The 60,948-nt window shown below is 36.4% G+C and overlaps 6 protein-coding genes across 15 annotated transcripts in view; 1 reads left to right on the forward strand and 5 right to left on the reverse strand.

Moving 5' to 3' along the window:
• LOC104607722 (uncharacterized) overlaps positions 1-7,447 on the forward strand; it is a 9,251-nt gene extending 1,804 nt beyond the window's left edge. Inside the window, exons 3-7 of one of the 8 annotated variants that reach the window (XR_016082029.1) lie at positions 1-200; positions 343-452; positions 3,840-4,919; positions 5,399-5,490; positions 7,281-7,447. The exon at positions 1-200 is cut by the window's left edge and continues 30 nt beyond it. Coding sequence is in view for 2 of the 8 variants with exons in the window: in XM_010273422.3 (XP_010271724.1) it covers positions 1-200; positions 343-452; positions 5,399-5,466 (378 nt within the window). In the remaining 6 variants the exon portion in view is untranslated. The remainder of the gene's footprint in view (positions 201-342; positions 453-3,839; positions 4,920-5,398; positions 5,491-7,280) is intronic. The other 7 variants (XR_016082031.1, XR_016082030.1, XR_016082032.1 and 4 more) reach the window with 7 other exon arrangements.
• A 4,689-nt stretch (positions 7,448-12,136) lies between these two features.
• Positions 12,137-15,934, reverse strand: LOC104607721 (GDSL esterase/lipase At5g03610-like). Its single transcript, XM_010273420.2, has 5 exons — positions 15,676-15,934; positions 15,330-15,545; positions 14,220-14,503; positions 13,318-13,624; positions 12,137-12,562 (listed from the first exon to the last, which is right to left on the reverse strand). Exons 1-5 carry the CDS (start codon positions 15,734-15,736, stop codon positions 12,348-12,350), a joined length of 1,083 nt encoding a protein of 360 aa, XP_010271722.1. The 5' UTR covers positions 15,737-15,934; the 3' UTR covers positions 12,137-12,347.
• Positions 15,935-20,899: 4,965 nt separating this feature from the next.
• On the reverse strand, positions 20,900-25,297 carry LOC104607756 (GDSL esterase/lipase At5g03610-like). Its single transcript, XM_010273448.2, has 5 exons — positions 24,844-25,297; positions 24,523-24,759; positions 22,053-22,330; positions 21,650-21,950; positions 20,900-21,246 (listed from the first exon to the last, which is right to left on the reverse strand). Exons 1-5 carry the CDS (start codon positions 24,905-24,907, stop codon positions 21,029-21,031), a joined length of 1,098 nt encoding a protein of 365 aa, XP_010271750.1. The 5' UTR covers positions 24,908-25,297; the 3' UTR covers positions 20,900-21,028.
• A 2,522-nt stretch (positions 25,298-27,819) lies between these two features.
• On the reverse strand, positions 27,820-39,788 carry LOC104607720 (GDSL esterase/lipase At5g03610-like). Of its 3 annotated transcripts, none has more exons than XM_010273418.2 (5): positions 39,671-39,788; positions 39,382-39,582; positions 35,963-36,234; positions 35,108-35,408; positions 27,820-28,207 (listed from the first exon to the last, which is right to left on the reverse strand). In XM_010273418.2, exons 1-5 carry the CDS (start codon positions 39,735-39,737, stop codon positions 27,990-27,992), a joined length of 1,059 nt encoding a protein of 352 aa, XP_010271720.1. In that variant the 5' UTR covers positions 39,738-39,788; the 3' UTR covers positions 27,820-27,989. The 3 variants fall into 3 exon arrangements, with proteins under 3 accessions (XP_010271720.1, XP_088753105.1, XP_010271719.1); XM_088896979.1 differs by having other exon boundaries at positions 35,108-35,330; positions 39,382-39,585; positions 39,671-39,787; XM_010273417.2 differs by having other exon boundaries at positions 39,382-39,585; positions 39,671-39,787.
• A 6,091-nt stretch (positions 39,789-45,879) lies between these two features.
• Positions 45,880-48,945, reverse strand: LOC104607718 (GDSL esterase/lipase At5g03610-like). The gene is made up of 5 exons (XM_010273416.3): positions 48,787-48,945; positions 48,474-48,689; positions 47,798-48,075; positions 46,948-47,251; positions 45,880-46,385 (listed from the first exon to the last, which is right to left on the reverse strand). The coding sequence occupies exons 1-5, from the start codon at positions 48,842-48,844 to the stop codon at positions 46,174-46,176; spliced, it is 1,068 nt and encodes a 355-aa protein (XP_010271718.1). The 5' UTR covers positions 48,845-48,945; the 3' UTR covers positions 45,880-46,173.
• Positions 48,946-51,286: 2,341 nt separating this feature from the next.
• On the reverse strand, positions 51,287-55,691 carry LOC104607717 (GDSL esterase/lipase At5g03610-like). Its single transcript, XM_088899477.1, has 5 exons — positions 55,440-55,691; positions 55,088-55,312; positions 53,957-54,228; positions 51,866-52,163; positions 51,287-51,721 (listed from the first exon to the last, which is right to left on the reverse strand). The coding sequence occupies exons 1-5, from the start codon at positions 55,642-55,644 to the stop codon at positions 51,498-51,500; spliced, it is 1,224 nt and encodes a 407-aa protein (XP_088755603.1). The 5' UTR covers positions 55,645-55,691; the 3' UTR covers positions 51,287-51,497.
• Positions 55,692-60,948: the final 5,257 nt, after the last annotated feature.

Raw genomic sequence — 60,948 nt, forward strand, 5'->3', positions numbered from 1 at the left:
ATGACCACAAGAGTCAAAGAAATATACAAAAATAACAAAAATGCTGGCCAGATTGAATCTGGTGTCTCTCAACATGTAAAACGGGTTGATGTACATAGAGGCCTTGTTGATACTGCAACACCATTTGAATCTGTTAAAGAAGCTATTTCTAAATTTGGAGGAATTATTGAGACAAAGCCCATAGAATACAGACTTTTGAGGTATGGAGTTTCTCTCGTTCTATTTGTGTGTTGTTAACTTGTTATTGTTGTTATTGTTATTTGTTGTTGATACTATTCCTGATTCAACCCAGACACTGTACGTTGGTTCAATTTAGACACTATCTTTGACATTCTCTTTCAGGATTTCCGTGGCAGTTCTTTTGCATTGTTGCCTGAGAAACTTAAGTTGTCATACTGGCGGAACTCATGTTCATGGTGCATCCTGTTCATGGTTCACCTTATATCTAAATGGTGAGTTGTATCTACCGAAGACTTGCCTACTTTCTGAGTTAAAGAGAGCCTAGCTTATCATAATATATAATATCGTTCAAATTTTGTATTTGTTTTGTAGTTTGGCTTGGATACCTTTTCTAATTAGATTTCAGCAACTATTTTCTGAATTAAGAGTAGTAGGGCAATGCATAGTAGTCATGAATCACTAGTTGTGTGTCAAAGAAATATATGATACTGTCCCCTCCACAGAACCTCCCTCCCCAACCCAAAACTCCATAACCATTTAACCGAAGAGCTGCTTACTAAAAGCTCTGATTCTTCTAAAACCAAACAAACCCATCTTCTTATGTCTATATACCCAATCCAAGTTAACCAAATGGAACTTCCTCCCACCACATCTTGCCCATAGAAAGTTCCTTTAAATCATCTATTTTTTCTATGTAGCAGCTAGAATATTTAACAACAAAAGTTAAATAGGTAAGTTTGCCCACACACTCTTAATTAGCATGACTTGACTACCCAAATACATATATCTACATTTCCAGACCACCAACCTTCAATCAATTCTATCCAAAACAAGTTGCCATGTTGACACAACATATTCTTTTGCCCCTCAGCAGATCCAAGTAGATAAAAGGAAGCCCTCCAATTTGACAGTCAAGTCAAGAAGCACAATTTTCTAATAATTCCCTCCCACCTCCCTACTGTCTATTCAAATCATCACAGTTTTGCATAAACAGCATCACAAAACTTCTTAGTATAGCTCTAAGATTCAAGACATGCTCCAAAAAAAAAACTTATAGAACCTCCAAAAACATAAGAATAAGAATGTCATCTGCCTATTGAATTTGAAGATGTAAAATAATTGGCCCATGACTCCCTACAGTTTTTTTCTGGTAACTCCATGATTCCCCTACTTGAAAATCTCCAATTGTTCGCACACCTTTGTTCAACAGCTACATAATGCCTAAAGCTAATACAAACCAGCTTAGGCACCTAAGAAGAGGCTCAGACCACTCTTATAGGTGATCACTCAATGATGGCAAATATAAACAAAAATATAATGTTAACACTTAGGCCAAGTTTGGGAGTGCTTAAAAATAAATGCTTATTCAAATAAGCACTCATCCAAGAAGCCTGAAATTTGGGCTTATTTTAAAGTGATTATTCAATAAAAGCTTATTTCCTTTTTGGCCTGTCATGGTCCACCATGCCATTTTGAAAATACCTATACTACCCCTATTTGAAATAAGTGCTTTTTCACCAAAATGCTCATGCTTATTAGAATAAACACTTATTTTTCAAATAAGCACTCCCAAACTTGGCCTTAATCTATTTCTTGAACTAAAAGAGGCATATCAAGTCAACTCAAATATATAAATAAGTGCAGTACTGTGTGTACATGTATATTTAATAAATTAGGATACAAAATATTATATATAAACCAGTACTATTAATGTGGTGAAGCAATGACTGGTCCTTTTGGCCCCATAGTCAATGCAATGACCATTCAGTGCCTGCCTAGGAACTTCCAAGTCAAAGAATACCAGCAGATTCCAAACTCGTGAAGGGGTGGGTATTGGGTAGGCAACAACTGTGTTGGGAAGAATATCTGTTGGGTTAAAATTGTATTGATTGTGGGGCTCTTGATGAAGCAGGGGAGAGGAAACACGTTAAAATGTTATGTTACAGTTGGATCTCTGTTTATGTACAGAAACATGTAAATACTTTATAAAAGCATCATTTTCTATTTTCTCAACAAAATTCTACTTTGCTGATAAAAAAGGAAATAGAAAACCAGCAATCTACATCACAAATGCTTAAAGCAACTAACATCAATGTACCCAAATAAAAACATATATGATACTATTTTAAATATGCAAAAAAAAAAAAATTTAAGATAACCTTACGGTTGAATAGGTCAATTATTACTATAGACCTTTTTGGTTTCTTTATGATAAAAACATAGAATAAGCATTGAATGAATGAAATTGCCTAATGGCTTCCAAGATTAAATTTCTTCATATTGAGACAAAGCATCAATTAATTATCAAGCTCATAATCAGAAATGAATGGTATTTGCAAGGAGACATACTTTGAGCTACAGGTATCTAATAAGGATTGTTGGAGATGAGATCCATTAACTCATTAATGAAGAATAATTAGACAGTTGGAAGTGCAAAGTCCTATCTTGTCATTCCCTACCACTAACAGAAAAAATATCCCTGTTTCCTTGGAATTTTATGTGATATTTGACCTTGATATGATTGGATGTCTCACTATGGAATGTTTCAACCTAGGAGTAAGTAACTAAGAAGTTTTGGAAGCAATTTTGATGGATCATGGAGTGGCCCAACCTGCCTCCCATACTTTGCACCTAAAAATAGAAAAGGAAAAACACCCAGGTGTTTGGGATTTTTTCTTCATTTTTAATTTAGAGGGGCAAGACTGAAGTAATAATCAACCACTACAACAATAAAGTTGAACTGAATTGTGATGAAGTAATTCTTCTCTTTAATATATATGATTGTAAGTGTTGCGCATCAAGATTTATGCCCAAAGCGTACAATGGTCTTGGGGTGTGAGATCTGCATCAAATGTACAAGATTTGTAATCTAAAATGCTTTTGTAGTACCAGTACCACCAAACATCTTTATGTGCTGAAGAATTGCTTTAATAAGTGACTAGTGAAATGTCCCCGAACATTAAAGTTTTGTAAGTTTGGAACTAAGGCCAAAACGCTGATAAGTGAGTTCTGAACTTTGAATTTTGATAGTGAATAGCTGAAACACTGATAGTGACTACATAGTTTTAGTAAACTATAGTTTTTTTTTGGTGCTTATTCTCATGTAAATCAGAGGTTTTTTTGCTTTAATTTTCAAAATTTGTAGGACTATCATGCATGATGTATTGCTTCGGGGACTACATAGTTGGATCTGGTGGGGAGGGAGATAGGGACCTTGTACCATTTCATTGGGTAATCATAATAATATTTTTTTCTTGAAATTTTCTCCCCTTGATTGTTGAAGATAATACTTGTTTTGAAACGTCTGTGTGGGTTTAGTTGCTGGTATACTTTCTCGAAATAGTTCTGCATCTCTTAATCCCTTTGACAGTGCAAAAGTTTTCTTGTTGAAATCCCAAAGTTTGCATCAACAGGTCTTAGAATCCAACAATCATCGCACTACTAATTTTCCACTGTTGTAATTCCTTGAGTCTTGGTCTCTCAGCAAGCTTAACTTCTGGACCTTTGATATAACTCCAGAGAACTTAATTTTATTATTATTGACTTATTCTAATTAATCATTGGCATATGCAATAAAATCAGTAATTTATGAATATACTTTTTAAGGTTCTGAGTTGTGGAGTTCAAAGTTGAGAGCAATGAAATTTATGAAACAATAGTTAAATTTTGCAGGTGTTGGCCTCAGGTGGAGTTAAGGATCCTCTTGAGATTCTGGCTGACTTTCTAGTTTCTAGGAAGGGTCCCACCCATTCAACCCTATATTGAGAGCAAAACCAGAAATAGTTTGTGGTAGAGTTTCGGTAATTTCCTGGCAACAACTACGCTGGCTGTAAGCAAAATTTTGTAGCATCTGAGTTTGTTTAAGTTTACATAACTCCATTGGTCTCAGTTTATCATTTTGAATTTGCTTTCATCTGAATGATCCTAAGCAAGCATCAATCCCTCCCCCCCCCCCCCCCTCTTTATGAGTTTGCTGAGATGACTTCAGGTTAGCATTTGCTTGGGTAGTTTCTTATTGCTGGATGGGGTAGTTTTAGGGTCGGTTAGCAGTAAAAGGGCTGAAATTAAGTTAGACTGACCATAATAAATCCCTGAAGAAAGAAGTTAATATTTAGGGCCAATGTATAAACGCACTAGGCTTGGACTTGTAACAAGTCCAAAGTGCACATACTAAAGATGATGATAGGGATGTTATGGCTATTTCATTCAGCTGCTGATGGTCCTAATGCTAGTACTGGTGTAGGAGCAAATAATAACTACAGAACAGGTTTCCATCAGTCTCAGATGAATGATGATAGAAACAGGAAAGCAAGAACCTAGAATTTCAGACCATTTATGGCATCATGATCTAGTCTGAGGTATGCTACAGACTATGGTTTATGTAAATTCTGATGATCGAGTATTGTTTCCCCATAAACATGCTTGTGGTAGCTTCTATGCAAAAGGATCTAAATACCAAGGGGTCAATCAGCTAAGTACTCCCATGAGTTTTGTGAAAGTAAACAGATTAGATAAATAAACATAGATTACATTTGCTTGGTTGGATCTTCATTTCACTTCTTGAAAAGCACCTTCAACTTCCCAAACAAATACTAAATTATTTCCCTTTTTCTCTAAGTACTAAACTATTTCCCTTTACTAACGGGCAAAAAAGTATTATTTGATGGCATAAAGATCCACATTCTAAAAAAAAGCCAGCCCAAATCTGAAAGCAAGGATCCAAGAATAATGCGGACAAGGTAATGGACCCCATGTATGTATATTCCTTCAGCACAAGTCATATCTAAAATACTCTTGTCAGTCATATCTAGTTCATATGAACTCAATCACGTCTTTTTTTCTTGTATATGTGCAACATGTGCATGTCTTTTACTTTTTGGAAGTTGGTCATGTTTTTCCATTTTAACCAAGGAGACATCATCTGCAACTCCTCATACAAGATTCTTCACTATTCCATGTAAACTCTTTTAAGGACTTTGCAGTTTTATGGGTACTTTGTTTTTACAGTTATCTTCAGTTGGCAACAAGTATTTGACTGGTTGACTTTGTCTTTAGGTGACAGTGGCACAAACTCTTTTTGGGGTCATAAAAAATGACTATTCCTCTGAAAATTTTATTATAATTTGTTTTTTTTTTTAATTTTATCTCTTGTATCCACCAAGTAATACGGGATTTGCATGATATGTTAGTTCTAAGGAGATTCACTTTCTTATCTCAGGCTTCATTACTTTCACTTCTGCCAAAACACTTAATGAGGATAGCAGAAGTCCCAAAACTGACTATTAATGTATCAGCGCATCTTGCAATTGGGTATGTGCTATTTCCATTTGAAAATCTTCTTAATTTCACTTTTAGTTTGTTGGTGTTATTTCTGTAGATTATTTTGACTCCTTATGGATGCTTATGTATATATGCAGTTCCATGATAACTTCCATCTTAAAGGCCCAAGTAGTTCAGATTCAGATAGATCCTTTGAGTCTGCCCTTGCCCATGCTCTTGAAACACATACATATTAAATTATTGAATTTTATAGTTTATCTACTTGGTTATAAACTCACTTAAAACATATGTAATTTGTGTAAACCCTCATCATCATTTCATTAGCATATTGCTAGATCATTCCCCATTAGAAATTATCATAAAACCTACCCAGGAAGTTCTTTGCATCATGTCATCTGGCATTATTTCCCATCCATCTTGAGCATAGGTCACTCATTTAGTCCTAATTCCTTCATTTACTAGTTTCAATTAGGATTTGGTTTTATCATTTTGTCGTTTGGCGTTTTATCATATCAGTGGTTTATCTGTTTTCTTATGCTCCTTCACCACCATTTAATCCACTGATAGCTTTAACACTTCCATGTTAGATTATCTGTGTACTATTCTGTATTTAGTTAATTTCAGCTCTGCATTAAAAATTTTGTTTGGAAACTCTGTTTGATTCAATATTGAGAAGAAGCCATTAACATCATAGTCAAATTTGTCAAACTGCTACCTGGTCCCCTGTGGGCCATTTGATATAACAGTAGTTGAAGTGGCTGAACTGAGAAGCTTATTGCTTTGTCTTTTAGTAGCTGAAGCTGAAGTTGGGAGGATTTTAATGGCTGAACTGAGAAGCCATTAACATCATAGTCATGGTGTTGGGAGGTTTTTAATGGCCGAAGCTATAGTTGGATAGGCTACTATACCCTTGAGTACTTTATTATTTAAATATTTTATCCACTAAAAATAAAGCAATAAATCATTCAGTTCAGCTAAATTAAGGAAGGTTGATCCCCCAAATAACTGCTATTAGATGCACAACTAGATGGACACCATGGCTGGTATTGTGGTCTTTATGTGGGGTATGAGAGCTAAATGAATTCAAACTGATAAACAATAGCAGTTATATAACATATGAAGATACATGCACCTGGTCATCATGGATAAACCTATCAATCGATCAAGTAATTCACTCTTTAATTAATTAATTGCAAAAGTTGTGCTGCACCCTAGCTACCAGCAGCCACGATCAAAGTCTTGCTTGCAGATATTTAAAGCTAGATGATAGATACTATTGTAACTTATATACCTTGAAAACTGATGAATGAGAACCCAATCCATGATCCTTTTCCCGCCAAGTAGAATGATATGGGTCGTTATGTATTGAATGGGGTTCTTTTCTTGTCATTCTTCTCATAATAAAGCCCAAATTGGAAGGGGAAATTAGAAAAACATTTTTTGTGATTGGTAACTAATAAAAGGAGAGATGAAAATGATGCTTGTACTAGACCGTCCATGTGTTAACCATTGGTGTTAAATGTTTGGTTGTGGCTGGGAGAAAAATAATAGCTACATGTAACAAGGATTTCTTCAATAAGCCGTTCAGTTCAGCCACTTCAACCAGTTTAGCTCTACCTTGCTTTTATTTTTTATAATTTATTAATGAATCTGTTATTATTTTTTTTATATTTGGTTTTGCACTCTACAAATTTGTATTTGTACTCCTTCCAAACGCAGCCTTGAGTGCAAAACCCAAATGCTACTCCAATTTTATTGAGAATTGTATTTGATCTCATTTACTTTATATTATCTAACAATTTATATGTTATGATTTGTAGGTTAAACCATTATGTTCAGTGGATGTGCATTGGAAGATGTGTTACATTTTTCAAGAAGATTTTTTTTAAATGCCTTGTACTTTTTCTATGTTAATTGGATATTGTATTTAAGCAATTTGTTTTGAATATTATAGTAATTAATAATTTAATTAATTAATTATTTTTAATTTTTAATTTGCATTTTTTATTTAATTGTTTTTTATGTATTATTTGTTATGAGATTTGTATTAAATAGGTACCAAAAAAAATGTTGAAATCAAATTGATATAAATAAAAAAAATAAAAAAACAAAGTCGGCGGTCATACAACCGCCGCCTTAGACATAAAAAAAGACTTAAGGCGGTGGTCCAAACCGCCACCTAAAAGTGGAAGCAACATTTTGACCGACCTAAGGAGGTGGTCTAAAGAGATTTAAGCCGGCGGTGCAGACTAGCACTTAAAAGTGAAAGCAACATTTTGACCTACCTAAGGCGGCGGTTTAAAGAGACCTAAGCTGGTGGTCCAGATGGTCACCTACAACATTTTGATCGACCTAAGGCGGCGGTCCAAAGAGATCTAAGTCGGCGGTTCAGACCGTCGCCCTTATTACCTCTAAGCCGACGGTTCTGACATATCGCCACTTTAGGAGTGATTGAATTGCATCGGACCAGTCCTTAAAGGCGGTAGTCTTTTTTGTCTAAGCCGGTAGTGGTTTAGGCGGCAGACTCATGACCGTTGCCTTACCTCTAAGGCGGTGGTCTAAAGGTTTAAGTTGGCGGTCTTGCGAGTCGACTGCCAGCTTTGATCGTTTTTCTTGTAGTGAAACTCGTTGAGGTATCTTGTATTTACTATCTACATTACTCAGATCTTTTTGGGTGTCGGATTGTCACAAGTGACTCTTTCGCCGCGCCATCAAGCACCTACCAACGTGCCATCAGAGTGCCAACCGTGTGCCTTCATGGTGTCAACATGTGTCATGGGTGGGCTATGCATGTATCTTGTAAGGGGGGACCGCCAATAGCGTTATTGTAATTACATAGTATGATTTTTCATCCTTTTAATGTTTTCTATTGTCACTCCCCCAAAAGCTTAACGTATTCTTTGAGGGGAGGTAGGTAGTCGAGTGAATCAAGAGCATGTAAAGGTTAAGCATAAGATCCCCTCGACACTGAACTGTGTGCTTATGCTTGCCATCCATTAATGCAATACAATTTGCCTTTTATCTAATTCGTGTGTTATCTTTATTGCCTTTTCTTGTGTTGTTACTTGTCGCTTAGGCTTACTCGTTGCATTCGAGTGTTGCACGGAGCCCCAACGATTAGCCCCGTGACAGGGTGGTTTGTCCAATAGGATATTTAAGTCATTTTTTGTACTAAAAAACCATAATCAGGGTGGAATTACTTCGTGGCCCGGAACACAGGCACTCAGTTTTCAAGGGATCCTTCTTCCAACCATGGTTTGACTCATGCGGAATAGTCATGTAGTCGAGGTATTGCTCTATGAAATCTGCCTTCCCATGAATCGGGACTCGGAAGGAGGTCGGGGTATTGTTTTTCCCTTGCCGTTCTAAGTGATATTTTCTTGTAGGGCTTCTTTGCTGCGAATGTAGTGTATGTATATATTAACCAATGAGAATCGCACGCCTTCCCTACCACCTTACCTCAACCACTCATCTATTTTTTCTTATCTATTATCTCTTATTTAAAATTCGAATTTGAGTTAGTTAGAGAATAATGGGGAGAGAGATGAGAGATTCTAGGGCCTACCATTCTTGACTCAACTAAATGAGAGTCCTAAGGCTAACTATGAGGGATCCTCAATGACTACAACATAGGGCCGGCCGGCTATATGGGTCCCATACTAACACTACTTGGTTATTTTCTGGAGGGTACATAGCGTAGCTCCTTTGGGTCCGACCACTTCCTTTCCACCACCATTAGATTTGGCCATTTCCCTTGAACCTTCAAAAAAATTAGGCCAGTCTTTTCCATGCTAATGGACTTACACATGGATGCAAAGCGAAATTTGGTGCAAAATTTTGGATCCAATTCAGATTTGCACTGCAATCTTTGGAGATTGCTTTCACTAGAAGCAAATTAATTACTTCTCTTTTTCTCAATTACTAATTAAATGAAATTGGAAACAATGGCAAGAATAGCAAAGGCCAAAGGAAATATGATCGATGGTGCAAAAAAGCGTAGGGTACACACAGTGGTCTGATCCTACACCTACACCTACATAGTTCACATTAAAGAGGAATTAATGTTAAGGATGGAGTAGGGTACACTTGGGCAATGTTTGGTTTGAAGAAAAAGGTAGGGAAAGTTAAAATATTATTCCAGGAAACGGCAATGATATGGCGCTGATGTGGCGCCATTTCTTCAGGAAGCGGCAACGATGACAAACAGCTCCTTAATTAATCAAGTAGAGTTGATAATTAGTTACTTAATTAATTATGGTTTAATTAATTAAAGTTAAAATATTACTCTTATTAATTGATAAAAAAAAATAATAGTAAATTACCATAATTAATAAAGTATTTAAATTATAATTATTGTTATTTTCATTACTATAAAATTATTTTACAGTAATTAAAATAACTATAATGATCACTAAATTATTATTGACAACTACTTAAATTATTAAGTATAAATATAATTAAAAAATATGGTAATTATTACTGGAAATTACCATAATTTATGTTACTTAATTACTTATTCAAGTAAAATATCAATAATTAAAATAACAATAATTTAATGATAAATTACTGTTAAATCAGTGAATTTACCATAATTTTTTTAAATAAGTTATTGAATTATTTAAGTAGAATATCTCGATAATTAAAATAACAGTAATTAACCCCAACTAGGCCCAACCATTAGAATTAGGGGCCTGAGCCTGAGGTCAAGCTGGATCTGTCAACCTGAGCCCAACCCAGAACTAGAATTTTAATTGTTTATCTTACAACATAAGATACTTGGATTTGAGTCCTCCATTGTAGCTCTTCCATGCTATTCTTTCTAAAATTAAATTAGAAACTAATAAAAAACATAAATAATTAATTGAATTGGATTTTAAATGTGTGATTATTTTTGAACCCACATCTGAGTAGGGGGGTGCAATTTGCTTGGATCCAATTAACTCAAGACTGGATCAATCCAAAAGTTTGGGCTTTTTTATTTTTCTGGCTGGGCTTAGGTCTATTCCTTAGGTAGCCCAAATCTGATCCGACCATGTACATATTTATGCATATATAAACACATATTTGCATTGATGCATGCATATACACTTACATTTATATCAAAATTTGGTGTGGACTGATTGAGCAACCAAAACCTAGCTTGTGTATGAGATAAACACAAGTGTATCAAATTTCAATATAGACAGAGCCCAGATTGGACAATTTAGGCTTGACCTTAGGCATGGGCCAGGCTTGGGTGTTAGTCCTAATTCTTAGCCCTTGGAGTTGGGCTTAGGCTAGCATAAACCCGACCTACCCTGCCATGGACTCCTACATTTGAGTTGGTGTTGGGATAGATTGATTCCCCACTCTGTGAGTTTTCACTTTAGACCAAAAATAAAATAAAAATAAAATTCAAGCATATTTTATTTAGGTCACGTTTGGCAAGTCTTTCTGTGTGAGCTTCGGGCTGTTTAGAAGCTTGGAAATCTAAATCTTGGGCTTTTCCCGTTTGGTAATAGAAAGGTCTATTGGGAAAAAACTCCAACCCATAAAAAACGCTAACAACCCGAATTTTGGCTTTTTCAGGAAGCTTCAAATGAAGCTTTTACAATCTTTTAGTGCCCCTTGTCTTATTAGAACGTGTGGCACGATACGCACGCTTGGGAGAAAATGGGTTATCTTTTCACAAAAAGCTATTTGAATGTGTAAGTGGGACCTACCAATGGTATGTGGGGTCCACCTTGGAAAAAGTATGTGGGGCCCACCTTGAAAAATGTATGTGGGTCTCCTATACATGTCCACACATGGACCTCACATGCATGTCCACCAATGGGGGGGGTCCACCCTGTAAAATATATTTGGACCCCACATGCATGTCCACCAATGGTATGTGGGGCCCACCTGTCCACACAAGGACCTCACATGCATGTCCACCAATGGTATGTTGCGCCCACCTTGTAAAATGCATGTGGGCCCCACATACATGTCCACACAAAGACCTTACATGCATGCCCACCAATGGAATGTGGGGCCTACCTTGAAAAATGTATGTGGGCCCCACATACGTGTCCACACACGGACCCCATGTACATGTCCACCAATGGTATGTAGGGCCGACCTTGTAAAATGTATGAGCCCTACATACATGTCCACCAATAGTATGTGGGGCCACCTTGAAAAATGTATGTGGGCCCCACATACATGTCCATACACGGACCCCACATGCGTGTCCACCAATGGTATGTAGGGCTCACCTTGAAAAATATATATAGGCCCCACATACATGTCAACACATGGATCCCACATGCATGTCTACCAATGATATATTGGGTCCACCTTGTAAATTTTTTCATGTCTACCAATGATATATTGGGCCCACATATATGTCCACCTATGGTATGTGGAATCCACCTTAAAAAATGTATATGGGTCCCATGTGTTAAATGAAAGGTTCCTGGGCTCACACATAAGACATTCATATACATATAATACACATTTTCATCACATTACCAAACGGTCTTCTAGCTTTTATAGTATTTCATGAAATCTATGAAAAACATTCCAAGATCTATTTGCAAAAGCTTAACCTGTCTATTAACTATCAGATCTTATAATAGATATTATGGAAAAGACTTACCAAACAGGCACTTAATCAAAAAATGCATGTGATGGCCTCTGATGAGCTACCGGAAGATACAACAAATAAATTTTTTGTTTTCTTGTTCAAGTCTTCCAAGATACACAGAAGAAAAATCGATTGTACTCTCGAAGCCATTGAATCAAGAAATATCAAAAATTGGAAAGACATTTTGTAATTAAAAATAAAATAAAAATACAAGAAAAGAAAAGAATGAAGTGACTCCAACATGAATGAAGTAATTAAGGAGATTTATCGCTTATATATATTAGAGGGAGAGTTGCTGTAGAGAATTTTGCAAAGCTGAAGAGACTGCATGCCAACCCTCCTGTGAAGGGTGTACATCATCCCAAAAGAATGCAGATTCAGGATCTTGACATACTGTATACTTGGCCACACCATTTTCATCTTTCTCTCCACACAAGTCTTTTGTAGTTATACCCACGCAGCATGGCTTCAATGGATTAACATACTTCAAACTTCCTGTTCAGTGCATCAAATGTTCTATTGTTATTAGTTGGTAAATGAAAAATTATGATTTTTAAAATCGGATCGGACCGGATGGTTGGATTAGAAAAATTAGGCATCGGTCAGGTGATTGATTCCGTTTTACCCCAAAACTGTTATTTTGCCAAAAGCTATTGATTTGGTTAGAAAACTGCTGATTTGGGTGGTCAAACCATTTGAACCGCCCAATGGTTTTGGTAGTTTTTATTTTTTGTCAGAACGGGCTGTTCATTTGGTTCGAACAGTCAGATCATTTGACCCGAGAAGTGGACTCTGACCAATTCATTGTCCGGTTCGATTTTAAAAAGCTATATATAAATAGAAGAAGTTGGAAAATAGAAGTTGGAAGAAGTTGGACTCTGAAATATATAGATAGAAGAAGTCCTGATTTACTATAGAATTTTAGATTGGCCAACAAGTTGGAAAATATAAGTATAATATAAAAAGCTATATATATAATATATAAATAATCAAACCAATGTATTGAGTATAACCATGGAAGGCTTTGTGCTTTGAGGCTTAATTAAAAGTATTTTGGCTTCAGATTATAATTCTTTTAATAGAAACTCCTACAGAAATCACAAAAGTAGGAAGGTCATAGTTTTCTTCTTGGTTGTTCAGCTGTCTTCTTAGTTGTTTAACCTCCGGCTAGAGAGGTTGTTGAGCCTTATTATTAAAGATATATAAATCATCATTCAAACAAGTATTTCTAGTCAAAGTAGAGAAATCACCTGGATGATCTTTCTGTCTCTCAAATGTGGAGATGAATGCGTTATAGAGATCAAGAATTATGAATGTGGATTCGTTGGTCTCGTTATTCAACTTCTCCACTGCTTGCTGTAATAAGAGGTTGTGGAAGATTGATATCTTGTTATTTGTTTCATTGCATTGTTGATAAGAAGACAAGACTGAGTTTGCGGGAAGACATCCGAAAGGCTCAACAGCTGTAACTGCTACTTTCTTCACTCCCATGTCATGAATGCGCTTCATATTTATAGCTAGTTGATTAATGATGGATGCAGTGAAGTTCGACAAACCCTGCCATCAATGAGGTTAGTAAAAAGTATAGAGGTCTCGATGTCAATAAGTATATTTTCGAATTTCCTTTTCTTCTTCGATCGTAATTTCAGAACTAGCTTGAAATAGTTGGGTTTGGTCCGTTGGCATTAGCTTCAGGACTAGTGCTTTTAAAATCCAACAAAACACAAAGTCCCAATTTCAGGATCGGTGTTGGGGCTTAAATGATTTTGGCTTAAGAATGGCAACGGGATGGGGATCATATATAGTCCCCATCTTCGACTCCAACTTTGAAACAAGTCCCCATCCCCAATTCTGACCCTTATTGATGATCAGCTCTCTATTGGGAATCCACATCGCTGAAATTTTTTACATATATTTACTTAAAATAAAAAAAAAATTAAAATATTATCTAGGACCAGGCCGGGGTGAGGACTCCACTCCTCATCCCTGCCAAGACAATCTTCCATCTCCAACCCCATCGAGTCAGGGAGGCTGCAGGAAACAATCTGTTGCCAAACAACACTACGGCTCATTTGTGGTCTGAAAGATCAAAAGCAAAATCTTATCCAAACAGAGCACTAATTAATTGAAGTAGGTTGGAGAAATGGATCACCTCTGTGCTGCCATTCCTGGCAGAATAAGTGGTATAATCGTTTCCAGCAAGAGATACAAGAGCAACGGATGAATCTAGGTCAAGCTTGCTGTACACTCCATCGTGGATGAGCTGTTGAAAGAAGTCGATTTGCTTGGTCATGGTGATGTTTCGGTCAGGAGCAACCACCGTATCAAACACACCAGTCCCTCCAAACGCAAAATTTATTCCATATGGACCATATCTCAGTCGGTTTGCCTCCATTTTCCTCCATTCTACTGGAGTCTTGATTCCAAGAAAAGAAGCTGTATAATATAGTAAATTTTATAAAATATATACATAAATGGAAATTCAAGAAAATTCGTTGAACAACATCAGATTCAGTTCTCACAAAATTTGTCTTCACACCATCCTCGTTTGAAACATCTCCCTACATATACATTTTTTATTCATGGAGAGAGATTCCAAATGCTCAGCTGTTTAAGTGCTGTGAGTACGGTGTGAGCACAAATTTTGTAAGAATTGAATCCGAATTCAGATAGACCTAATCCCAGCCTTATAAAGTAAATACGCAGAACCAATTTCCAACCAGACCTATAATCAGAACCATCAGGTATGACCCAATTATAATCGATTCAGTTCTGGGTCTAATATTTCAGTTCCAACTGATAATGAGTCAGAACTGGTCCATCCTGTCCCATTAAACAAACAGTTCTTTAGGAAAGATCTATATATTAATCGAGATAGTCGGATCTGACGCAATTATGCTACTAATTGACATCTTTGATTATAGGCATGATCCTTGCTTCCTACTCAATCAAAAACTTGTAATCTTCTTCCTTCTCTGATTATGAAAAGAGAAGGTGCTATTCTGGGAATTCTGATTTGAAAATTAAGAAAAAAACCGAAAAATAATACGCTTAATAGAAGGAGAAAGAAGGAAATCTGAAATAACCTTTTTGAGTGATTTAGATAGGAAATTGATTAATATGAAATCTAAGGTAAATATTCCGGTTCAACTATTCATACTTACTATACGGAATTAACGGTCCATTATTCGGATTTTATTGTATCAGTTGCTCGTATAGCAAAAAAAATTTAAGCAATTTTAGAGAGAGAGAGAGAACCCACCTACGTAGTCCGTTAGAACCCGGCCATCGGAGAAACGGCCGGCTGGTTTTCCGGGAAAAGTTATACCGTAAGGTACCTTCCAGGACCTAGCTACAGGCTTCTGATTATTCCCGGTGTCAGCATAAGAGTCACCGAAGACAAAAAGCTTGGACAGGCGGCCACCAAGTCGGCGGTGGTGGTGGTAGTAATGAGGTGAACTTTGAACTACTTGAATTCCTGTAAATTCACGAAATTAAACTAGAATAGCTTCAATCCACTGAAACAACAGAAAATGGCAGAAGCTTTGTTCAGAATGCATAATTATCGTAGAAGGAGAACACAGTAAACGCAGCTGCGTTGGCATTACCTGTCAGAATAAAGAAGAAGAGTAGATGAAAGACGGAAACGTGCCTCCATTGATTCTCCATGAATGGAAATTCAGAATCAATGGAGATAGAGTTGCCGAATTAATTTGAAGGCAAGAGGGAGAGTCTTCTTCTTTATAGATTTTCAATTTGAAGGCCTTCTTATTTATACATGATTTGGCTCGTATGAACTGACTTTTGTTCATTGAGTTAATACCGCCTTCATTGTACAGGAACGAGGAAGTGTCCTTATCATCCACCATGAATTAAACCAGACCGTTTCCTCTATTATTATATAATAGGAACAAAGTTACAAAGGAATACAGTGTAAAACCTTGTATTTTATATTATTTTGTATGTATTTACATTGTACACTCTTTCCAAACTGAGCCAAAAGTCTTTTGGTTGGATGTGATATTAGTCCTATAAAGCACGTGCAAAATAGATACAATATTACAATTCAATTCATGAGAGGGCATTTGGTTTATAGTCGGAATCAAAATCCATTGGAATTGAAACGGTCTATTCCCCTACCTGTTTGGTTGAAACAGGATTTGAAATCACAACCAGTTGAAATTAAGGCTCAGTTTGGAAAAAGTATAATGGCAAATATGTATAGTATAAATACATACAAAATATAAGATTTTGCACTCTAGTACTTCCAAACTCGGCGTAATGGTTTCTCTATTTTATCCCAACAAATATTAAAATTGGAATGGAACATTTCCAATTCTAATTCCAGACCCATAATCATGCAAAGCAGTCCCTATGTATGGGAATACTGGGTAACCATGAAATGCCACAACAAAATAAAAATCTATGTACCGTGTATGGATAACAGTGATTATGGGCTGTACTGGATCGGGCCAGTACTGTTATATCACACATAATATGTGTGTACATTTTATTGTATACAAGGTTCAAAAAATCGTTACATATCGTATCGGGCCCTTCTTGATACAACGGCCTGATTCAGAGGATAGTCGGGACTTAAACCGGTTCCTTTGAACCAAAATAAAACAAAAATAAGTAAAATATAAAAGAAAAAGGATCGATACTGGCCGGTGCGCCCTACCAACGTATTGGCGAATATCGATACTTTGAACCTTGATTGTATATATTGTTTATATTATATAATATGTCTTAACTTGTCGTATTATAATATTTATATATAAAATATAAAATATAAGATAAAATAATATATATATATATATATGTATACATAATATGTATGGTTCAAAGCTGAACAAAGTCAAAATTACAAACTTGCTATTGTGCAAAATTAGTATATTGAACAAGCACATAGACTGCTTAGTTAAAAGAACTAGATGTATAAATAAGAATAGTAGATTTAAACTCATCTACTATTGATATTAAAGTAATAAACTATTGATGATGATAATAATGGTGATGACAACGACAATAATGAAAACTATTGTTCTTATCTAATGGTGACCAATCATTCGTAAAGGGCCCAATTGGAAGGGTAATCTTTAAATGGATAGTTGTATCAACTTAAATGGATTTTTTCCAATGAAAAGCAAGTGGGTCCACACGTGACCCAAATACAGTTACATGTTAGGGAGGGACAAAACCCATGCAATACAATAAATAATTAATAAAAATATAATTATTTATAAAGTCAAAATTCATTTAAGTTCAATTTAAAACATAAAAAAATGATAAAAATTTATCTAACAATTAATTATAAATAAAATAAATTTGTCTTTTTTTTGGGTATCACCTAGTGCATAACATAACAGGAAACATGGAATGGGGACAGAAAAGGGTGCATACAAGGTCCACTGATCTAAGTGATCTAATCTCATGGCGAGATATTTTCAAAATGCAGCTGGATGCAGCTCTCAATATGTATTCGCAACGTTTTTGCAATCAGGAAATCCCATCTTGATCACCATTTGTCAACATTATAATTTCATGGAGAAACGATGAATAAGAGATAGCGATGTTCAGCTGGGTTAATGCTCTCAGAGCTTTATTCAAAGGGTTTCTGCTTTCCAAAAATCCACAAGCCAATCCAAGCAGGCTTGATTCATATTTGTCAAAAATCTTAAATGCAGTACCCCCTTCACAAATTAAACAAAGTCAACTTTATAATCGCAGAGAGAAACAAGTGATTCGTTTAGAGACTATGGATCACAAAATAAAATATAATATTTAAGGTCTTCATTTGACCAAACACTCAATTTAAAGCATGCCCTCATTCTTAGGGTAGTAAGATGTCAAATGTCACGCGCATTTATGTATTAATTAATTCAAAGGCCAGCATATATATATATATTTGGTAGATCTCTGGCTAAAGCTTAAGCTTACCCAATGACCTCAATTCAACTTTCCACACGGAACTATTCAACATGCCACATGAGGTGCTTAGGGTATCATAAATGATGGAGAAGTACTATCAGTTTTGTTAGAGTTAGCACGAGTTCATATTTTAATTAAATTAGTCGGAAGTTATTCTTGCTGCCAAATGTGAAACTGAGGGAAACTTGAGATAAGAAGTATGTTAGAGGTTTTGGCAGTTATCTAAGGGTCTAAACAGGTAACAGAGGTAACTTAGAGCTTAAATTCCGGTGTGTATTACCTCAATGTGGGAGTCCCTTTTTATAGTCAAAATTGTCTGAGAAGAGTAGTTGGGAGTAGGTGGCGGCGATTGGCAATGATTGGTGATGGGTGGTTAAGATACGTCCGGCCGACGCCATGTGTTAGGGTCCGCAAGATGGTCAGGATACGCCTGGCTGACGCCACATGTCAAGATCTGTGGGTCGGCCAAATACTCCTACATTGCTTGCCCCCCACACTCGAGGTCGTAGCGATTGAGGTTGTTTGGTGGGTTGCATTGAGGCCTCAGCTGTAGAGCTCTTCTCAGCGTCTAAAGGCAACTGCTCCTCTATTCACCCTTTAAGTCAGTAAAGAACCATCTCAGGCCGAGGGGTTGTGACCGTGGCTTGTGTGGGTGTAGGCTGTCCATGCTCATTGTTCTTGCCTCGCACGGGTGTTGATATCTCCCATCAGATGTTCGTACGTAGGACAGACACCGTATGTCCATACGTAGGACAGGTATCAAGGTCGACTAAATGAGGCCATGCACGAGAAGGTGCAGCGGGTCCGGTTTGACGTATCCTTGAGCCAGAGTCAATGGACGAACCAGCCCCGTCTCTTGCCATCATTTCGTCTCTCGAGTTGGGTTCGAGCTGTTATAGAGCACAATTTTTTAGTGGAAATTTTTATTTACTATTCATGCATAATTTCCATATTCTAGACAGAATATCTATTAACTAGTTGATTTTGATGAGTAATCTATTTTGTTTGTCATACCGTATCAACACTAAGTTTATTTCTTTCTTATAGTTTCTTTTTCCTGCTTAGTTTGTCTATTTTTCATAATAATAGCATGTAGGACCTCTTTCTTTCTTTGCAACATGTTTCTTTTTGTTATATTTTTCGTTTCCATTCTGTGTGTTTTCAATTTAACGAGATCAATAAACATGGTAATGCAAAATTTTCTTTTTCATTTTAGAGACATACCAGTGTAACTACCATTTTAGGTGAAGTACTTATGCGTTTGGATTATTTTATACTAAACTCAACTTAACTAACCCTATTTGATTCGAACTATTTGTCCCTCAGTACACAAACCCTATTTGTTCCATGCACCAATACATAGATTAGCTACCCTATTTTATGTTTTCATTCAAACCCACTCTATGTCCTCTTCCAAATCAAATGTCATTAAACATTGTTCATTGTTTGGCATGCTAATTTTACAATTTGAGATCTGTTCATTGTAGTTTTGTTATGGTGGGCATTAGGGGCAGAGCGAGGAATTGTTTGTAAGGGGAGCCAAAACCTGAAGTGAATTGGAATGAGGAGAATAAATATGGATGGACCCATGGGAGGGCAACCATTAGGGTGGGGAGTGGGGATCTTGTTGGAAGGAAGCTCACTCAACTCATTTACTGAACACGCTTATTTGCTTCAAGTTCTAGTTGTCACTATGCATATCATAGAATTTAAAATTATTTGTTGTGAATGCTTTCACTGACCACATGCTAATGCATATAGCCACATATGTTTAGAGCTCATGGGATTAGTTAAAACCTTTACAACCTCTACAACTCTAATTCCTTGGTCAACTCCATTCTCTGCTTATTCATCATCATCTACTCTAGCTTTGATTTCTCTACTTTCTCATACACTTCTCTACTTCATTCGTCAAGTCACCCAAGTTGGTCCACTCCCGCTATTTTAAATGAGGTTGTTGCAATGATCTGTAAAAGACATTGGGGTAGTCCAGATTATGTATTGTTGTCAAGATCAGATCATCTATGTAGTCGAAGAAAAGTCATTTGGTTTGGTGATGACACAAGCGATGCAATGGTCATAAATTCATAACTAAGTCATATAAGATAGTAAGAAAGCTTGTGAAGCATTTAACGACTACAAGCTAATGCATAGTCGATGATAAACATATAACTTTATCGATAATGGAAATGTAATACAAAGTTTAACGTCAACCTAGAAATCAAACTATTTTCCTTTTTCGGTGGTGGGTTAGTGGTTTGGGTCAAATTGATTAATCGATGATCTGATAGTTAAAAAATAAAAAAATACAAGTAATCAAAAGAACGTTTAAAAAATTTTATATTAATTATGTCAAACAAAAATTAAGTGTGATAAGTAAAAGTTATTTATATAATATAGATGAAATATATAATTTAAAACTTATGTGAAAAAAAAAGCTATTTTCTTATCTAAATGATGGGTCAATGATCCAACTTTTCAAAAAAAAAATTAATGATGTTATAATTGAATAATAAATATTTACAAAAAAGATAAAACACAAAAAAATTAAAAAGTACAGAATTTTAATTTGTCGAAAATATTTGGGAGCATTCCTAATGTTATGCATTCATCATATTAAATAAAAATTATTATTAAAATAAAAATTATTTTTATTTATGATAGAAATGGAATACAAAGTTTAATAATAATAATAATGATGATGATTGTCATTGTAATTTAAAATTTCTACGTGCAATGCATGTGCACATTTACTACAAACATTTAAGTTTATTTTTAATCATATTGTTAATTTTCAATTTTAATTTTAATTATGATATATATAAAATTCAATAATTAATATAAAGAAAATTTTCTAATATGCAACACACGTGCTTAATTATTATGAAGAAAACTTTCTCACATACAATGCACATTCTTAATTACTAGTCCTATTTGAAATTAAAAAATGAATAGAAGAGAGGATGAAGCAAAATAAAAAAAAAAGAAAAAAAGAAGACAAGAAATGAAAGCATGGAACACCAAAAACCATCATAAGAGTTGGTTTAAAGAAGATTTCAAAACTAAACTAACAGCTTGCCAACCCGCTTGTGTAGGGTGCACCTCGTCCCAAAAGAATGCTGCCTTTGGGTTCTTGCATACTTTATACTTCTTTGCTCCACTCTGATCAATACTTCCGCAAGAGTTTGAGGTGCCAATACCCACACAACATGGCTTCAGTGGATTGTGAAAGCTGAACTTCAGATTTCCTGTACATTAATGAACCACAATTTTACTCTACATGTCAACAACACTTCTAAGACTTAGACCGGACTGAAAACTAGAATGCTCATTATCCCATTCAATTTATGAAAACTGTCATTTAAGCAGGACCGAAAAAGGCCAGCGGTTCCTGGTTTCCATGGTCTGACCATCCGGTCCGTTCCAATTATTACAACATCATTAATGGGAAAACTCTCAATATAATGAATGATCAACTTCCCATTCCATGCATAGTCCTTTCTGGAGATTTTATATTCTACATTTCTGAAGTTAGAATTCAAACCTATTTGTGTAAACTTGAAGTGATGAGATCCAAATATAAGATATTAAAAGAGAATAATCAGTGAAAATAAAGAGTAATTAAGTTCAAAGTAGAGGATTCAACAAGACCTGAGTTCCTTTTCTTGAATACAGACATGAATGCTCTGTAGAGATCAAGAACTATGAATGTTGGGCTTTTCGTCTCCTTGTTCAATTTTCTCACAGCCAGCTTCAGCAAGTGATTATGGAGGTTGGCTGCCGCGTTTCCAGTTATGTTGCATTTTTTGTAAGAAGACAAGACTGCGAATCTAGGAAGACATCCCAACGGCTCAATAGCTATAACAGCTACTTTCTTCACTCCCATTCCATGAATTCTCTTTATATTCAAGGCTGTCTGATTAACCACCTTAGCAATGAAGGCCAGCAATTCCTATATTTTTTAGGAAATTTGGGAAGTTAGCAGGGTTAGCAGCAAATTCTATTTAATTGGTTGAGAGAGAGAGAGAGAGAGAGAGAGGTTCATGATCATCACCTGTTGGGTGTCATTTCTAGCGGAATACGCATAGTCATTGCCGGCAACTGATACCAGAGCAACGGATGAATTGAGATCAGTTTTAGTGTAGACTCCACTGTTGATGAGTTGCTGAAAGAAGTTGATCTGTGTGGTCATGTTTGGCGTTAGCCAAGCAAACATCGTATCGAAGACACCACTCCCTCCACAAGCAAAGTTTATCCCATGAGTTAGTGACTTATTTGGGGCAATTTTTGTCCATCTGTAAGCTATTGGGGTCTTGATTCCAATGGAGGAGGCTGTATGTTGCAGTCAAATGAATGAAAAAAAAGTTATGAGAAGATATCCAAAAAAGGAAACCAGAAAAATCTGCAGAATGTAGAAACTCAACATGTCTCTTGAATATTTTGTTCATTATTTTTGCATCAATTTATTACTTTAATTTCAGAGTGTTTCATATAATTATAAAAAATAATTCTACTTATGACTAGTTAATCGAGTCATAATTCACAGCAAAACTCAATTCCATGATCTTCTACGTTGAGTCTATGATCTTGTTTGAGTAATATATAAAAAGGGGGAAGCAACGGAACCAAAAAGCAAGTACAGAATATTCAGGGGATCGTTTGGGTGAGCTTACTTTGGAATTGCTTTAATTACTGTTGTAGGTAGAAAATAAAATACCCTCATAATTCACATTGGAAAAAAAAGAACACCTTTGAACATTAATGTGTTTAAGCTGAGGGTGGTCCACTACTAATACTTTGAGGCTATGTTTGGTTTTGATAGGAAAATAAGAAATGAGAACAAAAGCTGAAGAAAAGTTACCAAACTTCGTACGCTCGTGAAAAAATTCATTAGTTTGGAAGGAATACAAATACAAATATGTATTGTAAAGAACATTGTATTTTGTATGCATTTGCATTCACATTTATATTTGTACTCCTTCCAAACTAAGCCTAAGGTTCCATTTGGAAAGAGTGCAAACATTGGTTCGGTACATATGTTCACTCTGATTCAGTTTTATAGGTGTTTGAGAAGAATGCATGCGAGTATTGAAAATGACAGCAAATAAGAACTCCAAGACAAGTTTGCATTCAAAATGAGAGCAAAGTTTGCATCAAAAAAATGGATGCAAACTTTTACATTCAAAGTTGGTCAATGTATAAAAGGTAGATTCCATTCAGGAATTCCATTATTTGGCAAGAGCAGTCATTGCAAAACTAAACCAATTATGCATTTTTATGAACCAGATATATTTGTATTTGTACTGAACATTTTTGTATTTTCACCTTTCACAAATGGAGCCTAATTTCACTGGTTAATGGGGCGGTTCTATAGCTCATTTTGGCCAAAAGCATCAGTTAATTGGGACCTGCTGCCCTAGTAGGTCACCCAGTCAGCTACCCGGCTGTCCAAGTTTGACAACAATGTCAAAAGTTTTGGTTTTTTGGTTACTAGTGTAAGAGCATGTGTATGCAAGTATTAGGTATATTAAGTATTAATTATATATGATATATGATAATCGGATTATTATAACTTGTATAATCTTCATGGAACCCAATCCAAAAAAATGTATCCACTTTATATAGCAGAGATGAATCTCTGAAGAATCATCTTTTGTGAAGGGTTCTGATCTATACTCACCTGCACTAGACCCATTCAATTGAAATCACTGAAATGAGAAATCTCAATTCATATTAGAGAGAAGGGCTCATGCAACACACTCAATATAAGGTTGGTGATCGGGAAAGAAATGATAGGTCCTTGTGGGGTTCACCATTTTTATAGTGTGTTGCATTGCATGTGGATAGGGATGCAAATGTATCAGATTGGATTTGAATTAGGATATATCTAAATTCTATTCGATCTGTTTCGAAGATCTGATCGGATTTTATAAATACTGGTTCAAATTCGAATCCAATCAGGATGTCAGACATCTGAATCTGATCCAATTCGATTAAAAAACAATAATAATAATAAATAATTAAAAGGAAAAGGAAAAGAAAAAAATAACAGTTTAAATAAAGAAAACAAAAAATACAAGTATTTTTGAAACAATTTTCATCATCATCATATATATATATATATATACATGTTGCTTATAAAAAATTAAAAATGTAATATAAATAACATATTTATAAATTATATACATACATACGTGTATATATATATGTATTTATGTATATATATACTTTCCAATATGATAAGATGTAATCGAAATTTGATCCAATTTTTAATCATCCGAATATCTTATGTGATTCAATCTAAAAAATCCGAAATTACTTGGCTGGCCAAAATGGGCCACAAATGCAATACGCACTTTTTTTCAAAAAGCGCTTAAAAAGTCAAAATTTTGAATCGAACCCTTGTTCAAAACAGGCTTGTGAAGCAGAAAGATCTAACAGTAAAAAACTTTGGTAGCCTACGTCGTAGCTTCTTCAAGAGTTAAGAGCAGGTAGAGGACTAGAGAGATCGCTGCACAACTGACCTACAAAATCGGTAAGCACCCGACCGTCGGACCAACGGCCAGATGGTTCACCGGGAAATGAGATCCCATATGGTTGATTCCAGGATTCTGCAAATTTGGGGTTATTCCCAGTGTCAGCATAAGAGTCTCCAAAAACGAAAAGCTTGGAAGGACCGAGTCGGTGGTGGTTACGACGATGACGATGATGACGATGGTGATGATGATGATGAGATGAACTCTGAACCACTTGAATTCTTGCTGCGATATAAACACATTAGTTAACTCTATTTTATGGACAGAAACAAATTAATAAGAAAATCCAGCTCATCTATTTTCTAATACCAGCCAATAGAACCCAAAAGAAAATTATATGAAACAACAGAATGTACTTCCTTCGGCTTCCCATGTGAGCTAACAAGCTAGAGAGAGAGAAAGAGAGATCAACTGAACCTAGCTGCCTAGCTAGACATGCATGTACGTGATATACATGGGTGGTAGGGCTTGTGTCTAGTAAGGAGTCCGAATTGTTGGGTTTGTTTTTAATAGATGTAGTAGTCCATGCAAGTGGTTAAGAAGAAATAGGGGTCGTGGCTACATTTGGGGAGTTGGTTTTGGAGTCGGTTTCGTATTTTGATTTGAGTGTTCAATGACTGAAAGTTCCAGCTGCAAGAAAGTAGAAGTAGGCAGAATTTATTTGGAGTGCGAAATTCATTTTCTCTGCTGTAAATGCAGGGGATTGCAAATGGACTGAGCGCATATTCTGGTTAATTTTTGCGTTAGGTTTGATTTTATCTTTATTTGTGAGAAATAAAATAAAATGTAAGATGGTGGGGCCGGGCCCTAATTTATGTACAGTTGAATGGAATTATGTTAAAGAGAAAGGGTCCACACACTTTATTGGTATAGAACGCTGACATATGTATTCAGTTGTGCCCGGATGGTGTCGTTTGCTCAAGAGGAGTAAGGTAAGACATGACATAGTATCCATTTTATACAAGAGAGAAGGTGATACAAATTTTGTCGTAAGTTTATAGATGCAAAATTTGTCAATGAAATGAATACAATTGAGATAAAAAGTGTAAATTATACCACAAAAATATAATGTTGGGAAATGGGGTCACAAAAATTTTGAGGAAAAGCGTTGAGGTGTATTTAAAGACATCATCCTTAAAACATTATTTGCCCATACTCAATTTCATGTCATTAGTAGCAAGTTTCTATGCTCTCCTCCCTATAATTCAAGTAGTATAAACAAGATACCTCTTAAATGTTCATGTTAAGTTCAATAAACTTTCAATGTGGGATAAGGCTTGAAATATGAGAAAACAAGGATTTCGATGTAAACTTTAAAACTGGTTTTCAAAGTGCAAGTATCAGTGTTCTTAATTATATAATTAACCAACCAAACACTCGATGAATTTAATTAATGTCTAATGACATTAAAATCCAACATATAATAATGTAAGAACATAAACATGTAAACTGCCTCAAACTTGGTTTAATCCACCGAAATGAACCAAGTCATTGGGCCAGGTCCAATAATCATCCTAGTTTACCAAGCAGTAACTATTTAGAATTAGAATGGATTGTAGTAGTATAAGAACAAACTAGCGGTTAGCAATTGGCCATGCCAGATGACATGACATGATTCCAGGAAGTTCATTCTTCAAAAAAAGATAAAGGAACTACAATCGCTTGGTTCATTAGACTCGTCTGGGGTCTCACCACCATTAGATTTGGCCATTTCCCTTGAACCTGTAGAGAAGCCAGACCACTGTCTCATCCATGCCGATGGACTTACACGTGGACACAATGCTAAATTGAATATAAAATTTGTATCTAATTCAGATTATTTGCACTGCAAATCTTGAAGACTGCTTTCACTAGAAGCAAATTACTTCCCTTTCTCACAGTCACTAATTAGATGAAATTAGAAACAATGGCAAGAGCAGCAAATGCCAAAGGCAACATGGCCGATGGTGCAAAGTATAACACAAAGACAATATAATAAGAGCTCCCTCGTTGTATGCATGTAGGTTAACACCAGTTACACCACTATTTTCTATTCTTTTTCATTCTATGAAACACCACTCTAAAACTGATTTTGATTTTAATACAAAAACCAAAATTACAGTTTTTTCAGTAAGAATACATTTTTCTAGTTTTTTTTTTTGTATTGAAAAATGAAAATAAATTTGTTTTCTCAATTGTTTTATACTCAAAATGGAAGAAAAGTTTACTTCTTCGAAGTTGGTCAATGTAAAAAATGTTGATTCCAACATCGAGAAAATTGCGTTTACACCCATCACAATTAAATTTAATACTTCAGATTGTAAGGTTGTGATTGGTTGCAATGCAAATAAATTTGCACTGCTGCGAAACTATGACTGCAAATGATTTGAGTGTAAATTCTGACTTATTTTTGTTTCAAATTTTAGTTTATTTTGTTTGATTGCAGTACAAATGAAGTAAAGTAAGACATAAAATAGAATAAAGTAAAACCTAAAACAAAATTAAATGAGAATTTGCATTTTTTTCATTTGCACTCCCATGCATTTGTACTAATGCAAATAAATTTGCACTGCAACCAAACACACCTAAATACCCTCATCAAAGAAACTTTTTTATTTGTTCATATTAGTAGTTCAGCAAATTAAACCCATACGTGAGGTAATAACTTCACTCTAACTAGTTTTATGTGGAATCCAAATTTCATGGAAAATGTACTTCTAAAGGGGTGTTCGTTTTATAGATTTTGAGAGGGAGAAAAGTTGATCAATGGGATTGTGAATCTCATTGACCAAAAAACCCTTTCTCTTTTTCAGATATATGTAGGTACCAGAGAAAGTTGTTAATTTGTTGGATCGTTTTGATTTCTTATTCAGTTATTATTCTATTTGATCTAATTAATCCAATTCATTTTTGGTGATGGTGATAATATCGGGATTTGGCATGATGCATGGGTGCCTACCTTTCCCGGTTTTACCATATATATCAGCTCAACTAATCCCATTTCTCACAATTCATAGAGGTAGTGGAAATGTATATCTCTTATGGGAGTTGTTTGGGGAATATGTGCCAAAATAGATACTACTTATATATAGGGGCATTAAGAGATGCAGGGAATGGTGGTGATTATTAATCCATTTGGCTCATACATAGCATTGATGGAACCAAACAGCACCATATATAAACATTTTTTCAAAATCACAAAAAAAAAAACGCAATGAACCAAACACCTCCTTAGTGTTTGGAAGGAGAATGAAACCAATTCTCTAATTCTAGCACAAAAAAAAAAAAAAGGAAAAGTCCAACTCATTCTGCCCCACAAAACCAATGGGATCAATATATTAACAACAAAAAAGTATAGAACAATATGCATTGTTAAAACCAATTTCAAATAGAAGAGGAGGATGAAAAAGAAAAACAGAAAACATGGAACACCGAGATTTACTGTTAATGAGACATGGATAGATCTTGATTAATTATTAAACGAATTGGTTCAAAGAAGATTTCAAAGATAAACTAACAGCTTGCCAACCCGCTTGTGTAGGGTGCACCTCGTCCCAAAAGAATGCTACCTTTGGGTTCTTGCATACTTTATACTTCTTTGCTCCGCTCTGATCAACAATTCCGCACGAGTTTGAGGCGTCTATACCCATGCAACATGGCTTCAATGGATTGCCAAACCCAAACTTTAGATTTCCTGTACATTAATGAACCACAACTTTTACTCATACTTGATTATTTAACAATGTTGACAAATTTCAAGCAGCAAACTGGTAGAGTCTGCGATTTCTTGCCCAATTTTGGCTTAAATTGCATTCAACTTTGAAGACTTAATTAACCATTCGATTGATCGCTCGATTGCAAATCGGAACCAGATACAAATTTAGCATCTGATTCAGTTTTGAACCCAACTGTTTGTAACTATGATTTGCAGTCCTACCTGATATAAATTTTGTATATTTTTATTTTTTTTTGTCTCATTTGCACCATTTTCTTTCATATAAAGTGGGGCCAATTCATTTTACTTGTCAGAAAACTATTTGTTAGAATACTAAGGTTGGTTATAACCAACCAACAGCTGTAATCTGCCACGTGGTCATGTGGGCAAAGTCGGTGACTCATCACCTCTCTCTCTCTTTTTATATATATATATATATAATACGAATGAGAAATTTTTGCTCTATTTTCTGTCTCGATACCATTCTTACATGGTATCAAAGCGGCAATCCGCGTCCCCTTGCTTCCTCTGCATTCCTCGTTTCTTTCCTACACATCTTGATCTGGTTTGAGTTCGGTGGTTCTTGATTAAGTCGTGCTTCCTTTGCTCAACGATTCTTAATCCGGTCATCTCCCTGCAACTCTTGACTCAACCGCGATCAGTGCTTTCTTGATTGAGCTATTTCTCTACAACTGTTCTTGCTTTTTTCATGGAGACTGAACACAAATCTCCTTATTTTCTTTCTTCTTCGTACAGTCCAAGAATGATGCTTGTGTCTTGTCCTCTCACCGGCGACAATTATCCCATGTGGCAAAGAGCAATGATCAATGAAAGCAAAGAACAAATTAGTTTTTTGTTGATGGATCTCTGCCAAAACCGGTAGCTGGTGCTCCAGAATTCAGTGCTTGGACCAAATGCAATGCAATGGTCATTGCGTGGATCTTCAACTCCTTAGCAAAGGAAGTTTACAACAGTGTAGCATTCATCGACATAGCAGTAGAAATCTAGAAAGAGCTCCAGGATCATTTTTCATAAGGAAACATCCCTCATATATACGAATTGAAGCGAGACTTGGCACTGCTGTGTCAAGACGATCTCACTATCAGTGCATATTTTACAAAAAAACTTAAGACACTTTGGGACGAACTAATTTCTCTCAGACTCCATCAATTTTTTATGGGTCTCAACGAATGATTTAATACGATTCAATCAAACATTCTTGGCTTTGAGCTTTTGCCTACCTTAAAAAAGGCCTATGCCCTCATAATACAAGAGGAGCGTCACCAACAAATGATGGTTCCCCGTTCTTTGCAACCTTAAGCTGCAACACTCATGGCTAGGGATAAAGGTACTGGGATGTCACGACCAAAACTTCGGTGTGACCATTGCAAAAAAGAACAGCCACACCAAGGATCGATGTTATGCTCTCTTTGGTTATCCTCCAAACTGGAATCGGCGCCGAAATGACAAAACGCCAACTGATGACTCTAATAAAACCACCCGAACTACTACTCTTACAATTATAAATAATACAAACCAACCAAACACATCAATGAATCAGAACTCACCGGTGGTTGCCCTAACTATGAACCAATACACTCAATTGATCTCTCTCTTGAATAGAGAATCAATTGACTTTGCAGCCTCAGTCTCTGCTGGTAAGAATACTACTCCTGCCATTGAATGGATTATTGGCAGTGGTGCTTCAGACCACATGGTGTCAAATGATGCCTGGTTTGATAACTCAGTTACTGTCACACCCACAAGCATCTGTCTTTTAGATAGATCACTGACCCGCACAAATTTGCATGGATCCATCACCATTGGGTCATATATCCTTCAAGATGTTATGCATCTTCCGACATTTCATTGCAATTTTTTGTCTGTAAGCAAGATTACACAATACCTAAATTGCATTGCCATTTTCTTGCCACATTATTGCATTCTTTAGGACCCAGTCTCGAAGACTATGATTGGGACAGGTGAGCTCCACAATGGGTTATACTATTTCAAATTCCACCACTCCACCACCATTGGTCATTCGATTAGTGTTCATCAATCCACCACTATTAGTTCTTCAATTTGGCATATGCGTTTGGGGCACGCCTCTCAATCTCGTTTATCTCTCATTCATAGGATCTCCATTTCTGATTTGAAGCTATGTTGTGATACATGCCATTGGGCCAAACAAGCTCGTTTTCCATTTCCGATTAGTAGCACTCGTAGTAAAGAACCTTTTTCTTTAGTACATTGTGATATATGGGGAGGCTACAAAACCCCCTCTCATTATAGTGCTAGATATTTTCTTACCTTGGTAGATGATAACACAAAATGTATTTGGGTATACCTATTAAAGCGTAAGTCAGAGGCTGGTCAATACTTGATTTCTTTTTGTGCAATGGTCACTAGATAGTTCAATGCTTTTGTTAAACAAATTCGTAGTCATAATGGCTCTAAATTCTTGTCTGGGCCGGTTCAATATTATCTTGCTTCACAAGGGATACTGCACCAAACCTTATGTGTGGACACACCCCAACAAAATAGGGTGGCAGAAAGAAAACACCGTCATCTATTAGAGGTGGCACGGGCATTAATGTTTCAAACCTCCCTTCCCATTGCCTTTTGGGGAGAATGTCTACTCACTACAACCTATATCATAAACCTACTACCCACCCCATTACTATCTAATGTCTTTCCATATGAAGCCTTGTTTCACAAATCCCCATCCTACCATCACCTATGGGTTTTTGGCTGCCTATGTTATGCCCAATTACAACCACGTCCACATGACAAACTTGCCCCTCGAGCCCATCCTTGTGTCTTTGTGGGCTACCCACATGGTCAACGTGGCTACAGAGTTTACAACCTAGAAACTCTTAAAATCTTCACCACAAGAGATGCCATTTTTTATGAGAATCATTTCCCATTCAAGAATTGGCTATTACTTACCCAACCCAACACATCTGTCATTCCTCTACCACCTTTAGACGATTTTGATTACCCTAGCCCACCTACCACCATTGACACTACCCAACACCAAACCCAAACATGCCAACCTCCTATGATTGAACCAACTCAAGCCATCAATCCTACACCCTCAGCACAACTTCAACATAGTCACATTGACACACTTGAACCCACTACCCATCACCCATTGGACTCTCCATCATCACCCATCACTTACCCATGCCACAATACCATTGTCCCTGTTCATCTCCATGACTACATTTATCTACTTTCTCCTTCACTAGCCCAATCCCATCTAGCTTCCCTTCAAGATGAACCCAAGACCTACACCCAAGCAGCCAAAGACCCACGGTGGTGTCAAGCAATGGCCAATGAAGTTGCAGCTCTAGAACAAAACAACACTTGGTCCATTGTACCACTACCTCCTGGCAAGAAACCCATTGGGTCATAGTGGGTCTATCGCATCAAATACAAGGTTGATGGTACTATAGAGCGTTTCAAAGCATGGATTGTTGTAAAAGGTTACACTCAAATTGAAGGCCTTGACTATCATGACATTTTTGCTCCAGTGGCTAAAATCGCCACTATTCGATGTTACTTGCAATTGTAGCCATCAAAGGTTGGGATCTTCATCAGCTAGACGTGAACAATGTTTTTCTTCATGGAGACCTCCATGAAGAAGTCTACATGACCATTCCGCAATGCTTTGGGCATACTTTTCCCAACCACATTTGTAAATTGAACAAGTCTCTTTACAGCATCAAGCAAGCCTCCCAAATGTGGTTTGAGAAATTCACATTGACATTGTCATTGTCATCCTTGGGTTACAAGCAATCACCATCTGATCATTCTCTCTTCACACTTAAGTCCGAATGCTCCTTTGTTGTTGTTTTGGTCTATGTTGATGATGTCATCATTACAGGAAATGACACCACTCACATTTTCACTCTCAAGCAACACATAGATAGTCTGTTTGGGATCAAAGATTTGGGTCCACTTAAATTTTTTCTTGGACTAGATGTATCTAGATCAAGTGCTGGTATCTTTCTCAGTCAACAAAAGTATGCTCCTGACATCATCAGAGACACAAATATGATGGATTGCAAGTCTTGTTCTACACCCATGGAACCCCAAAGACATTTCACCAACACCTTCAGTCTAGCATATTCAGATCCAGCTCAGTATCGCCATTTGATAGGTTGACTTATCTACTTAATAGCAACAAGACCAAACATTTGTTTTGCTGTCAACTATTTAAGTCAATTCATGCAAGACCCCAAACAAGAACATTTTGATGCAGCTTTTCTTCTCAGCCTCCAGTCCTCTCCAACTCCATGGATTTTGTTATTCTGATTGGGCCAGCTGCCCCCTGACTCGTTGCTCCACCACAGGCTATTTGACTTTACTTGGAAATTCTCCTCTATCATGGAAGTCCAAGAAGCAGCACACTATCTCTCGCTCCTCTACTGAAACAGAGTATAGAGCCATGGCTGTTACTTCTTCTGAGTTAGTGTGGTTAAAGAGGATTCTTACTAAACTACAAGTCAATCTCTCCACACCTACTCTTCACTGTGATAGCAAAGCCGCATTACACATTGCTGCCAATCCCGTCTTCCATGAGCGCACCAAACACATTGAAATTGATTGCCACTTTACCCATAATCTCATCCAACGGGATGAATTGACAACCACTCATGTTTCTACCACGTCACAACCAGCAGATCTCTTCACCAAAGCTGTCTCCACAGGTCGTTTTTTTTTTCTCATTTGTCCAAGTTGGGCATCTAGGCTGCTCCAACTTGAGAGGGGGGTGTTAGAATACTAAGGTTGGTTATAACCAACCGACAGTTGTAATCTGCCACGTGGCCACGTGGGCAAAATCGGTGATTCATCACCTCTCTCTCTCTCTTTCTCTCTCTCTCTATATATATATACATCAATACAAATGAGAAATTCTTGCTCTGTTTCGATACCATTCTTACACTATTTGCACTACCATGCATTTACGTCAGTACAAAATAAAATTTTCACTACAAACAAATTAAGCCATTGGGAAAATTTTAAAAACGTGGCAAGAAACTCATAATCACACTATAAGAACCATGCCATGAAGACTTGGTTATAAGCATCATTTGAAAAGTTCAATCATGCAGAGTTCTTTGGATGGTTTTAGAAAGAATATTTATATAAATATATTATATAAATGGGATATTAATTTATGTTGATTTGGGTGTATTTCATAAAAGTTAAATCCAAATGTTATATCTGATATATGATTAATACTTTCCTTGCTCTTGTACTAATAACTATGAAAGTGTAAAGAAATTCCCGTGAAGATTTTATATTTTGCACTTTTGAAGCAATAGAAAACACAAATTTACATTCCAAATTTGAAGCCTAAATTCCAAAAAGGTCTTACTCCAATAAATTGAAAAAACATCTTTTCATTTACCACTTTATTAGGACAACAATTTTTCAATTAATAATAGTAGATAAATATATTCTAACTTTTCAAAAAAGTTGATTATAATTAGTGGTGGCAATTGGGCGGGTTGGGTTGGGTTTGGTTTGGGTTGAGTTTCAACCCAATTCATTTAACTCGCCAATCCGTTAATGACCCAGTTATATAAAATTAAATGGATTGGATTCAATCTAAACCCGCTTTAACCCAATCCAATCCGCCCAAACCCATTAATCTTATATTTATGTACTTAAAACAAAAAAACTAACTCCTTTTTAACAAATAAGTTAGTCATATAGTAGTCGCTATTTACACAAGTGGTGAAGGTTCAAATCACATTACATGCATGTTATGCTTATACAAGTAGCAAAGGCTGCAAAGCCATTTATGTTCAGGTTTCGAATTTGACGAACCACATAGGTTCAAGCCAGTCAGACCAACTTGAACTATCTAATTGGATTGTCTTCAAGGTAGTCACAATGAGTTCAAGAGTGGTTGAACCATTTAGATCCGGATCAGTCCAGTCAGACTAGACCCCACCCGAATCGGTTCAATCCGGTTGGATCAGACCAGTATGGTTCAGTTCGGTCGGGATAGACCCCGACCAGGCCGGTTCAATCCGGTCGGACCAGATCGGACTGGTTCAGTCAATGGTTGATTGATTTGGGTCGGCCCATATCAGGTTTGTGCACGGGTTTGGGGCTGAACCGATTGGCCCGAAGCAGGTCAAAAGAATTAAATCGGACCTGGCTGGATTCGGGTCGTGTTGAACAAATATGAACCAAACTGGACAATCCAAACCGGACAAAGCAAGTAGGGTGGTTTAGGGTTCGGACCCCACCCGGTCCGACCCATTTCGGATTCAGGTTGACCCGGATCAGCTTGTGTCGAGTCGAGCCGGACTATGTGAATAATAGTTGGACCGGACGACCCAAACCGGGCAAAGCAAGCGGTACTGAGCCATCCTGTCCGAGGTCTATTTCGGATTCAGGTCAACCCGGATCGGTATATGTTGGATCGGGTCAGATCGCATTGAACTGGTTTGGACTTGGGTCAAATTGATTTGGACTTATGTTGGGTGAAGTGTGTTGATTCAAGACAAAACTAAATTTAGTTAATAATTAATAAAAAATTAATGCATTAATTATAAATTATTTAATTCAAATGAAGAAAAGGCTAAGGAATTAATACTAATGCTTGTAATGATTAACCCAACGGTTATCCACAACCCAACCGATTTAAATGGGCGGATTGGGTGACGGGTTGATCACACAACCTGCCAAGTAAATGAACGGGTTGGGTGAATTAGATACTGGATGGATTGGGTGGATTCAGCGGGTTGGATGAAAAATTGCCACCCCTAATTATAATCAAAATGGATGAAGAATAATTTGTAGAGAAATAATTATTGAAAATAAAGAGTGAGTTAGTTCAAAGTAAAGAATCGTGACCTGAGTTCTTTTTGTCGAATGCAGACATGAATGCGCTGTTGAGATCAAGAAGTATGAATGTTGGGCTTTTCGTCTCATTGTTCAACTTTTCCACAGCCTGTTTCAGCAAGAGGTTGTGGAACCTCACAGCCGTGTTTTGAGTTTTATTGCATTGTTGGTAAGAAGACAACACTGTGCTTTGCGGAAGACACCCCAATGGAAGGAGAGCTATGACTGCTACTTTCTTCACACCCAGGCCATGAATGCGCTTTAGATTCAAAGTTGTTTGATTCACCACTGAAGCAATGAAGGCTGGCAAGCCCTATACTTGTGGAAAAAAAAGTGACAAAGCTAATAGAATTTTCTATTTCATTGATTGATGAAAGCACTGAATTGGCACCATATACTCTTGCTAAGCTCATTCTGAGGCAGACTGAAGGCCAAGCCTTGGGCCCAAAAGGCCAGGGTTGCTATCAAATAAAATTCGCACTTAGGATTTAGGATTGCTATCTCAAATTATATATATATATATATATAACATAACCTGCCAACAAAATATGTTCCAACAAACTACCAACATTATCTGACACTGTAAATCTTATACATGACGGGTCCCACTGTTTTAGTGGGCAACTCCATGAATTGGGCAAGCTGCATATATTGGATACTAAATTGGCCTATTGGGGCTAGCTACCCATTACTAGTCATATATATAATATAGTAAGTTCCCTAGAATTTGGACCATAGACCCTGGTAAATACTGTACCACGACACATGTTAAGTTGTTAATAAACCAAAAACTTGGACACCTAAACATTAGCTAAGAAAAGAATAAGAAGAAAAAAAAAATGGTTCTTATTAGTTATAAAAGATCACCTGTGCAGTGCCATTTCTAGCATTATAGGCACCATAGTCATTGCCGGCAACTGATACCAGAGCAACAGATGAGTTGAGATCGCGTTTACTATAGATTCCACTGTTGATGAGTTGCTGAAAGAAGTCGATCTGTGTGGTCATGTTTGGCTGAGAAACCAATGTATCAAAGACACCAGTCCCTCCATAAGCAAAGTTTATCCCATGACTTAGAGACTTTGGGGCAAATTTTATCCATCTATAAGGCATTGGGGACTTGATTCCAATGAAGGAAGCTGCAAAGTGCAGTCAAATGAATGAGAAAGAGAATTTTTGAGAAGATATCTAGAGAAGTAAAACGAGTGATGGCATGGATTATGGTGCTAGAATCTGTCCAAAGGCTATTTGGTAACAGCTGAAATGGCTGAACTGAATGACATTTTGTTTTGTCTCTTAGTGAAAAGTCATTAAAGTGTTTGCAAGCTCCTCAGTCCCAATCTGAAGTTGAGTTAATTACTATATCTTCAAAAATTTTACTATTTAATTATTTTATCTACTAGAAAACAAAAAAGTCATTCAGCCATTTAAGTTATTATCAAACGGCCCCTTGGATTGTTGAAGGCAAAACCCAATTGGAAGCATACAGAAAAATGTCGGTAAAAAACGGATTTGTGCACTCTTTTGACCCTAAAGACATAGTGGGATCCACGATATAAGGGAAGATAACATTACGAGAAAAAGTTGAGTATATCTTTTCATGGGCCCCACCTAGGGCAATAAGGCCAGGAATTGCATGTCATAATTCAGTAACATATCTCTAAAAATATTCTATGGAGAAATTAATTAAAAAGCTTACATTGGAATGGTTTTTATATCTTGCACAAGCCAGAAGATTCATGGAGAGTGTTGTATTTTATTTTGAATGAAGAAGTTGTGATCAATGTGAAGCCTCCTCCCAAATAAGGGTGTCACTGTATCGGTTTTGGATTGGACCAGTTCAGTCCCAAATCAATTTGGATGGATTAGATGGATCAATAAAACGTATTGAATTGGATCAATTCAGTTTAAAATATTTATTAAATTGGATTGGACCTGGTTCATCTGTAACAAATTTATATTGGATTGGGTTGGATTAAGCTAATATCTGGTCTATTGATATAAGATAAGAATATATGTGTCAATGAACCAAATTTAGGTTGAAACCAATCTAAATCAAAATGAATTTGAACAGATGGGATGGTTCAAACAATAAATTGGATCAATCCAAATTGGTTCAAAACATTCATTGGATTGGATTGGACCTGATCCATTTATAATGGACTCACACTGAACTGGATCGAATTGGACCAAATCCAGTCCAATTAACACACCTACTCCCAAATCAAGTTTCCAGATGTTCTTAATTTTTACATTATTATTTAACTTAGAAGTTAGAAGAGTCAACCTGGAACTAAGCTGGATTGGTTCAGTATTATTAGATTTCAAGTGCCATGCATAGATTGATTTTGATTTTACTATTAAGTAAGAAATCGACAGTGTTAAAAAAAAATGAAAAAAAGCTCAACTTGATAGATCAATATTTTTTTATTATCTACATCAATTTATTACTTTCATTTGGCAATTCTGGCCCCACTTAGAACAGTGTTTTACATATTCTAATGACCTTGCCAATTGAATTTGAATACTAAAATAAGGAAGAAGACCCAAAAAGCAAGTAAACAATAATTGGGAGATTGTCTAGATGAACTTTCTGGGAAGTGCTTTTATGTTGTAGGTAGAAAACTAATAAAAAAGAAAGAAAGAAGAGAAAAAAATGGTTAGGTAAAGTATCATATTCAGAAGTACTTTTTTTAAAAAGAATAAGATAAATGTTAAATCTGACTTTCAAGGTAAGAACAAAGAACAAAGATCTGCTTGCATCCTTGGGGCTTACAAGTGTACACATGTCCATCTAACAAAAATGTAAGTATAGGTAATACAGTACCTTATCAATCACATGAGAAAAGATACCAACACTTGACATGAACAAGTGTAAAGGCAGTAGCTAGTGCTAATTAAGGGTGCAACTTGGATTAACCATTTGGAAAAAAACAAAGGGTTGAATTTGTTTAGGGTTAGGGTTGAAAGAGACAGATTTCATATAAAGTAGGGGTTGGATGCAATGCAGACTGACCCGACCCAAACTATAAGGAAAGATGTTTATACCAGAGGTGGAGGGCAGATGATGATGGGTGAAGAGTGATTTATTATAAATTATTGCTATTATATGATACTCATGCATCATTTTTATATACACTGTGTGTGTGCATGAATAATTGATTATGATAGTATTTATTTATGCGTGTTTCTATATTTGGACCCAACTTGAACCCAACCTAACCAACCCGATTTAGATGGATTAGGTTTGCCAATCTCGGATATCAGATCAGGTTGAGTACTCAGGGGGGTCAGGATTGCTGTTTCAATGCATTGGGTTTGGCTAGAGTTAACCTAACCTCAACCTAAACCAATTTGGCCCAACCCAATCCAAGTTGTACCCTTTGGTGACAGTAGATCTTTGTCCTTATTCTTCAGAGCAGGATTATTATAGATATCCTTTGACATGCAACCGTGTAAAGCCAAAGGTGCAAATCTGTCATGATGATAGATAAAGATATTTTGAGAAAAGAGAGAAAATAATTGTCGGTAATAAATGGGCCCTTATATGGTAAGATCCAAATATTCAATCAGCCCAATTAGCTCCAGACTCTATATAGTTTGGGCCTGGATCTGGTTTTGGTGTTTTCCAATCATTTTGGTTCAGAATTGATTAACCCTAAAGAGATAAGTGCACATGGAATGCACTCTAGATAAGGTGGGTAGTAGGGGAAGACACGGTGGGTATAGGGTATTTATGGAGCCCACCGTGTCTGTGGTGGGCTACACATGGTCCTAGCCTGTTTGGAAGCATTCTCTTTTTTCAAACAAAGGAAAGAAAAGAAAAGAAAATTTGTGCAATTTTACAATGGTGCATTCAGTCGTTCACCCAAGGTTGCTCAAAACTTCAAAGGAAAAGGCAAACAAAACAAAAGGTGGTGGTCCAATGGAAGCAAAGTTAGCTTCTCTACTGCTGTATAGGGAATGACAGCAACTCGCAAGATTAAACTTAAACCCAAACCCATTATTCTGTAATGCTTATTAATGATCTTGTTTCTTACAACCTTCCATATTTTTTGGCCTACTGATCTTGTTTCTTTTGTTCAGTGTGGCTGGCCTGAGATTGTATCATTGTATGTCCGGCCGACACTATTTTAATGAATATTCTCACCAGTAACAGATCAGAAAGAGCTTTTCTTTTTCTTTCTTCAACCTTCTTGCGCTGGATGAAATATACAGTAAAGATGCAAAGCTAGGATTCCAATAATGATCATTCATTCATGAGAGAGAGAGAGAGAGAGACTGACCTACATAATCAGTCAGGACCCGCCCATCAGACCAACGACCGGACGGTTGACCGGGAAATGTGATCCCATATGGTGGATGCCACGACTTGGATACAGATTTGGGGTTGTTCCCGGTGTCGGCGTAAGAGTCTCCAAAAACGAAGAGCTTCGAAGGACCGGGCCGGTGGTGGTGATATGATGAACTCTGAACCACATGAATTCCTGCTGTGACATCACAGAATTATGGAGCATTAGTAGCGATGTCCGACGGACAAAAAACCAGGAGGAGAAGAAAATCCCGGCTCTGTACCAGTCAGAAGAACAAAAACCGAGAAAAATAGATGAAACAACATAGTATGCTTGTCTTGTTTCCCCATGCGAGCAGAACTGCACTGCAGAAGCGTGGAGAGGTAGAGAGAGAGGGGGGGGGGGGGGGGGACTAGTGGAGTTAGTGGAGGAAGAGAGAATCCTGTTTATTTGTCATAGGGGTGTATGTATGGGCCCCTCAATTGGGATGAAGTGATGAACCTCACGATGAAAGAGATGCCACCTACCGGCTACCGCAAGCAAAGAGGAGTAGGGGACCCACCATCTTTTGGATCTTATTTATGTGATCTCTGGCAAATAAACAAGTAGACATCAATCATAATCTCTAGATTATTTTTTAATCCAATCAATTGTAGGGCCAAGTTTAGGATGGCCCAGATCAACTAATCATGCATGGACATTAATTCGGCAGCTTAGGAGGGCTGGTTCCTGACCTGCAGGTGCAGGACTCCCATAAATTATGCATCTCAAAGATTTAGAGGGTAAGCAAATGGGTAGAGTAGTTTTTGAGTTTTTTATGTTTGTCATGTCACCGTTGTAAAGCTTTCTGTTGGCTAGTTTCGTTGTAATTTTTATCTTTTTGTTTTAATAAAATTCTTATTTTTAAAAGCAAATGGAAAAAAAAAACAAATTCTTATTATTGGGAAAAAAAGCAAATGGATAGGTTATATCAATAACCGAATGAAATCAACCTCGAATCAGTTTTAAATTTTTAAATTGATCCTACAAGAGGAAGACTCTAGGTTCTGCCATAAAACCGAAACGAATTGACCCATACTCACTTCTTAGGGGTGCATTCGAGCTGAACTAAGCCAAATATTTGATTATTCGAACTGGCTCGTTAGAAATCCACGAGACTCAAGTTCAAATTTGATCTTGTTGAAATTAGAGAGTTGAGCTCGAATTCGGTTTGACTCAAAAGTTCTTAAACTCAATCTTGTCACAAGTCAAGCTCAAATAACTTATAAAAGGCTCGATTCATTTCTACACCTACTCACCCCAATGATAACCCACGTAAACCATCAGACAAATAAATTTAACTTTTAACTATGGTTTTTAAAACCAAATTGGATTAGATGGTTGGATCGAAAAAACCTGAAACTAGTCAGGTGACCCGTTCCATTTTACCCCATAACCTTTATTTTGCCAACACAGTTGATTTGGTCAGCAAACCTCTGACCCGAGCGGTTGAACCGTTTGAAGTGTTCAACGGTTTTGGCCGTTTTTATTTTTTTGTCAGAATGGATCTATTTGGCTCGAATTGGCCGTGTCTTTACTCATAATCCTCTATCCTGGTTTAAATACTTCCTATTACAGTAATACCTATCTAACGATTTCATTTATTTTCTTTGTAATTGCGTAATTTCACATTTCTTTTCCTTCTGATCTGTTTTCCCCCTTTTGTTTGCTTTCCGGCTCTTTGGACTTTGATGATCTTGTTGGTTTGGGCCTTTGGGGCATTATTGTGCCGAACGTTGTCTAATCTGGTTCAGATGTTGGCATGTTGCTTATAAATTTTCTAAACTTCGTAGATGTTGTATTTTTTGTGCAATTTCTTTTTTTCTTCTTTGTTTGGTTGGGGAATTATGATTAGCAATATCCAGTCTGTTATTCCTTTGAACAGGTAGCGGTCTTGCCGCCGGTTGAGATTGTTCCCTTTTGCTGGAAATTCACAGCCTACCGGTTGCAGAGGTTGTTTGAGTACGCCGGTTGTGTCGCCAAGCTCAGACATGTGGGGAAAATGGCAAGCCCTTCGTCACGGACAATGCGAACTATATCGTGGATTTGTATTTTAAGAAAGATATCGGGGATTTAAAGGTTGCTAGCGATTCAATTCTCTCTAAGCAAGATGCTTTCACAGAAGATTGAAACGGATCACCAAGATACCATTCACGATGTGGCCATGGATTATTATGGCAAGCGCTTGGCTACGGCTTCTTCCGTTAGCACAATCAAGAACAGCAGCGCCGTATCTCTCTCCACAAAAGATTGAAACGGGCCATGGATTATTAGTTTACTCTCTCTCTCTTCATCTGCAAGGAACGAAAGACAGAGGAAATCGGGAAAAAAAGAAAGGGAGGAGAGAAAGGGGAAGAGGAGGAAGAGAGGGAGGATTTCGAAAGTTCGCCGCCGCTGCAACAGCTATCGCAGGTGCTGTGTACGGTGAAGTCGGGGAAGATGAACAGTACTTTTTTCCCAATAATTATTATAAGGGTAATATGAAAATTAAAAAATATTACAACGATGGACCTCAAAAAAGGGGTCTTTGTTTCACTTTCATAGTAGAAAGAGTCATAATACAGGGAGGTTTTAGTAATTTACCGAAAAAAAATATATTGTCTCAATCATAGATCCGTTTGGGAGGGAGGAAGTTTTCGTTGACTGTTTCGAAGAAGCACCGAAAGAAGTTTCACGAAAAGCCCTTCTATTTAACTGATTATTAAATTGATGCAAGTTTTAATATCCATCTGATTACTCGAACCTCTCGGAAAAATAAAAGAATCTGATACTCAAAAATCGACATTATTTTTTCTATTTGTCCTTTTATTTATTCTCCCAAGTCCGTGTTCGACATGGTTCCCTTTCCAATTAATTTAGGTTTAGCTATGTGATGCGTGCTTAAAAATTGATAACACTAAAACAAACTTTTCTATATTAATATAAAAATGTACTTTCACAAATAGTAATGGAAGTTATGACGGTTTGCAATTGTTAAGACACATTGGGCATCAACATGTTCATTCAGTCTTAATTTGAGAGATCTGGGAGTCAAAGTGGATAGAAGCACTAGATTAATTACATATTAAAGCAATTCATTCGTTCAAAAGAGAGAACCTCATTGGTAAGTTTACAAGGATAATGACAAATTAACATATAACAAAGACCATATTGATTGAATATGTTAATCAGCTTACTTATGCACATGGATCTAAAGATCTGTTTCCACTGTCCATTTGAAACTGAATTTGTTATTAGTAACAGATCCAATATACGGATAAGTCCAGTAGAGTTGGGGATAGACTCTATTTGTTGATTCGGATGGTAGGATAGTTTGGCCTAAAAATTGTTTAAGCAATCAGTTTTGTTTCACTCTTAATTCCTTCTTTAACTAAAACTCATTAGTTTGGTCAATAACTTGCTGATTCAGGCAGCCAAACCGTTGACCCGTTTGACCTAGACAATGGTTTGTGATTATTGTTTTATTTTAATTATCTTTTTTATTTTTATTTTTATTTTTTAAATTAGAACGAGCCATCTGTTCGAACCTGATGGTTAAAACACTGACCCAAAAACTGGTGGCCAAAGCTGGTTTGTGATTATTGTTTTATTTTAATTATCTTTTTTATTTTTATTTTTATTTTTTAAATTAGAACGAGCCATCTGTTCGAACCTGATGGTTAAAACACTGACCCAAAAACTGGTGGCCAAAGCAGTTCCCATTCCAGGTTGGTTTTTAAAATATTGTTCCATACAAAGCGTTTTTCATCCATGATGAACTTGGATTTGCTCCATATAGAGCGCTCTCAACACCAACCCTAGAGCACTTTGCAACTGTACATCAAAGCATCTCATATACTTGTATATTATCATTAATTAAAAGTTATTCCCAAAGCAAGGCTGCAATGTGCTGCAGATTTAGTGTGAGGAGAGCTCTGTGGAAACTGATTTATCCATGGCCGGGTCATTTCTCATTACTACTTGCAACTAGGGCCTAATCCTCACCTCTATTGAACTTACCAGTAATAGGGTCGCAGTTGGGCTGTCCAAAATACAATTGGAGTTTACTAATATCAAAATCAGTTGATATTACTACTGCAAATAGATTAAATTTAATCTGATTTAAATGTTATTTCATTCAGTTCATTTAAGTCAGATATTCATTTAGCCATATATGATCAATTTCTCTATTAGATTGAATTCGAATATTGCTTAGTCCGATCCAATTATATGTAATGTTTACATATAAGTTGAACATTGACCATTGAAAAGTAAAACTTCACAAATTAAAGCATCCTTATCAGATATTCATGAAGATCTAGAGTTTGCAATAATATCTTAACCAACCCGAGTACCCGACAAGTGATGGACCCAACTTCTACAAATTGGTTGCAGACTTACAGTCAGTAAATTCGAACATTTGTTTTCCGGAGGCCTCAATCCAAGCCAAACTGAAGTCTTTATGGTCTAGGGTGTCAATTGGATTGAATTTGTTCAAATCCGATCCAGTCCAATGTGAATCCATTACAAATGGACCAGGTCTAATTTAATCCGATAAATATTTTGGATCATTTTTTATCAGTTCAATTCAATGTCTGACTATCCAATTTGTTCAAATTTATTCTTAACTTAAATTAGTTGCAACCCAAACCTGACCCATTGACACTTATTTATCTTATATCAATGGAGCAGATGTTGGCTCAATCCAACCCAATCCAATATAAATTCATTACAGACCAGGTGAAATCCAATCCAATAAATACTTTAGACCAATAAGTCTAGATTCGTCTAATTCAATGTCTTGTTGGTCCGTCCAATCTGTCCAAATCGATTTTGGTTTGAACAGGATCCAATCCAAAATTAATCCGTTGACACCCTTACTTATGGGTACTGCTATGACCCGAATACAAGGAAAAACCTCAGGACCTGGATGCCTGAGGTAAACACTGATCCTAATCAGTTGTGGCAAAACCCATTTGCCCATAAACCCGAATTGCTAGCAATGCACTCGAAGAAAATAAGACAAATCAAGATGGAAAACAGGGAAGTCCGGATATTCTTTTGAGCCATATCAGAATAAGTTATCATGATGAGTTCTTTTGATAATGGATCTTTTGCATCTTATATCTGTCTTCAATAATTAATCATCACCTAATAAAATAGACCACTGGATAGAGATGTTTCTTGTCCAATTCCTTCATAAATCCATGGACAAAGATCTCTCACCATGGACAAAAAGATGGGAAATATGACAGCTACTGAGATCTGTACTTAAGCAGAATTATTTCAAATGAAGTGTCTCTGGTCGTAAAATGACCCCTTTAAGCACTATTATTTAAAGGTTATAAGGGTTTCGAATAACTCCACTAAGCATTTGGTTTTAGTAGCTGTCTAAGAATTTCTGTCTTTTCATCACCACTGAAATGTATGAAGTTAACTGTGAAAGTCAGGTTGTAAATCTGTAATCATGGCTCAAAGTCGATTTCCAGCCTAGTTAGTGACCATTAATGGTGGGTTTTCTGAATCCCCAAATTAAGCTGAAATTAATACTTTTGATCATTTGAGATTGAGCCCACACAGTTCATAAGTCCCGCTTCATACCCAAACATATAGGGCCCAAAGAGGGCTGGCTTTGTTATTGAAACAGAGTGGTCTCCTTGCAACTTTCCCATGTCCCAGAAATCTTCAGAGATAACACTAGTTTCTCAAATATGCAAGCAAGCAGGATGACATTAATTTTACTCTATTTACACAAGCTCAGAGTGTATTTGATATATGGTGGATTAATCTATAGTTCTATACATAGTATGGATGGCATTGTCCTCTTCAGATTAGGGCCAACAAATGAGCTCAAGTTAGCTAACTGATCAACTAACTTTGCATTTTCAAGTATAGACCATTGTAATCCATACTTGTAAAATAAACACATCAAATGTTTATTATCTAATTAATACTAGACACTCTTGATATTCTGCTACCTCATTCTCAAAAAATGAAAAAAAAAATAGCAATGTCTTTTAAAGTTATTTTCTACCAATAAATAACAACTATCGACTTTCTAATAAAGCAGAGCCTGTTGGCATTCTGTCTTCCATTTCCACTACCATTTCAAATGCAAGAATTTTTCAGAGAGAATCACTGAACTAATTTCGAAAATTAGCATTTGATTTCAGATATAAGGAGATAAAAGGCCTCTAGGGTAGTTTCAGAATTCAATCATTCATTTTCTTCATAAATATAAACCTTTACCTCCTCTTTCCTTGTTCTTACCTTTCCTTTTCTGTTTCTTCTTGATCAAAACCATTGAAAACATGTTGCTATTGTTCTTATGAAGTCAATCAAGACCTTACAGAAATTCTGTATCAACAAATCAAGACCTCCTCTTTTGGACGATCAGGTGATTCAATGAACCCAGTTCTTAGTTAATGAAAGGGATCTTTTGCAAAGCTAAAAAGTTCAGACTAGCAAGAATCATGAGCTAAAAGATTTCGAGTTCGTTTTATTGGCAAAGTAAACTACTAAAAGCCAATTCATGGATAAACATGGAGTGGCTGTGTCCATTACATCATCCACTGGGAGTTCTGAAGAGAGGAAAACCGAATAAACAGGTCGCTGAATCTATGATGAGGGTTCAGTTTAATTTGATGGAACACCAACATACCAAAAGCGAAAAAACTATTACATTTGTAAAAATAAGAACAAAAATATACGAAATTAGGTTGTACTCATGCATGCAACTATCACTAGTAGAGAGATGATTGAGACTCATTAGTAAATTTGTTCTAAAGAAGCTTGCAAAGATGAATAAACAGCACACCAACCCTCCTGAGTAGGGTGCACCAGATCCCAAAAGAAAGCTGCCTCAGGGTTGTCACATACTCTGTACATATTCAGACCATTCTCATTTGTGCTTCCACATGCGTGTGCGGAATCTATACCCACACAACATGGTTCTAATCTATTACTGAACTTCAGACTTCCTGCAATACAAGAAGATAAGCTTTAATTACTGTTTGTGTATAGGAAATGATACCTAATATAAAACTTCACTTTGGTTGCATTTTAGATGAAGGGAAAAAGAAAGAATAACTTCACGGAAAGTGCATTGACTGTGGAAATCATAAGCTTATGTAGGCTTTGTTTACTGTGGTAACTATATTTCTTTACCACATTATATTTATTTATTGGCTGAGCTTTTACTGAAAATCTAATTAGCAACATAGTTCCATTATCATGTAAGATTGGATAACAGTCATTATTATTTAGCTTATTGAATGATTTGTAGTGTTATACTACAATAATCAATCAGAAGTTCTTGTAGTCATAACTAATGCAATTTATGCAACTACTATGTATAATTGCATTTGATCCATCTAGAGTACAGTAACATGTTTTTGGAATAATAGTACTGTGGAAACACAGTAGGGCTGTAAATCGGTGACTTGCTGATATCATTTAGAACTTAAAGTACTTTAAGATTAAACACTGAAAATAGATGGAGACTTTGTTTCAGTAGAGAATCAGGTAGAGAAGGGAACACACCTGTGTTACTTTTCTTACTCAAAATGGACATGAATGCACTGTAGAGATCAAGAATTCTGAATGTAGAACTATTGGTCTCATTGTTTAATTTCTCCACAGCTTGCTTCAGCGAGAGGTTGTGGAATCTCACCAATGTGTTTTCATTTTCGCCGCACTTTTGGTATGACGATAAGGCTGTAATTAGAGGAACACATCCAAGTGGATGGAGACCATTGACTACTACTTTCTTCACTCCAAGGCTATAAATTCGTTTCAGGTTCAAGGCCAGTTGATTAACCACCAATTCAATGAGAGTGGGCAAACCCTGTTGTTTAGGGAATACCAAAACAAACAAACAAGCAAATGAATAAATAAATGAAAACAAAAGGAAAGATCACAAAGTTTTAGCAGCATTTTTCTTTTCATGGTTAATATAACAGTCACTTCAATGGAAGAACCGAATCGGGACAATATATTCGGAACTGGAACCAACCCAATCAGTTCAGGTTGATCGGGTCGGACCCTGACCGAATGACAGCACTAGATACAATAAAATCAAAATTAAGAAAATGGGCTGGTGGGCTAGACTGCAGAGATATGATAAACATCTTTGTCTGCATTTGGCATTCCTTATTTAAGGACTTATCTCCTTTTTGCGGTTAAAATGTCCCTATAAACATTGAATTTTTAACCCAAAATGGAGATAAGCCCTTAAAATAAGGAATGCTAAATGCAGCATTAGTAATGTCTATAAGTTGGCTCAATATGCTAAGTGATTAACCTGGCTAGAGTTCACAACATTTTCAGTTCTTCCCATTTGTAGCCTCTAAAAAGAATATTCTTAGTTTCAGGATAGTTTCAGAATAGTCACCTTCAATGTGCCATTATTTCTGGCAAGATAGGCACTATAGTCATTGCCAGCAGCCGACACCAGAGCCATGGATGAGTTGAGGTCTAGCTTCGAATAGACACCCTCCTGAATGAGTTGTTGAAAGAAGCTGATTTGCACGGTCATGTTTGGATAACTACTTTGGGTATCAAAAACCCCAGTTCCTCCATAAGCAAAATTTATTCCATATTTTACTAGTTCTGGCCTTCCCAGGTTTATCCATTGGTAAGGGACTGGAGACTTGATTCCAATTGACGAAGCTGCATAATATTTTAGGAATTAAGACTCGTAAAGAAAGAAAATCTTGAAACAAAAACCAATGGTGTTCAGATAAGAACCTAAACTATGATACTTGATGATGATGATGTATGCTAAGGGTATTGGACAACTCAGTTGGCAATGTTTGACAAAACTCTGATCAACGATTGAAATGACAAAACTCTGATCAAAGATTTAAAATATGATGATATTTTCTTCATGAGCTGCACATGGGTCTTAAAATTAGACATGAAGTAAGCTATGGATTAGAAAGGCAGCCCAAGGCCTGGCCTTTTAGATTTTGGTCTGGGCTTGGCCCATTAAAGACTCTTCCTAGCTAGGTTGAATAAAAAAATTTAAGTACATAAGAAGTCGGTGGAAGTGCAGGAAATTCACCCACCTACAAAATCGGTGAAGACCCGACCGTCAGACGCACGGCCTGCTGGTTTACCGGGAAAGGTCATCCCATACGGCTTATGCCACCCTCTGGAAACGGATACCCGACTATTCCCAGTGTCAACGTATGAGTCTCCAAATACAAAAAGCTTGCTGCAACAATAATCATGGCTTCGGTGGTGGTGATGATGATGAGATGAGCTCTGAACCACTTCAATCCCTGTTCGTTGAAGCAAGAAGTAAGCAATCAGAAGTCTATCTCTGTTCGATGGAAAGTAATTAACAGTGATAAGAAGAAATTCTTCTTGTCTTTTTACCAATCAGAAGAAAGAAAAACAAGAGTAGACGGAACATCTCATTCTTTTTCTTCTCCATCAGAGCAGAAGCTGCAAGGCGAAGAAACAATCTCTCTCTCTCTCTCACTCGATCTCGGGTTTGAAGCTTAAACCGCCTCACGAGTAGAAATAGAAAAAGAATATGTGGCACTTGACCTGCAGCCGCTTACAACTCACTGAACCTAATTGTGGGTTTCAAAAAAGAACCAATTAATTTGGGTATGGGTTGCAAAATGGGTGCCCGTTGGGCATGCATTGCAATTTCTCTCTCTCTAGTCGGTGGGTTTCACCCATTTAAGGTCTAAATGAGTATTTTTTTGATAGGTCAAATGGGTGGGTTGTAGATCCACCTACACCCACCGAATTGTGACCGAATTGCAAACTTTGGCAATAACTTTGTAATAAATGTTAACTTTGGATGTAGACAGATATTTCAGCTCATGATCAGCTATTATTTCCATTCCTGTTACATCCTGGCCGTCCCTTCTTAGCTAAACTGAAGATGATTGAACATTGGCCCATTTAGAGTAATGATATACGTGAAGATAGTGCTGGCTTTCATTGAAGAGCCCACCGACCACAACCACAAGAACTGCAATTAAATTCATTTTCATCACTTGTTTGGCTTAAAAATAGACATGTTCAATTTTCTTTGATTTTGTCTTGTCTCAGCTTTTATCTCTATGATTGACTATCCCTTTTATTAAGACCTGTTTGTCAGCATAAAGGAATGTTAATTAAATTATGCATGTGAATGTTAATTAAAAAAATTTGGACTATGTAATGGGGAGGGCAATCCTAGCCACCTGAATAGTATTTTAGAACCTTTAGATAAAAACATGATATTTTAAAATTAAGATTTGATTTCAATTAATGTATATATATAGTTAGGCAATGGATCAGTTTTGGGTTGTACTCCGTCCAAATTAATCAAAATCCATTTGGACAAATTAGATAGACCAATAAGATATATTGAATTTGGATGGATTGGATGGACCAATATAATATATTGGATTGGACCTGGTCTGTTCATAATGAATTTATATTAGATTGAGCCAATATCTGGTCCATTGATAGAAGATAAGAGCATAGGTGTCAATGGACCAGGTTTGAGTTGAAACCAATCTAAATTAACAGGAATTTGAACAGATTGAACAGTCTCTGAACCAGTTCAAAATGGTCCAAAATATTTATTGGACTGGATTGGACCAGGTCCATTTGTAATGGACTCACATTGGACTGGACTGAATTGGACCAAATCCAGTCGAATTGACACCCCTACATATAGTTTATGGGCAATCCTATTCTATAATGATGGAAAGACATGATAGCAGAAAAAGATTTGACCAATCAAAACCCCGTACGGATTTTAATCAAAACCAAGCCACTTGATTGTTTACTACTTTTATAATATTGGTTGATTGATTATAAGTTTTTTTCTGGCGTTATAGTCGAACCCTTAGTTTATATAAAATATATGCAAATATAAATTATTTATATTATCTATAATATATAAAAAGAAATCAGGTTATATCCAAATTCAACCAATTATGGTAATTGCATTATTTGAATTCAATTCAATTATGTCAAATCTCAAATTTAAATTTGGATTTTTAGATACTGTTGACACTCCTAATATATATGGGTTCTAGGGGATGGGCTAGTCCACGCTGATTGAGTAGCCCCAAGATTGAAGGAAACAAAGATTAAAGGAAACAAGCTGCTAAAAATGTAGGTCAATTCTCAAGTTTCAACTTCATAGAAAATTAAAAAAAATATATATTAAAATCCAAAATATAGATAAAACCAGACTACACAGAATATATATGAGTATAACCTTCTATATTGTGGATTTTAACATAAAACTTTAATTTTACCTTTAGTTGTCATCGCCAGTCATGGATTGCTACTTCCCGTTTCTACTCTCTACCAAAGAAAAGATGGGAAAAGAGAGGTTTTGTTTTCAGTACAAGCCACACAAGGAAGAGACCAGAAATGGCAAGATGTTTCGTTTAGTCGTTGTCTGATCGCCAGTCCCCCACAGTACCGTTTAGGGAAGAGAAAATGAAATCTGAGACCAGATTTGATCCTTACAAAATTGTCTTCATATCGTTTTCAGTCTTCTGCGCATTGAAAGTATCTTTATACTTGTATATTTTTTATTCATGAAGAGATATTGCTAATAAATACATAGATACAAGTGGCTATGAGATGGTTGAGGACCAAATCCGAATTCATAAATCTGCCCACCTGCCACTGACCCAGCCAGTCCAAGTATAATTGCCAATATTCACCTCAATAGGCTAATATTCACCTATTTCTCATTTAACGTGCAACCAATATTAATGAATGTATCATATTTAAAATCTATATATTAATAATTTCCGATATTCACCTCTACCATAGAATGATGTATTGAAGAGACAAAAGGATTCTTCCAATAGGTTCGAATAGGTTAAATTTGTGAAATATGTTCCTCATAGGATATAGAGAAACTATTATTCAAAGCTAACAAGAGCCAATAAGCAAATGTGGAGTGGCTCTCCACATTAAATCATCTACTATGATATTCAGGAATTTTATCGAACACCACCTGACCCCAACTTATTCTACCCAACAAAGGTCAGATCAAATACAGAAACACAAATATTTTATTAAGATAAAACAAAAGGGTTGCTTGTAGGGATGACTAATCAATGCATGAGACTGGAATAGAGTTGGTGTAAAGAAGCTTGCAAAGCTGAAAAAACAGCACTCCAACCCTGCTGTGTAGGATGCACATCATCCCAAAAGAAAGCTGCTTCCCTGTTCTCGCATACTGTGTACATCTCCACACCATTCTCTGTGTTTCCGCATGTGTATGTGGAATTTTTACCCTTGCAACATTGCTGCAATGGATTAGTAAACGTCTGGTTTCCTAAAAGAAGATGTCACAGAGTTCCATATTACGTTAAATTAGAAGCGAAAACTAATACGAATCTAAAATGACTGCAACAGAAAAGCAGAATAGTTGAAAAATTTAGGCATTAATTAAATGAGAATCAGGTAGAGAAGGAATCACCTGTATTGTTCAAAACAGTCGTGAATGCACTGTAGAGATTAATAATTTTGTATGTAGAGCCATTGGTCTCACTGTTTAATTTATTCACGGCCTGGTTCAGCAAGAGGTTGTGGAGTTTCACCAATATGTTTACAGTTTCATTGCACTTCTGCCGGCTTGAAGATGAAGCTGTAATGTAAGGAGCACACCCGATTGGCTGGAGACCATTGACTACTACATTCTTCACCCCAAGGCTATGAATTCGTTTCAGGTTGGAGGCCAGTTGATTAACTACCGATATAATGAGAGCTGGCAAACCCTGTCGTTTTGGGAAGGCAAAAAACAATGTAAATAGATAGGTTGTCAGCAATTTTCTTAATTTGGATTTCTTGGTTAAAAAGAGTCACTTTAATGGATGTCTTGGTGAACTTATTCTTAGGCTCCTTTAATTTTATGGGATTTTGAAGGTGGAAAGTTTATTAATTGGATTGTGGTTTCTTCTATGGTTTTCGAACTGCCGTTGAACAGTTAGACTGTTCGGCCTGGGAATTATTCACGCAATCAGTTCTGTATTAGTTCAAATCCATTCTCTGGCCAAAAACCATTAAATTGGTCAAGAGTCTATTGGTCCGAGTGGTTGAACTATCGATTCATCTAATCCATTCAATCGTTTTGGCCATTTTTTTATTTTAATTATTCTTTTTAATTTTTTTGTCAAAACAAACCATCCATTCAAATCGGACAGTCAAACCATCAACCCGGAAATCGGTGGCTAGAACAGTTCCGGTTCTGGGTCATTTTTTAAAACATTCCTATTGATGGTGTGCGATCTAGATACTCCTAGCTGGAAGACGATTCGAACTCCAGTTGCGCGGCGAGCTGGACCAATCTGCAAAATAGTAGATCAGAGAATCCGGGGTAGCTAACCCGGCGAGGGCGCTCCGATGCTTCAATCAATACTATACTGTGGATGCAAGTTGAATACTTGAGTGCTTGAATGCTAGTGAGTTAAATAATCACGCGTACCCTGTGTCATTGTGGTTGGTGCTTTTATATAGGCATTGTTTGGTGTAGGCTTCGCCTACCACATCCGAGATTTCTGGGAGGTCGTGCCTTACCAGTCCGAAATCCTCGGAGGTAACCGCTATGCACGTTGACCATCCTCCAGAACATTTGGTATGCGGGCCAACTTCAGAGAAACCTAAGAGTGTCGGGGTATGCATGCCGAATTTTTCGGCGAGCACATCTCATAGGTCACCGCCTGGTCCTCAGTTAGGTCGGCAAGCCCTCGAGAGAGGTTGTGCCTCGCGTCGATGTCACTTCGGCCAGTGACGAGGTGCTACAGGTCGACCCTAGACTAGGTGTTGCAAGCCGACCTAAGTTGTGGTCGAGGTCACCAAATCAGCGATAAAGGCAGGTCGTCAGGTCGGGGTGAAGACGAACTACGATTTAGGACTCTATATCATCGCTTAAGTGACATTTGGGTGTCGTCCAGCTGTTTCGAGATGCCATGTGTCATGATGTTATTGGAGGGCCAAATCCGCCCTCATCACATACCATCAACTAATCTATCTTTGTTAGTATTTCAAAAACATGTGAGATCCATGGCAAAATCAATTTTTCCAGGTATTTACTTGCCTGGGTAAATAACCCTTCTTACACTTGGGAAAATTGGGTTTTCCAAATAAAAAATTAAAATAGTAAAAAATGCCTCCACAAGATACATTTACCCAAATAATGCCCAGGAAAGTAGGTTCCTGAAAAATGATTAAAAACTTAGTATAATAATTCCCAGAGGATGGGACCCAAAAAATGATTAAAAACTTAGCATATAATAATCTGGGTACGTAGAGTTCAGATAACATATTCAGGTCTTGTTTATTGTAGCAATTAAAAAGAAATTAATAGAAAAAAAAATAGTGCATTCATACCATAGAAGGCTAAAACCTTTCACAAGACATAGGATTATTTTGCGTATTAGAACACCAAAACCTGGTTATTTCAAATTATATATAAAGGACAAGAAAACTGAAATAAAGAAAGAATCATAATTAAGCTTGGAATCCTAATAAAAAGAATTTGAGTTTGTTAGTGGGATATATAGTCAGTCACCTCTAAGGTTCCATTTCTGGAAAGGTAGGCACTGTAGTCATTGCCAGCAGCTGAGACCAAAGCAATGGATGAGTTGAGGTCTAGGTTGGAATAGACACCCTCCTGGATGAAATTTTGAAGGAAATTGATTTGTATGGTCATGTTTGGATCAGTGCTCAGGGTGTCGAAAACTCCAGTTCCTCCATAAGCAAAATTTATTCCATATTTTATCAATTCTGGCTTCACTTTTATCCACTTGTAAGGTATTGGAGACTTGATTCCAATAACTGAAGCTGCAGGGTGCAATAAAAAGAATGAGTAAAAGATTTTAGGAATTAATTAATTCAATTCATAGCTCTAAAAATTATGGAATTAAAATAAGAATTTAATTACATTTAAATAATACATTAGTAATTAAATATTCTGACTAAAAATAATTATTTCAATTCATATATCTAAAAATTAAAATCTTGACAGTAAAGGGTCAGACAAGATATGTGGCGTTTCGGGTTGTATACATATGGAATATCCATTGAGATTGAGATGTAAGAGTGTTCTCCACCATGAAACATGTATTTAAATTTGGGGTTTTTTCAAATACATTGAAAATATTCTCAATTTGATTTCAAGAATAAAATTATTTCTGAAACCAACAATTAAGAAGATGCTTTATGAAAACAAATACAAAAGAATGTCTTCACTTCCACAAGGCACTTCCATCAAAATATCCTTTATGGATCATAGCAACCCAAACCCACATTTTAATGGATTTGGGTCTGAAACATAAATGAAAATAAAATAACAATAATATGAACTACTATTTATTTGGTCCAAGGCTTCATGTGGACAAATGCTTATCAGCTTATGAACAAGATATCCTACCACTAGAGTGAAAATACGTTTTCAAAACCACAAACTAAGAACACTTCTCTGGTTTTAGTTATAGAAACAGGAAATACATCACTCAATCAAAAACATGTTTTCTTAAATTTTGCTATAAGAATCAATGCTTATTCATTTCAAATCAGGTCTCGTACCTTTATTTTTTAAATAATAATAATAATGTTTTATCAACATTCCCACAATTGATTGGGGTAGGAGGAATATAGAGTTGATTTTTTTTGGGGGGCTAAAATGAAATTCGAAACCCACCAAAGTAATCGGTGAAGACCCGACCATCTGACCAACGACCGGCTGGTTTACCGGGAAAAGTTAATCCATACGGTTTATGCCACGATCTAGATTCCGATACCGGGTTATTCCCAGTGTCAACATAAGAGTCTCCAAAAACAAAAAGCTTGGAAGAATTAAGCTTTATGTGATAACGGTGGCGGTGGTGGTGATGATTATGAGAAGAGCTCTCAACCACTTGAATTCCTGTTAAACAATGGAATTTGAAGAACAATATTATCAACAACGTAAAAGAAGGAAAAATAAGAAAGTAGTGACAAATTTAAGAAATTAAAAACAACTGTGGGAAAGAAGAAACCCTTCTTATCTTTACCAGTTAAAAGGAAGAAAAACAAGAGCAAATGGAATATCTCCTTTGCCATGAGAGCAGAAACAAATCTCTCTCTCTCTCTCACACAGAAGGCGAAACAGGGAAAGGAGAAAAAGATATTGTGAAAGTTGAGGCGATACCACCCTGATTTATGGTTGGCCTTTTTGATGGCAACCTCTTTGTTCTTGGGGACCATCACTGAACCCATCACGTCTTTTCTGGAAGATTATATGCCACTTGAGCCACTTAAAAAGAACTAAAATAATTGATCAATTGGATAAAATTGAAGCTATGAAGGGATTAAATGTTCTGTCATGTGGAGAAATCTACAAACCATAATTCACAGTAGTGCGTGTTCACCTAACCCTGCTAACCCACGCACCTGTAACTCAAACTGATCTATACTTGGCGAGTTAGAAACTCTTGCTCGAACCATATGGGGTCGGATCTTTAGCACAATTGCAAACTTTGTGATACATATATATTTGATTGTCTCTTCCTTGAATACAGAGAGTAGGCATGGGTGAACAACATTAGCGACAATTTCTGTTGAACGGCAAGAAAGCATTAATTACCATTGTAAGAGGGGTAAAAGCAAAACTGAACTATATATATTTCTTCTTTGAGTAGATTATAGTTGAAATAATTCAGTCTGAAGAAAATTCCCTCAAGTTTAGAACAATAGTTGACGATTTGGATTGACCAGTAAGTTGATAAACAATGCTATCTTATTGTCCGAATTTCTGTTTATGATCGACACAGTAGGGCTGTCATGACCCAGAGATTAAAATCATCGCTCGTGTAACTTTCTCGTTATTAAGATTTGTTCGTTAGTATGGAGAGACAGAGGACCATGAAGAGACGAAGCATGCCCATGCTGGAAATATATGCATGTGATAATCATGTGCACCTCTTAAGAAATTTAATTATTTTGGCAGTTAGTGAAGAGATGTGATTTTTCTTTATATGGATTGTTTTTAGTAATTATATATAATATTTTAGGGAGAACTAGGCTTACTGTACAAGGGGATGAATCCTCACCATGAATTGATGATAAATAGTAAATTTATAGGCAACAGGATGCGGTTTTAGGGGGCAACTAGTAGATTATATATGGGAGATTGTCATTCAGAATTGGTCGCAAGGTTAAAATTATCGATACCAGGGGGCGTATTGGGCGAATCAATATTGCTGTAGTTGTATTTTTTTTATTTTTTTTTTACAATTGATTTAGGGGGCGATAGAAATATATCGAAGAGGTCTTAGAATGATACATATCAATCGATACAGGCCGATACATATTGATACTTTGAATCTTGATTGATAGAATACTTAATCCAATATTTTATGAAATAGGTACATTACATTTTTTGTCTTTTTCAATAATTTAATAAGTTGTCTATTCTCAACGTTGAATATAGCAGACGTGTATTGCTTTTCACGTGACAATTTCATATAATAATTATAATAATAACAATTTTTAGTCTCCTTATTATGGACCCTTTAAACAAAGTCAAGTAATGGAATCATGGGCATGCTGGTGGATTTGTTGTTGTAATCCGTCAAAGATAACCAATGTGAGAAGGAAGAAATATGAAAAGAAGAGAAGAAAAGAGGAGAGAAAAGAAGATAGAAAGAGTGAATTTGTTCGTTCAAAGAGATGATCCCAGTTGGTGTGTTGGATGAAGTCCTAGTGGTAGTGCAGTTTTGAATCCCACTATTATCAAAGAAAAAAGATATTGATGTGATGTTGCACTATTCACTTAAAAGAGTAATGACCATTAAGGGGTAAGGGTGTCCACGGTTCGGTTAACCGAACCATGGGCATATTTTGCAAACTAAACCGGTGGTATCAGTTTTTTCATTTCTTCAAACCAAAACTGAATCGATACCATCGGTTAACCGGTCTGCCTGTTTCAGTTTTTGACCAGTTTGGTTCTTTGGCTTTTCGGTTTTCTATATTTATAATATATATTATATAAATATATGTATAATATTATATTGTAAATAATAAATGATATATAATATATTATAAATATTTTAAAAATATATAATTTATTTATAAATAGATTATTATAAATATAATATAAGTATATATTTATATATAATATAGAAAATATGTGACATATATTAAAAATATTTATAAAATATACATAAATATATATACGAGTCAGTTCAATTAACTGCCAGTTATTTTGCAGGTTAACTGAAAACCGAACTAGTTCTTCGGTTTTTCAAAAAATCCAAATCGAAACCGAACCAATCAGTTCGGTTAATTGCATTTTGTGGTTCGGTTCGGTTTTTCGGTTTTTCATGGACACCCCTACTAAGGGGGTGTCGGGCAATGATTAATACCAAAAAAAAATGAAAAAGAGGACCTTCAAACCCCTTAACATTCCCCCTCAAGTTGGATTGCAGATGGGGCTGTTCATAAGAATGCCCAACCTGACCAAACCGACCAACCCGGACCGACCCAACCCGAGTCGTCCGGGTTTGCATCCGTACTAGTCGGTTTCGGGTTGGGCACAAAACGAAACCAACATCTCGGGTCGGTTTCGATTTTCTTGCGTGAAAACCGAATCCGACCCGACCCGAACCGACCTAGAGATCTACTAGTTTGGTAGTTCCTACTTCCTAGTTTGAGTAGTTTCCTAATTCCTACTAATCTTCTACTTTTAGACTTCTACTAGAATTAGAACTCTAGAAGGCCCATCAGGCAATTACAATTAGAATTCAATTAGGTGTCCTTTTTTAGTTTCTTACCTAAATTAGAAATTTAGAATTTAGAAGGTTTCTAATTTTTTATTCTTTACCTGAATTAAATTTAGATTTATTTTGGACTCTTGAATATCAAATATTCAAATTATCATATAAATCAGATTTTATTTGGCTTTATACATACATGAGCAAAATCGACCAAACCAACCCAAATCGACTCAAACCGACCTGGTCGGTTTGGCCTGTCAGTGGGTCGGTTTCGGTTCCCACCTTAGCTAACCCGACCAGGTCGGGTCGGTTGGGAAAATCCCAAGAAACCGACCCAAACCAACCCGTGAACACCCCTAATTGCAGATATCATATATACCCAACTTAGTGCATAGCTCTTCATGGCGATGGCACAGGGAAGTACATAGTACAATGACATTACTCGGGATCTACAACCCACGAGATGTTCCCACATCGCTACCCACAAGCCCCAATGGTATAGGATTTGAATCTCACACACCCAACTCAATGAGTAGATTTTTTCAATCATAATGGTTCAACAACACCTTAGGACATAGTCCTATACTTCACTTCTGCACTTAACTTTGCAACCACAAACCATTTCTTATTTTCCAAGAAACCAAATTTCCTCCTACAAAGGTGCAGTAACCAATGGTGGGCTATCTATCATCAAGAAAACCAATCCAACCAACATCATTATAACCTTCGACCTTGGTATGGCCTTGTTTTGTAAAGAGAAGACCCCTACTAGGGTGCCTTTTTCAAGGACATATAGATTGAACTCCCTCAATAACCATTAAGTGGGAAGGTCTAGGTGAATGCATAAACTGGCTCAAAACACTCATAGAAAATGCAACATTAAATCTAGTCATGGAAAGATATAGAGGACTCCTAACAAGTCTCTGATACTAATGAACATAAGAAATTGTTTTTTATATCTTTGTCTAAATATTTATCAAAATTTTTTTTCTACAAATTTATGTACTTTAATTTTCATATTTTTTATGTTTATATCTTTGTTTAAATATTTATAATTTAGTTACGACATCATGGTGGTTAATGCATTTGATCCAGAAGGTTGACCATTGACCTCCCACCTAGGTTGGAAAATCACATTTAGATCAACTATAACTTTATTAATTTCATTTACGTCATTAATAAAAAGGTTCAACTATGATACCAAAAAGGCATCGGATCTAAAAAACTTGTGACCAATCAACCAGAATATCATAAACATATTAACCAATTAAGTGGTATTTATCAAAATTCATGGGTGGCTTTTTATTGGTCAAAGCTTTTTGAGTTTCATGTCTTTCTAGTATCATAGATTTTCCTTTAACAAAAATAATTCTTGTTTATTACACACTTTTGTTATGACTAATATATAATATTAGATATGTGTCTAAGTTTTCATTTTTTTTGTTTTTTTCAATAATTTGTTTATGTTTTCTATTTAAAAAAAATATTATTTCATAAAACATTATGGGTGGACCAAAAAGACTACATTAGTTTGGGCTTCCGCATGGAGGTGGCCTAGTTACATTAGTCTGGGTTTGACTCAATTGGTTAGTTTTGTTACTTTGTTTTTCTATGGTAAGAGCATGTTGACGTGCCTTTTAGACATTGTAGCAATCAAATAAGTCTAATACATTCCAAATATTTGGTCTCAGTCCACCTATATACCTAGCCACAAATTGGTCTTCAGTTTCAGTTAATTCATTTTGAATCACGAACATATTAAACTTCTTTGTGTATTTAATCTACATTATTAGTTCCTTGATTTAGATTTTACAATTCTTAAAAGTGTAAATGAATATAATTAGGACAAATTTCTTAAACTACACTTATGGCCTAAGTAATTGACTAACTCTACCCTTACTGTTTTTATATTATCTTAAAGTACCCTTACTATTTTTGACAATTGATATCATCGTTAAGCACTAACAAAAAACAATGAAATGTCAAATTTACCCTTCACTATTCTTCAAACTTTCAAAATAAAACTCATTTGATGAAGATGGGTTTCTGTGTGATTTCAGTGCATAGAAACCACTTAAACTTTCCTCAAATTTGATTCGGACGCCTATAGATGGGTTGTCAGAAAACAAAACCCTATTGAACTCTAGCTCATATTTCAAACCGATACGGACAAATTTCGTTCCTCAGGTTTTGCTTCCGCCCTATCCTCCTTGTCTCTTCCCCTTCCGTAGCCGAGGAATGCTTTACCACCAATGACATCCATCCTCTTTGCCAACATCCTTGCCTCTTTGCCGGGAAATACATAGGTTACAACTATTCAAGCATTGCCTGGTCCTCGTATGGCAACCACTGGTGCAATCTCAAACACATCAGCACCCTCGAGATCTTATCCACAAGTCATCTTCAAATGATTTCCTGCTCACACACCAACAACGTTCATCCTCCTATGCTCTTTGCATGATAAAAGAAAGCCGAACATTAAAGATTTTGATGTCAATGTTAGTCAGCAGAATATTGATTGTAAAAAAAGCTAGAATTGGAATTTAAGATTTTCTAAGAAGGAGAAGAACAGAACCAGGATTCTTCGGATAAGAGATTTTCTCATTTTTGCTGATCTATGACTCAATGTCACAAAAATGAAGAAGAGTTGTTGAAACGTCGGCGATAGCAAGGGCTTCAGATTCTACCCTTTCTTTCTCCCATTCTCTCCCGGCCTTCGTTCTCCCCTGTCTCTCTCGACATGGTACACACTCCCCTGTCCCTCTCCCTGCTGTCGAAGTGCTGCTCGTACACACTCCTTCCCTCT

Source organism: Nelumbo nucifera, chromosome 2, assembly GCF_055504915.1.
Source record: "Nelumbo nucifera cultivar China Antique chromosome 2, China Antique-T2T, whole genome shotgun sequence".
NCBI classification, from domain to species: Eukaryota; Viridiplantae; Streptophyta; class Magnoliopsida; order Proteales; family Nelumbonaceae; genus Nelumbo; species Nelumbo nucifera.

What these genes read in the sequence shown, in the direction of transcription:
- LOC104607720 (XM_010273417.2), bottom strand. Translation starts at nt 39,737, where the DNA reads ATGGGGAAACAAGACAAGCATACTATGTTGTTTCATCTATTTTTCTCG. An exon ending in GGTCCTGACTGATTATGTAG is followed by an intron (nt 36,235 to 39,381) that starts GTCAGTCTCTCT and finishes TGCACTTTGCAG; the next exon opens with CTTCCTTCATTGGAATCAAG. An exon ending in ATTCGACAAAAAGAACTCAG is followed by an intron (nt 28,208 to 35,107) that starts GTCACGATTCTT and finishes ATTAATGTACAG; the next exon opens with GAAATCTAAAGTTTGGGTTT.
- LOC104607721 (XM_010273420.2), bottom strand. Translation starts at nt 15,736, where the DNA reads ATGGAGAATCAATGGAGGCACGTTTCCGTCTTTCATCTACTCTTCTTC. An exon ending in GGTTCTAACGGACTACGTAG is followed by an intron (nt 14,504 to 15,329) that starts GTGGGTTCTCTC and finishes TATATTATACAG; the next exon opens with CTTCTTTTCTTGGAATCAAG. An exon ending in CCAGGAATGGCAGCACAGAG is followed by an intron (nt 13,625 to 14,219) that starts GTGATCCATTTC and finishes CATTGATGGCAG; the next exon opens with GGTTTGTCGAACTTCACTGC.
- LOC104607718 (XM_010273416.3), bottom strand. Translation starts at nt 48,844, where the DNA reads ATGGAGAAGAAAAAGAATGAGATGTTCCGTCTACTCTTGTTTTTCTTT. An exon ending in GTTTTTCTTTCTTCTGATTG is followed by an intron (nt 48,690 to 48,786) that starts GTAAAAAGACAA and finishes TTCAACGAACAG; the next exon opens with GGATTGAAGTGGTTCAGAGC. An exon ending in GAGTAAGAAAAGTAACACAG is followed by an intron (nt 46,386 to 46,947) that starts GTGTGTTCCCTT and finishes CTTGTATTGCAG; the next exon opens with GAAGTCTGAAGTTCAGTAAT.
- LOC104607717 (XM_088899477.1), bottom strand. Translation starts at nt 55,644, where the DNA reads ATGGGTTCAGTGATGGTCCCCAAGAACAAAGAGGTTGCCATCAAAAAG. An exon ending in GGTCTTCACCGATTACTTTG is followed by an intron (nt 54,229 to 55,087) that starts GTGGGTTTCGAA and finishes TGCACCCTGCAG; the next exon opens with CTTCAGTTATTGGAATCAAG. An exon ending in GACTGTTTTGAACAATACAG is followed by an intron (nt 51,722 to 51,865) that starts GTGATTCCTTCT and finishes ATCTTCTTTTAG; the next exon opens with GAAACCAGACGTTTACTAAT.
- LOC104607756 (XM_010273448.2), bottom strand. Translation starts at nt 24,907, where the DNA reads ATGGGAAGCCGAAGGAAGTACATTCTGTTGTTTCATATAATTTTCTTT. An exon ending in CTAGAAATGACACCCAACAG is followed by an intron (nt 21,951 to 22,052) that starts GTGATGATCATG and finishes TAAAAAATATAG; the next exon opens with GAATTGCTGGCCTTCATTGC. An exon ending in ATTCAAGAAAAGGAACTCAG is followed by an intron (nt 21,247 to 21,649) that starts GTCTTGTTGAAT and finishes ATTAATGTACAG; the next exon opens with GAAATCTGAAGTTCAGCTTT.